The sequence below is a fragment of the Salvelinus namaycush genome, chromosome 27 (assembly GCF_016432855.1).
Source record: "Salvelinus namaycush isolate Seneca chromosome 27, SaNama_1.0, whole genome shotgun sequence".
NCBI classification, from domain to species: domain Eukaryota; kingdom Metazoa; phylum Chordata; class Actinopteri; order Salmoniformes; family Salmonidae; genus Salvelinus; species Salvelinus namaycush.
This window is the reverse complement of record NC_052333.1, coordinates 19,269,829-19,341,917: the sequence shown is the minus strand read 5'-3', so window position 1 is coordinate 19,341,917 and position 72,089 is coordinate 19,269,829. Positions and strand designations below refer to the sequence as shown.

General features: G+C 43.1%; 1 protein-coding gene across 1 annotated transcript; it reads left to right on the top strand.

Annotated features, from left to right (window-relative positions):
• The first annotated feature begins 21,568 nt into the window (after positions 1–21,568).
• Positions 21,569–27,551, top strand: LOC120022212 (stathmin-like). The gene is made up of 5 exons (XM_038966091.1): positions 21,569–21,651; positions 23,856–23,900; positions 24,223–24,395; positions 25,419–25,610; positions 26,476–27,551. Exons 2-5 carry the CDS (start codon positions 23,882–23,884, stop codon positions 26,545–26,547), a joined length of 456 nt encoding a protein of 151 aa, XP_038822019.1. The 5' UTR covers positions 21,569–21,651; positions 23,856–23,881; the 3' UTR covers positions 26,548–27,551.
• Positions 27,552–72,089: the final 44,538 nt, after the last annotated feature.

The window sequence follows — 72,089 nt, the reverse complement described above, 5'->3', positions numbered from 1 at the left end:
AATCTGGCTTACGTGCAATCGGCTAAACGTCTCAACTCCCATCAGGCCAGGTGGGCTTTGTTTTTTGGACGCTTCAATTTTTCCCTGACGTTCCGACCTGGGTCGAAGAACGGGAAGGCGGACGCCCTGTCCCGGATGTTCTCCAAGACGGAGGAGAGTGGGGCCAAGACTGAGACGATTATTCCCCAGAATGTTGTCGTGGGAGCCGTTACATGGAGGATTGAGGAGGATGTGATGGCGGCCCTTCGGACGCAGCCCGGGCCCGGTAACGGTCCACCCGGTCGGTTGTTCGTGCCTGAGTCGGTCCGCTCTGCTGTCCTTCAGTGGTCCCACGCCAGCAAGATAGCTTGTCACCCTGGCGTTGCTCGGACTACGGCGCTACTGCGCAGACGATTTTGGTGGCCTGCCATGGGAGAAGATACCCGGAGGTTTGTTGCCACTTGTCCTGTTTGTGCGCAGAATAAGAGTTCCAATCGGCCCAGCTCTGGGCTTCTTCACCCCCTACCTATTCCCCGGCGACCTTGGTCGCATCTGGCCCTGGACTTTGTCACGGGGTTGCCCTCTTCTGTTGGTAACACGGTTATTCTGACCATTGTGGACAGATTCAGCAAGTTTGCTCACTTTGTCCCCCTCTCCAAGCTGCCTTCTGCCACTGAGACGTCCGAGATCCTGGTTAGGGAGGTTTTCAGGGTCCACGGGTTGCCCTGTGACATTGTTTCTGACCGTGGTCCTCAGTTTACCTCTGCTGTCTGGAGATCCTTCTGTTTGGCCATTGGAGCTACAGTCAGTCTCACTTCTGGATTTCACCCCCAATCTAATGGTCAGGCGGAGAGAGCCAACCAGAAGATGGAGTCCACGCTGCGCTGTCTTGTTTCCTCTGATCCCACCTCTTGGTCCTCTCAATTACCCTGGGTCGAGTATGCCCATAATACTCTCCCTTCATCTGCTACTGGGATGTCTCCCTTCCAGTGCCTGTACGGTTACCAACCTCCCTTGTTTCCTTCTCAGGAAAGGGATCTCTCGGTCCCCTCCGTCCAGACCCACATTCGTCGTTGCCACCGGACCTGGCATCGGGCCAGGAAGGCCCTCCTTAGAGTTTCTGACCGGTATCAGATCCAGGCGAATCGTCGCCGTATTCCTGCCCCCGCTTATACGGTCGGAGATAAGGTTTGGTTAGCTACACGGGATCTTCCTCTACGGACTGAGTCGAGGAAACTGTCACCGAAGTTCATTGGTCCGTTTGTAGTGGAGAGAATCATTAATCCGGTGGTGGTCCGACTCAAGTTGCCTGCAACACTTAGAGTACATCCCACCTTTCATGTCTCCTGCCTCAAGCCGGTTCACCTCAGTCCTCTGTTGCCCCCTCCTCCTCGTCCTCCCCCTCCTCGGATGATCGGAGGTGGTCCTGTCTACACGGTGCGCCGCATCATGGACTCAAGACGGCAGGGTCGAGGGTTCCAGTATCTAGTGGATTGGGAAGGATATGGTCCAGAGGAGAGGAGTTGGATTCCTCGGCGTCAGATCCTTGACGCTGACCTGCTTCGTGACTTCTACCGCCTCCACCCTGGCGCTCCGGGTAGTCCGCCCGGTGGCGTTCGTCGGAGGGGGGGTACTGTCACGAATCCCGTTTCTTGAGTCTGGTTTTTGCCTGTGTTCTGTTCTGGAGTGTTTTTCCGGTGTCCTGGAACGCACCCTGTCTGGTTGCCGGGCGTTTTAGCTAGTTGGGAGATCTCAGATTACCCGCACCTGTATCCCATCAGCTATCTGTGCACCTGGTCCTGATCATCATCTCTCCTCTTCATAAGCCCGGACCTGACATCCATTCCCTGCCGGATCGTTAGCCATAAACAGTATGTTGTGCCAGCGTATCAGCCTCCAGCTTGATAGTATTTGTTTTGTTGTTTTGTACGTCTTGCTTGCCTTAAACTTAACCCCGTTTGTTCTGTCTTCAGTTATTCACCCGGATCACTTACCCCATTCCTGCCTGGTCGTCGGAGGCTTCCGCTACTCCTTTGGACCCACCTATTCACTCCCATCAACTCACCACCGCTGCCCGTTACGCTACCGGGATATTTCTACACCTTCATATTCACTTGTAAATAAATACTCACCTTCTTCCTACTCTCCTTGTCCTGGTCTGCTTCTGGGTTCGATTTTGAAAGAACGTGACAAATTGTCTCTGACATGATTGAAATGAACGATCTGCCAATAACAACATCTTGATCCATGTTACATCGATACATTAAATTATTAAATCAAATCAAATTGTATTTGTCACATGCGCCGAATACAACAGGTGTAGACCTTACAGTGAAATGCTTACTTACAAGCCCTTAACCAACAATTCAGTTTTAAGAAAAAAACTTTAAAAAGTAAGAGATAAGGATAACAAATAATTAAAGAGCAGCAGTAAAATAACAATAGTGGGGGTATATACAGAGTCAATGTGGAGGCTATATACAGAGTCAATGTGGAGGCTATATACAGAGTCAATGTGGAGGCTATATACAGAGTCAATGTGGAGGCTATATACAGAGTCAATGTGGAGGCTATATACAGAGTCAATGTGGAGGCTATATACAGAGTCAATGTGGAGGCTATATACAGAGTCAATGTGGAGGCTATATACAGAGTCAATGTGGAGCATATACAGAGTCAATGTGGAGACTATATACAGAGTCAATGTGGAGGCTATATACAGAGTCAATGTGGAGGCTATATACAGAGTCAATGTGGAGCGTATATACAGAGTCAATGTGGAGCGTATATACAGAGTCAATGTGGAGGCTATATACAGAGTCAATGTGGAGGCTATATACAGAGTCAATGTGGAGGCTATATACAGAGTCAATGTGGAGGCTATATACAGAGTCAATGTGGAGGCTATATACAGAGTAAATGTGGAGGCTATATACAGAGTCAATGTGGAGGCTATATACAGAGTCAATGTGGAGCGTATATACAGAGTCAATGTGGAGGCTATATACAGAGTCAATGTGGAGGCTATATACAGAGTCAATGTGGAGGCTATATACAGAGTCAATGTGGAGGCTATATACAGAGTCAATGTGGAGGCTATATACAGAGTCAATGTGGAGGCTATATACAGAGTCAATGTGGAGGCTATATACAGAGTCAATGTGGAGGCTATATACAGAGTCAATGTGGAGGCTATATACAGAGTCAATGTGGAGGCTATATACAGAGTCAATGTGGAGGCTATATACAGAGTCAATGTGGAGCGTATATACAGAGTCAATGTGGAGCGTATATACAGAGTCAATGTGGAGCGTATATACAGAGTCAATGTGGAGCGTATATACAGAGTCAATGTGGAGCGTATATACAGAGTCAATGTGGAGGCTATATACAGAGTCAATGTGGAGGCTATATACAGAGTCAATGTGGAGGCTATATACAGAGTCAATGTGGAGGCTATATACAGAGTCAATGTGGAGCGTATATACAGAGTCAATGTGGAGGCTATATACAGAGTCAATGTGGAGCGTATATACAGAGTCAATGTGGAGGCTATATACAGAGTCAATGTGGAGGCTATATACAGAGTCAATGTGGAGGCTATATACAGAGTCAATGTGGAGGCTATATACAGAGTCAATGTGGAGGCTATATACAGAGTCAATGTGGAGGCTATATACAGAGTCAATGTGGAGGCTATATACAGAGTAAATGTGGAGGCTATATACAGAGTCAATGTGGAGGCTATATACAGAGTCAATGTGGAGGCTATATACAGAGTCAATGTGGAGCGTATATACAGAGTCAATGTGGAGGCTATATACAGAGTCAATGTGGAGCGTATATACAGAGTCAATGTGGAGGCTATATACAGAGTCAATGTGGAGGCTATATACAGAGTCAATGTGGAGGCTATATACAGAGTCAATGTGGAGGCTATATACAGAGTCAATGTGGAGGCTATATACAGAGTCAATGTGGAGGCTATATACAGAGTCAATGTGGAGCGTATATACAGAGTCAATGTGGAGGCTATATACAGAGTCAATGTGGAGGCTATATACAGAGTCAATGTGGAGGCTATATACAGAGTCAATGTGGAGGCTATATACAGAGTCAATGTGGAGGCTATATACAGAGTCAATGTGGAGCGTATATACAGAGTCAATGTGGAGGCTATATACAGAGTCAATGTGGAGGCTATATACAGAGTCAATGTGGAGGCTATATACAGAGTCAATGTGGAGGCTATATACAGAGTCAATGTGGAGGCTATATACAGAGTCAATGTGGAGGCTATATACAGAGTCAATGTGGAGGCTATATACAGAGTCAATGTGGAGGCTATATACAGAGTCAATGTGGAGCGTATATACAGAGTCAATGTGGAGCGTATATACAGAGTCAATGTGGAGCGTATATACAGAGTCAATGTGGAGGCTATATACAGAGTCAATGTGGAGCGTATATACAGAGTCAATGTGGAGCGTATATACAGAGTCAATGTGGAGGCTATATACAGAGTCAATGTGGAGCGTATATACAGAGTCAATGTGGAGGCTATATACAGAGTCAATGTGGAGGCTATATACAGAGTCAATGCGGAGGCTATATACAGAGTCAATGTGGAGGCTATATACAGAGTCAATGTGGAGGCTATATACAGAGTCAATGTGGAGGCTATATACAGAGTCAATGTGGAGGCTATATACAGAATCAATGTGGAGGCTATATACAGAGTCAATGTGCGGGGGCACCGGTGTCGAGGTAATTGAGGTAATATGTAGGTAGAGTTATTAAAGTGACTATGCATAGATAATAACAGAGAGTAGCAGCAGCGCAGAAGGGGGATGGTGGGGGGGGCAGTGCAAATAGTCTGGGTAGCCATTTGATTAGATATTCAGGAGTCTTATGGCTTGGGGGTAGAAGCTGTTTAAAAGCCTCTTGGACCTAGACTTGGCGCTCCGGTACCGCTTGCTCCGATACCGCTTGCTCCAGTACCGCTCCAGTACCTCTTATCTTAGATTATTGAGACTGACAGAGTCCTGATACTCTATACCACTTAGCCTGCTCTAGAGGGGATAAACAGCTGCTGCCATGGTGATTATGCCCTTCCATTGTGACTGTCCTGCTGGTCTACATGGTGACCATTTGTAGCTCTAGAATATTGATTGACTCCATTCATGCTTTGTGCAACATTAACAGCTGTCCCCCATTTGGGAATTGAAATGAATGACCCAGAGCACAATGGTTCCTTCCCTATGTAAACACAGTTCCTCCCTGCTGCCACCAGACCTTCATTCAATGACTCATGTAAATGAGAAAGAGTAGGGAGGAGGGAGGGAGAGTTCCTGCCAGTCTTTCGGGGTGGGGAGAGACTGCTCGGCCTAATAAAATCATGAGCTAATCAACCACAGGGGACAGGTGGGGTACAAATGTGTTCCTAAAGCCCTGCAATCACTGTGTTTGTCTCTTCCTTTGGGTTGTAACAGTTCAGAGACATTCCTTTCAGAGAATGTACCTGCTATTAAATGCAGATTCTATTCCGGACCACTAAAGAGACCTGTCATGTTGTGATTGAGCTGAATTTAGTGCCACCCAAAAGCCCTGGTGATGTGGTCAGATTAGAGCCCACAATGCCAGAAGTTAACATGGCATCTGGACCTCGCCATGCCAGAAGTTCAAAATGGCAGCTGACTTGTCTCTTACTGTAATATTAAAGTGGATGTTGGTGTAATAATGTCAGGATCAGAGTAAAACGTCCAGATTGGAATTACGATTTCAACCACTCAATGTTGGTAGCTAAACAAATGGACATTGTATTTTTATCTCTACAACCCTGTGTAAAACTGATTAAACTGATACCACCAAACTATTGCTTTATCAGACACTGATATAAGCTAAAGTCATTCTGGCTAAAAAAAGGCTTAGAGTAATATCCAAAGATAAAAGTGATGTCATAGGATATCATAGTGGCTCTCTGCCATGAGTCTCCATTCACCACTAAATACTTTAGTGGTTGTTAGCCCGTAGCATTACAGCCATTTATCTGTACTTTATATCACCCACTGTACTCTCTTCTGTCAATAACCTTGTTGTTACCACCTCCTTTGCTCCTCCCTCCTCCTCCTTCTCCTTAATTCACCTCTCATTGCTGTCTACCTCCTCCCTCATCATATCTTTACCTCCCTTTGGTTCCCTCCTCTATCCACGTCCCCCCATCTCTGCCCTGACATCCTGGTCCCAGAGGAACGCTGTGATGGTAACGAGCCTTGATTCAGCAACACGACTCCAACTCCACCCCTTCTGCACTATCATTTAGTCAGCCTCTCTCTCCCTCAAGTGTTCTTTCTTTCTCTTTTTCTCCCTCTCTCACCCTGTACCCCTGCCCACACCTCCATTGAGTCAGCTTCTCTCTCTCCATGGCCCCAGTGCCGGCCTTACAAGTTCCAACTGCTCTCCCTCCCTCCCCCTCCCTCCCTCTTTTCTTTCTTTCTTTTTCTTCCCTCTACCTTTCTACCCCCCCCCCCCACCCCCCACCACTCTCGCTCTCGCTCTGCTGAAAGCTCCCCTGCCTCCAGCTGGCTCCAGGGCTCAGACTGCTCCCAACATGAATCTGAAAACAAGCGTTTCCCAAGTGGGCCAGGCTCTCACTTCACTGATGTATGTTTGGTACCAATGCTGCAGTGTACTGCAGTGTACTAAAATGAATATGTATCCATGTTGTGTGTCATTTGAGCACTTTCCACATTTTTAACTGGTTTTGATTACCTCAGTTAAATGCTAAGCATTTCTAGAGTTGCATTTTTCTACTTTATTGCAAAATGCCAAACATCATCAAAGAGCAAGATGTACAACATAGCTTAATATCCTGCTACATCTACAATAACAGAGACACAGGTCAGACTGTTATTCAGGTAGGTTGTAAAATGGTGATACTTAAAAGAAGAAGTATAGTCTGTCAAAGCCTTATGCATATCTAGAAATGCTGACGGAGCACAGTAGATATTTCAATGTCTATGTCCAATGCAATTATCATTAATGCTTTGCTTAGTAAATTATTCATAAACTCATTTAAGCGATTAACCTCTGATTAATAGATGTGTTTACTTATTCTTTAAAGTCTAATCTCCTAGAAGGTGGAGGTGGACATAATGCAGAAACACAATGTGGTTTAGGAATAGCCCTCTCAATGGAAAAACACTACAGTTGGTTATCACCACCCTACTCCACACAGAGACAATCAATCCTGCCATGTCATAGAAAGAGAGAGAGAGCGTGTCGCATCTATAATATTGAGCTAATGGGACAGAAACACCAGGGTGATGCCCCTGGCTGGCTGTCGCCTGCCCTGAGTCATCAAGAGGTCACACCACTAATCTGGGGCTCTGATAGAGCAGGAGGGTGATGGGCTTGAGGGAAGCTTTGGCCTCATCCTCAATAACCTGAGGGCATAGGGTGACCACAGTCACTCAAAATAATGCCACTATATTTAGTGTTCAAGTCTTGATATTGAGGTGTTTGAACATGACATGGAGTTACAAGGGCAAAGGGTATACAAAACAGGCCTGGAAATAAATTATAGAGCACATACATTTTTTGTCAACAGTCTTCACAGGTATTCTGGGCAGCAGTCTTTAATCATGTAACCTACCATAAAAGGATATTCCTTTGTCTTTTATCCAAATACTTTTAGTAAGGTGTGATGACCTAATTATTATTCTACATTGTATCACAAATCAAAATAAATCTCTCCAAAAGATTTCCTTCCAGATTTGATTGAAAACCATTTTGGGCTGTTCAGTAGAATATTAGAATAACATAAATAAAACAGCAACACTGCAGCAATTTCCATTAAATTTGCATATCGGGTCTAATTTAAGACCAAGTGGTTAGTCATCCTCTACTTTTGTCCAAATGGACAGCACGGGATGTATTTCTGTGTGTTTATATATGCTGTGCAGTGCAGTGGACTCACAAACATAAGCACTGAACACACACACACACACACACACACACACACACACACACACACACACACACACACACACACACACACACACACACACACACACACACACACACACACACACACACACACACACACACACACACGGGGGCACATGGGTGCCTGCAGAGTGAATGGTATAGATAGTGAGGTGGGGGCTGAGAAGCAGCTTGCAGGCTCCCAGGGAGAGAAAGGAGAAGCAGAGAAAGATATTATGTAACACTCATGTTATGTAAGTTATGGTTGTATATCAAATCAAATGTATTTATGAAGCCCTTTTGACATCAGTAGATGTCACAAAGTGCTTATACAGAAACCCAGCCTAAAACCCTAAAAAGCAAGCAATGAGAATGTAGAAGCACAGTGGCCAGGAAAAACTCCCTAGAAAGGAAGAAACCTAGACAGGAACCATGCACTGAGGGGTGGCCAGTCCTCTTCTGGCTGTGCTGGGTGGAGATTATAAGAATACATGGCCATTAAGGCCAGTTTGTTCTTCAAGATGTTCAAAAGTTCACACGGTAGATGACCAGCAGGGTCAAATAATAATCACAGTGGTTGTAGAGGGTACAACAGGTCAGTACCTCAGGAGTAAAAGTCAGTTGGCTTTTCATACCCGAGCATTCAGAGGTTGAGACAGCAGGTGCGGTAGAGAGAGAGGGGGGGAGGGAGGGAGGGAGGGAGGGAGAGAGGGAGGGAGGGAGGGAGGGAGGGAGGGAGGGAGGGAGGGAGGGAGGGAGAGAGGGAGAGAGAGGGAAAGAGAGAGAGTCGAAAACAGCAGGTCCAGGACAAGGTAGCACGTCCAGTGCACAGGTCAGGAATCCATAGCCGCAGGGGAAACTGTTGAAACTGGAGCAGCAGCATGACCAGGTGGACTGTGGACAGCTATGAGTCATCAGGCTAGGTAGTCCTGAGGCATGGTCCTAGGGCTCAGGTCCTCCGGGAGGGTGGAAGGGAGAGAGAATTAGAGGGCGCATACGTACATTTACACAGGACACCAGATAAGACAGGATAATTACACCAGATATAGCAGACTGACCTTACCCCCCAGACACATACACTATTGCAGCATTGATACTGGAGGCTGAGACGGGGGGGTCGGGGGACAATGTGGCCCCGTCCAATGATACCCCCACACAGGGCCAACCAGGCAGGATATAACCCCACCTACTTTGCCAAAGCACAGCCCCAAACACCACTAGAGGGATATCAACAGACCATCAATTTACTACCCTGAGACATTGCTGAGGAAAGCCCATGAAGATCTCCTCCACTGCACGAGCTCAAAGCGGGAGAAAAACTGGACAGGAATATCACGTCAGTGACTCAACCCATTCAAGTGACACACCCCTCCTAGGGACGGCATGGAAGAGCACTAGTAAGCCAGTGACTCAGCCCCCGTAATAGGGTCTGAGGCAGAGAATCCCGGTGGAGAGAGGGGAGCCGTCCAGGCAGAGACAGCAAGGGGGGTCCGTCGCTCCAGTGCGTTGCTGTTCACCTTCGCACCCCTGGGCCAGACTATACCTTTAAGTAAAGACTTAAAGGTTGAGAACGAGTCCACGTCTCTCACATGGATAGGCAGACCATGACCACCATGACCTTAGAGAGCCTTTTTATTTCTGTATTTGGTTAGGTCGGGGTGTGATTAGGGTGGGCATTCTAGTTTTTCTATTTCTTTGTTGGCCGGGTATGGTTCCCAATCAGAGGCAGCTGTCTATCATTGTCTCTGATTGGGGATCATACTTAGGCAGCCTTTTTTCCACCTTTAGTTTGTGGGATCTTGTTTGTGTGTAGTTGCTTTCTGCACTGCATGTAGCTTAACGTTCGGTTGTAGTTTTTCTTTCTTTTCGTGTTCATCAAAATAAATGATGTACACTTACCACGCTGCACCTTGGTCTGATTCTTCCATCAACGAACGTGACACAGTGTGTAAATCTTCGTAATAAATTCCCCATTTGTATTCTAGTTGTGCTTCGTGTGCATGTTTGGTTATTGAACTTCTTGATGTGGAAACCCCACCCCCCTGTGCATGTTACATGTGGTGGAGAATGCAGGCAAAGCAAACCAAGCTCAATAACTAAACAGACAAGGAGCACAATGAAAGCATTGGTGAAACAGCTGGTGGAGGCGAACATAGCGCAGCAGGCTATGCGTTGGGAGCTGCTGGAGGAACGGCGTCAGCAGACCACTCTCCTGCGAGCTGAACTCAGCCAGCTGACAGCCGCCCAGGCCGGCGTGGCTGCAGGTGCAGCAGTCTCTCGTCCCAAACCCAGTAGGTTTATACTGAAGCTGACAGAGGCTGACGACATCGAGGCTTACCTCCAAGCCTTTGAGAGGACGGCGGCTAGGGAGAAATGGCCCCATGAGCAATGGGCCAGCCTGCTAGAACCCTTTCTGTCAGGCACGGCACAGAAGACCTATTAGGATCTGACGGCTGACCAGGCGACTCATTACGAGGGGCTGAAAAAGGAAATCCTGCGCTGGTATGGTTACACCATGATTTGCAGGGCACAAAGATTCCATGATTGGGCATATCACGCTACAGCGTTCCCCCCAATCCCAAATGCATGATCTAATTAGGCTGGCCAAGAGCTGGCTAACTGCTTAACCACTGACGCTCACGCCCATTGAAAACGTGGTCATAGAAACATTTCTACGCTCTCTCCCGTTCTAAGCTAAAAAGTTAGCAAGCCAAGCTAACCTGCAGAGTGCAGATCAGCTGATGGAACTGGTGGAAGGTTAACAGGTGGCTTTGGAGGTCCTGCACAGTGGACAACCACAGAAGGCTGAACCCTCCAAAAGGGTGGAAGACCACGCTGGGACCCCAGCCAAGGATGGGGGGACACCAACAGCCAGCTCCCTGAGACGACGCCCCTTCCTGAACCTGGACAGCAGGAAGTGCTACGAGCGTGGCGAGCCGGGACACATCACCTGGAACTGTTCAAACCTCGATGTCGCGATACCTTCGACCTCAGCCAGTGAGGTAGCCACCGGTCATCCCTGTGGCTTGCTGATGGCATGCTGGGCTGAGGAGAGTGGTCCTTCCCCTGTCACCCCGGTAAGAGCCAATGGAAAGAACACCACAACACTTTTGGACTCCGGGAATATGGTGACCCTGATCTGACCTGACTTCGCCTAGTCCCCGAACCTGACTGACACCATGGCCGTCACGTGCATACACAGTGAGACCAAGGACTATCCTACCACACTCCTCCATCTACAGACCACAAAGGGACAACACACGGGGCCTGTGGGAGTTGTCCCAAAACTGCTTGTGCTGGTCCTTATCGGGAGGGATTTCCCAATGTTCCACCAACTGTGGACCAGTATTTCCTGAGACGTGGGGAACCGAGGGAACCAGAAGGGAGGAGTAAGCCGGAGAGGTGGGAGCGACGCCGGAAGGAGGGATGCCTGGATGTATGGATTCCAGGAAGTGGACCCCAGGTGTCAACAGAATCCCTCTCAGAGGGTGACTCGGGTGAAGCAAGACTGGAGGAAGGTGTGGTGAGTCTGGAAGTTATGTTCCCGATGGACCATGAGGTGGCGCCAGAGCCCACCTCTCTAGCGGGCCGGTTCGGCATGGCCCAATTGGAGGATCCCAACCTGGCTAGCGCTCTCCAGCAGGTGACCATGGTGGATGGAAAGCCCATAGAGGGGGTAAGTCAGATCACCAACCCCCATTTTTCTATAAAGAAGAATGACGGAATGTATGGCGCACTCCCTCCTTCTTGGGACTCACCTAGGGGTGGAGAAGACCTTAGACCGGATCAAGGCACGATTTTACTGGCCGAGTGTGAAGAGAGCAGTGGAGGATTACTGCTGCAGTTGCCCGGAGTGCCAGCAGGTGGTGCCAAAACCACACTTTCGCAGCCCCTTAATTCCCTACCAATTATTTCAGTCCCTTTCAGCAGGCTCGCAATGGACCTGGTGGGACCTCTACTCAAGAGCAACCGAGGGCACCAATACATTCTGCTGATTCTGGACTATGCCACCAGGTACCCGGAAGCCATTCCCCTGCGCACCATGGCCACCAAGGGAATCGCACGTGAGTAGGTCATGCTGTTATCCCAAGTGGGCATTCCCGACAAGATATTAACCGACCCGGGAACCCCATTCATGTCGTGAATAATGAAGGATCTCTGCAAACTAATGAAAGTAACCCAGTTGTAAACCTCAGTGTATCACCCTCAGACCGATGGGTTGGTGGAAAGATTAAATCTAACCCTGAAGCAGATGCTAAAGAAGGTGATGGAGGCAAACGGAAAGAATTGGGACCAGCTGCTACCCTACCTGATGTTTTCGATCTGAAAAGTGCCCCAAGCTTCAACAGGGTTCTCTCCCTTTGAACTCCTATATGGGAGACGGCCCTGAGGACTGCTGGACGTGGCTAAAGAAGCCTGGGAACAGCAACCGTTGCCCCATCGAACCATGATGGAACACATGGAGGACATGAGAGACCGGATGGCAACCCTGTGGACCCTGGTACGGGAGCACATGCTGGAGGCCCAGGAGACTCAAGCGCGGGTGTACAACAAAGGGGCACAACGAAGAAACTTCCAGTCAGGAGACAAAGTGTTGGTGTTTGTCCCTACCTCAAAATGTATGTTTTTGGCTCGATGGAACGGGCCATACGAAGTCCTTAAGAAGGTGGGTGAAGTTAACTATATGGTCAGATAGCCGGGACGTAGGCATCTGACTCAGATTTACCATGTGAATATGTTAAAGAAATGGAATGCGCGTGATGTGCTATATTCTATTTCCCCGAAGAAGGCTACCACAGAGACCAAGCCGGCGGAGGTGCCGCTGGGGGAGCAGCTGAGTCGCAGGAGCTGACGGAGTTGGTTGGCCGGAACCAGGATGTGTTCTCCAGTGAACCAGAACACACCGATCTGGTACAGCACAGCATCATCACAGAACCCGTGAAAAAGGTGAAGTTGAGACCCTACAGTCATACCAGAAGCAAAGAGAGAGGCCGTCAGGACTGAGGTAAATATGATGTTGGGAGCTGATATTATCGAAGAGTTGAATAGTGAGTGGTGCAGCCCAATAGTGTTGGTGCCGAACGGCACCATTCACTTCTGTAATGATTTTAGGAAGGTAAATTAAATCTCAAAGTTCAACACCTATCCCATGCCTCGAATTGATGAACTAATCGAACGGCCATGGACCGCCCGATTTATCAGCATGCTCGACCTGACGAAGGGTTATTGGCAGGTGCCCTTAGCTCCCGCGGCGAAGGCAGAATACTGCTTTCGCCACCCCTGACAGGCTGTTCCACTACAAGAAGCTGCCCTTTGGGTTGCACGGGGCCCTGGCCACCTTCCATAGGTTGATGGACCGGATTTTACATGGCGTCCTACCTCGATGATATTGTGATCCGTGGGAGACACATCTAAACCAGGTGAGCGCGGTATTGCAGTCCTTGTGCGGGGCGGGGCTAACAGCTAACCCAAGGAAATGACGGCTCCGGCCTGCGGAAGGCTGAGTACCTGGGGTATACGATCGGGAGGGGATGTGTCAAACCTCAGGTGAGGAAAGTGGAGGTGATTCGGGACTGGCCCCGCCCCCTCACCAAGAAGCAGGTACGCACGTTTGTGGGGTTAACTAGCTACTACCGGAGATGTATTCCTCACATTGCCTCCCTAGCCAGCCCCCTGACAGATCTGACTAGGAGCCTTATGTCCGCCCAGGTGGAAGCCAGTGTAGAGAGGAAGCCAGTGTAGAGAGGCTAGCACTGGAGAAATATGATCATATAGATGTCGTGTCTCTATTATGGTTATGAGATGACATGCTATTTTCAAATCGATTACCTAATGTTTAATTGATTATGTGATTGAATTAAACCATGCAACAAATAAACCATTAATAACCTGGGGCACCACGGAAGAGTTAGTTTATTCGGGCTATCTCCTGAATCCACTCTTAAAGATCTGAAGATCTTTTATATCAATAGCAGTCAATCAATCATGAATTATTCTTTACCTAATATCAGTCTCATTCTGAAAAATCGTAAAATCCTTGTCTGCACTAACCCAGCCTTTACAATGAATCATCCATACACATATTGGCTCAAATATTTATTTACTAACTAATTAAACAATTACAGAAAAACGAATACATAATAACATTATACAGTAAATACCACCCCTAGTGGACTAAACAAAAACAGTTTGGTTATAACACAATAGATTCAGAGAGAAGAGAAGGGGGTTTTGGAAGGAAGACTAAGGAACATGGGTCTCTATCGGACCTGGGAAACTATTCTCACATAAATACATATGCCGCTAACGAACGCTCATTCAGAAAAGCAATGCATTGTATTTACGTGAAGCTGGCTTTGATAGTTGAGCTGATGATGTGAGGCTCTGGTTTACCCAGTCGATGTCGCCATCGTCCTTTGTAGATTCTTCCGGATCGTCGTGTGAGAGGTTCACGTGGTCTGAGAGGTTCATCTCACTCTGGAGATGCTTCCTCGTCGGTCAGTGTTCTCGTACTAGATTTGCGCATATGTTCAGCTGCAGTCTGATATATGCTAGTTTAGTACGCACTTCTTCTTTAGGTGATCAATAGTTCACACCATTTCACGTGTGGAGCAAGCTCTCATGTTTCCTGGTCTGTAGAGTTTGGAACTGACTTTTCATCACGGGGGCTTTTATTTTAGAGTGTAAAAGGGGTTGGTTCATCATTTCCAACCAATATCTATTCACTTGTGCGTGGCTACTGACTAGGCACAAGTTACCATAAAACAAAGATTCTCATTTTACAAGACTAAATCACATTGTTATCTTTTCAAAAGTATTCTTATACTTCGTTAGACATTTTATCCCACATTCAGATGCAAGCCTCTTAACTGAGGAATCTGTATAAACAGAGTTAGGGTAATGTGGCTGTATTGTCTTTCATGAGGTCACAAACATGAAACAAAACGGACCGGGTCGTAGCTGGCTTCTCCACCGACCCTTTACACATAGGAACAATGTATAATTCTCCAATTCAGGGAGGTAGGAGTATTTGGCGGGAGAGTTCCTTTGTTCTACTGTGACCCTCTCTCTCCCATACTGCATGGTCAGGGAGAGAAGAGTCTCTGCACGGAATTGATGACATGGTTGTTAAAGTCATAAAACTGCCCCCTCCTAACAGGAGAGGGGGGGGGGGGGTTCACATCTCTGCTAGAGGGCTAGCGTCATGACATAGATGTACTGTGCCTCTATCCTCTTCAAACAATATTTACAAAAATGCTATTGTTATGCTGTGTAAATAAATACAACGTCACTGCAGTCACAGAAATCCAATAGGCCACAACTGAGTTCATAGATGTTTCAAGCTACCTACACATAGCCATAGCCACCTCTCTCTAAGCACTGAGCCAAACATCAGCCTTGGTCCTTTACCACACCATTACAACATGAGCCAATATTTGGCCAAACTGGGAACTGGTACGACCTCATCCCCAGTCCTTAGAGGCAGTGGGACATTTGACTTGGTCCTACTGACTCTGACAACCCATGCTGTGTGCGCGTGTGTGAAGAGCCAATGAAAATGGGTCATCTCCAGCCACAGCACATATACCCATGCTTGAGTGATCCTGAAAGGGAATCTTTCTCTCTCGTCTCGCAGGGATATGCTTCCTGTAGATCAGCTGCTGCTTGTGTGTGTGTTCTTGTCTGTGTAGTGATACTAGAGAATACTGCTTCACGGTGGTAGCCCTGCAGGAGAACCACAGACCAATAACCACCCCTTGTGTTTTCCTTCATGCTACCAGTTGGCCTCTGTTTATCACTATACACGCTTAGAAATAAGGATTATTTGGCCGTCCCCATAGGAGAACCCCAGAGCCACCATGCAGTTAACCCTTATTGTGTGTGTGTGTGGGGGGGGGGGGGGGGGGGTGCGTGCGTGCGTGCGTGCGTACGTGCACCAGTTAGCCTCTGTTTCATCTCAGAGCCACCATGCAGTTAGCACCTCAGAACATGAAGTTAGATAACCTCCATTTTATTGTGCCAATGGGATTTATACTGAACACAAACATAAATACAGCATGCAACAATTTCAAAGATTTTACAGAGTTACACTTCATAGAAGGAAATCAGTCAATTGAAATACATTTATTAGGCCCTAATCTATGGATTTCACATGACTGGGCAGGGGCGCATAGGCCCACCCACTTGGGAGCCAGATCCACCCACTGGTGAGCCAGTTGTCTGGGTAGCCATTTGATTGGATGTTCAGGAGTCTTATGGCTTGGGGGTAGAAGCTGTTTAGAAGCCTCTTGGACCTAGACTTGGCGCTCCGGTACCGCTTACCGTGCGGTAGCAGAGAAAACAGTCTATGACTAGGGTGGCTGGAGTCTTTGACAATTATTAGGGCCTTCCTCTGACACCGCCTGGTATAGAGGTCCTGGATGGCAGGAAGCTTGGCCCCAGTGATGTACTGGGCTGTCCTCACTACCCTCTGTAGTGCCTTGCAGTCGGAGGCTGAGCAGTTGCTATTATCTTGGAAAAGGAGAAATTCTCACTAACAGAGATGTGAACATTTTTGAGAAATAAGCTTTTTGTGCGTATGGAACATTTCTGGGATCTTTAATTTCAGCTCATGAAAAATCGGACCAACACTTTGCATGTTGCGTTTATCTTTTTGTTCAATATAAATGACCAGCACTCACACTGTAGAGGAGACTAGAGGAACCCTTATGTTGCCAGACAGCAACAAAGACCTGTTGTACAGAATTTGTTTATCAAATTACCGTCTGCATAGTGGACCTAACCTAGTTAAAGAATTTCCATGGTAAGCATAATGTTTTTATCGTCTTTGTAAAAAGAAATGGGCTTCTAACATAGATTATTGGGATTATTTGAAACATGGATTAATCTGATATTTTTGGTTGACCCACAAAGATACATTTTTGTTTTGGTACGTAGATGAGCAACAACCATAAACTGCTTTAATCTGGTGTGAACACTTGACCCCTCAAAAAAACACATGGTGCTTTATGGAGAGAGAGAGACTCACTGCCTCATCCAGTCCCCAAATCCCCTGTCACATCTGCACATACTGGTCACTGATGTCAGCTAGACACTGATGTGACTCTGTCTGTCTTTGTCCTGTGGCGGAATAGAGGACCAGACCAATCAGTGGGGGAGACCAGAGCTGGCAGGTTGGGAGTGGGAGAATGGCAGGCAGGCAGGCGGTCTGCACCATCTGCTCATTCTGTTCTCCAGGGCACAGACGAGGCACCCCACTCCTAAACCATATCAACAGGATCACAATGCTGCAGGTCCTTAATTATTTTATGTATACTTTATTAAACCAGGGAACTCACATTGTGATTGAAACATCTTGTTGATTGAGGTGCAAAATGGACTAATCTATTCTCATACTATGCTTGTTAATTTTACAAATAACATGGCATGGTGATTTGTTTTGATAGATGGCAATGCGAGATCGATCAACAGATTGTGCCTGATAATGTAGGCTCTTGCTTTATCACAGACAGGGGACAGATATACATTATCCATGGGTATATCCAGTTCAAATGATGAGGGCATATCAGAGAGGTTTAGGTGACTCAGCGATTATAGATAGACAATATAAATGGGTAGCAGGCTGAACTACAGCAATCAATGAACACTGACTTCACTGGCCTGGAAAGAGAGAGCAGGATCCATAATCTCTGTACAGTCTCACAAACTCTGGAAAGATCTCACACAGTGCTACGACAATACCAAAAGCTTTGTGTTGAAAATGCCTGATTTCTGTATGTTTTAGTTATTTTTTGTTGTTATATCTTTAGTTAATTTTATCCTGACCAAATTACAATCAGTGCATTCAACTAAAGTATGTAAAACTGATGTAGAACTTAATTGGTTAAATTGTGAGCTGGAACCGAAGTGACACAAACGAAGGAAAAGCCATCTAAATATAAACCCAGGGAAGTTTAAAATATTCAGAGAGCTCGATATCACACATCCTGAACAAAAGCAATGCCTCTTTTATGTCTGTGCTATTGTTTTTCTTTGCTATCAGGTGAGAATCAAGCTAAAAATACCATGAAATGACATGGTTCGTCATTTTATTTTGAGTGAAGTTCAATTTTTCCTCAATCCCAACACTAACGTTTACATAACCCCCTTCTGTATGTCCAATACAGGGGAATTGAGTGGATCTTTCCCATTAATTGTATAGCTAGCTACTGGTGCATGTAGGAAGGACTGTCCAAAGACTGATACTGTATGTGGCTTAGTTAGTAAGAGCATGCATGGTGCTGGCAATGGCAAGGTCATAGGTTCAATTTCTGCAGAGGTCAGATACATACTAAAAGGACAACTGACATAATGGGAGACAGAAGATATTGTTCCACTGACCACCATTATTAATAATTAGTCCCCATCGTTCAATCCTAATGAACTAAAGCATGTTCGCACCTAGCCGCGTCCACAGGGCACATACCTAGCAGCGTCCTCAGAACATGCGCAGACCAGCTGGCTGGAGTGTTTATGGAAATATTCAATCTGTCCCTATCCCAGTCTGCTGTCCCCACTTGCTTCAAGATGTCCACCATCGTTCCTATACCCAAGAAAGCAAAGGTAACTGAACTAAATTACTATTGCCCTGTTGCACTCACTTCTGTCATCATGAAGTGTTTTGAGAGGCTAGTTAAGGATCATATCATCTCTACCTTACCTGTCACCCTAGACCCACTTCAATTAGCATACCGCCCCAATAGATCCAGAGATGATGCAATCGCCATTGCACTCCACACTACCCTATCGCATCTGGACAAGAGGAATACCTATGTAAGAATGATGTTTATTGACTATAGCTCAGCCTTCAACAGCATAGCACCCTCCAAGCTCATCATTAAGCTTGGGGCCCTGGATCTGAATCCCGCCCTGTGCAACTGGGTCCTGGACTTCCTGATGGGCCCCCCCCCCCCCCCCCCCCCCCCCCCCCCCCCCCTCCCCCCAGGTGTTGACGGTAGGAAACAACACCTCCACTACACTGATCCTCAACACAGGGGCCTCACAAGGGTGCATGCTCAGCCCCCTCCTGTACTCCCTGTTCACCCACGACTGCGTGACCACGCACGCCTCCAAATCAATCATCAGGTTTGCAGACGACACAACAGTAGTAGGCCTGATTACCAACAATGACGAGACAGCCTACAGGGAGGAGGTGAGGGTCCCTGACGGAGTGGTGCCAGGAAAATAACCTCTCCCTCAATGTCAACAAAACGAAGGAGCTGATCGTGGAATTCAAGAGACAGAGAGAGCACGCCCCTATTCACATCAACGGGACCGCAGTGGAGAAGGTGAAAAGCTTCAAGTTCCTCTGTGTACACATCACTGACTATTTAAAATGGTCCACCCACACAGCCAGTGTGGTGAAGAAGGCGCAACTGCGTCTCTTCAACCTCAGAAGGCTGAAGAAATTTGGCTTGGCCCCTAAGACCCTAAGACAAACTTTTACAGATGTACAATTGAAAGTATCCTGTCGGGCTGTATCACCGCCTGGTATGGCAACTACACCGCCCGCCACCGCACAGCTCTCCAGAGGGTGGTGCGGTCTGCCCAACACATCACCGGGGGCACACTGCCTGCCCTCCAGGACACCTACAACATCCGATGTCACAGGAAGGCCAAATCATCAAGGATATCAACCACCCGAGTTGCATCAAAGCTGGGACAGAGAGACTGAAAAACAGCCTCTATCTCAAGACCATCAGAATGTTAAATAGCCATCACTAGCCGGCTACCACACGGTTACTGAACCCTGCACCTTCGAGGCTGCTGCCCTATGTACATAGACATGGAATCACTAGTCACTTTAAATGGAACACTAGTCACTTTTAATAATGTTTACATACTGGTTTCCTAATTTCATATGTATATACAGTACTCTATTCTACTGTATTTTAGTCAATGCCACTCAGACATCGCTCGTCCTAATATTTATGTATTTCTTAATTCCATTCTTTTACTTTTAGATGTGTGTGTATTGTTGTGAATTGTTAGTTACTACTGCACTGTTGGAGTTAGGAACACAAGCATTTTTCTACACCCTCAATAACATCTGCTAAATATTTGTATGTGACCAATAAAATGTGATTTGATTTGATGATGGATGATGGTAGCTGTGGGTAGACAATGAGGAAGGGGATGTAACTCCTGTTAGCCATCTTGCCTGAAGTGGACCACCATATGGTGACATGAAAGGATGGCAAACATGGTGCCAAGCAGAAATGAGACTGTATTAAATCCCCCAACTACAGAATATGGGATAAGTAAGAGACTTATGTGACAGTAAAGAAAGAAAAGCTGGCACTCAATGTAGGTTATAGGCTATGCAGCTCCAGTGTGCTACCTTTTATTTATTTATTTTCAATCTTTTTTCAGCACGGACTTATCATGTGACAGCTATTTTCTTCCTCTCTTTATCTTCCCTTTCTCTTTCCTTCTCCATCTTCTGCTTCCCCTTGTCTCCCTCTCTTCCTGAAAAAAACACTTTTCTTGGAGATAAGAATTTGTAGACTGTGAAGTCTGTGGTGTGCTAGCCTAGTTATAGAGAACAAACATAAAGCCTTTAGAGATTTCTTATAGTCTCAGTGTTGGAGTCCTGGGGTGTGACATTACCTAACAAACAGACAGGCAGAAGCTGACTTCCTTCAGGATTGGGGAGGCAGCCCTCTCAAGTCCTCTAATAACAATACAATAAATGATGTTGATAAATGATGCATAACTGCAGCTTTCTGGCGGCTCTGGAGGAAACATGGGTCATTCCATGGATCCTCTGCAGTCATAGCTCTCTGTGTGATTAAAAAAAGTAGGACAAAATAACAGCCATGACTATGGAAGATATTGCACAAAATAAAATATATTCAATTTTTTAAAATGTATTTATGTATCCTTTATTTAACTAGGCAAGTCAGTTAAGAACAAATACCCCGGCCAAACCCTAACCCGGACAACCCTGGGCCAATTGTGCAGCGCCCTATGTGACTCCCAATCACGACCGGTTGTGATTCAGCCTGGAATCGAACCAGGTCTGTAGTCCCGCCTCTAGCATTGAGATGCAGTGCCTTAGACTCCTGTGCCACTCGGGAGCCCAAATAGCACAGACAACGTGATAAAAACGGTATTTCATCCAATAAATCGTATAGCTACCCTTCAGTCAGTCTACTATGGCCAATACACAGATGAAGGCAAAGGCAGTCCTCGGTAGTTCACGGTCAAGAACGTGCATCTGGTTAGTTGGAGCGATACATTGAAGATATATGTAATCATCACACACTTTATTCAAGGGCTGTAAGCCCTTAAATGCAGGTCAAGGACACACGTTTGACATTTCATCCCCAAAATACAAATATTTTTGATGAATAAAATTGAAACAATAAATGTATATATTCCACTAAATACATTCGACGTTCATTATTCATTACCAAAGTAATTAAATGTTATGGAGACGCTCGTCTTGTCTGTGCTGATGTCTAGAAATCCCAAAAACTACAATTACCAAGAGTGCGGAGAGGGTAGTAAACAGCCAATAGAATTGCAGAATTGGCATTGACGACACATTTGGGGCTTTTTATGCGCGAACTGGCCATGCTCGAGCAGAAAATTCGCGGCTAAAGTCTGGCTGCTGAGGAGAAATTTGTTTCACTGTTTGTAAAGGTGGGTGTAACATTAGTCTGTTGCGTAGTTAACGTTATCCTTACAAAAAAATATGATTTAAAGATTGGAATGTTCTAGCTAATCTTGCCTGGTATGTATTTTAAAAAACGAGTTGGTCGAGTGGTGATAAAATGGGTTACCTCTCAGCTTCAATATTTGCTAAACGCCACGGTTGTCCTCGGTTTTTTTTGGACGTTAACTAACCAAACTAGCTAATTTCATGTCTTTCAAAATAGTTTCTGACTGCTCTAGTGAAAATGGAATGTAATTGTAACGAACGTGGAGAACGCTGGTTAACTACTATTGTTCCGTGGTACTGTAACGTAACGTTAGTCATCTTTTGATTGTTCTGTTGCCTTCAGACAGTGACAAGTTGAGTGTTTGTCTTGACGTTACTTACTGGGTAGGGATGCACACTTGATAGTGCGTGGCGCAAATTACTTTCTATTGATTACACGACGTAACTAGCTAGTAACAAGTCATTCTGCATTTACTATAATATGCACAGGTCTTTGAAATTTTAAACGAGCTAATTTAGCTTACTTTGAGCCATTCGGCCATTCATTGATGCATTTCGATGACTTAAGCATTTTGTTTGCAGGATATTTTGAAAAACAAACGCTGTTGGCATCCATATTTGAAGTTTTCCGTCGCCACTAACCATTCTCAGCGATATTGACGTTTCAATGATTGTTCGTTGAACGTTCAGGTTAAATCACAATTTACCAGTCGTTCATACACATTGAACTTGAAATAGAGGGGCATCGTGCAAGTAGCAAAGCGGGCTGAGCTGTTGGAGCACGCGCTCGCGCCCCTCTTTGTTTGCAGCTGCTCACATTTACGTTCATTGCAACCAAACAAAAGCGGCTTTCTTGTGCCGTTACCTAATATTTTGGAACCTAAACAAGTTTTGTGACCCTGAAACGTTAACTAGTCTCTGTATTTAGAACTAAGGTTAGTGTTATATTTTGATTGCTGCAGGTGTCCCCCCCCCCTTTTTATCAAAGATAATACATTTGGGTTAAGTGCATCATGAGCTAGCTAAGTTACATGGAAATACTTTATACGTTCTTACGTAAGTTGATATTTATCCTTGAGTTCTTGACAAACCTCCGCATGTTTGTCTGACTTTGGCAGCACCACTTCACCAGTCAAATTCCTGTACATGCACATGTATTTAGCGAATAACGGTGATTATGATTCTTTTTGCTTTTGAATGGTTCAAGTATCAACTAGCTGCTCTCGAACTTTTGCCCCCCCCCCCCTTGTGGTTTTTAGCTAGTGAACTACGCACAAACAGGTGCACCGTTTTTGCAGCTTGTTCTGCTGACCGTCTATATTCAGAGATTATTCTTGTTGGCTTCCGTTGTATATTATAGCTGCAAAATATCTTTGTAGCTCCCCAATGGCATTTTCAACCCCCTGCAATGTTGGTAAGCTTTAGCCTTTTGTTCTAAGACACAGCCTGTTTATTCATCAACATGTATCCCTGCAACTGAGGCTGTAGCCTGGCATTGAAAGGGCCTCGCCCATCTAACTTACAGTAGGGGCTTCTTGATTTCATTAAATCTATTGTACATGCTAGACCGTGGGGCCGGGAAAATACCCGTATTGCTATATTGTTTTCATGGCAAAAATAAGAACGTGAAGTAGAACTCTTTGGTCGTTTAAAAAAAACAGATGTATGTAAAATTTTGTGCTTCGGTTGGGAAAATAAATGTGTCTCTGAATGACAACATAATGTTTGATTCCTTGTTTTGTTTCCTTGCCAAGATACTAATGTGTTTTAATGTGCCATAGTTAGCTGTGAATGAATGCCACAGGTTTTTTTTTAAATAGGGTGGTGGTTGGTTGCAGTGTTGAACATGACCGAAAGATGTCCCCACTGGGTGGGCCTTGTTTTGCTTTTCGCAGCTCTGTTTAGTCAGTGTTCCACCTGAACACAGTGAGGTCTCTATCACACCAGAGGGTGCTAGTGCTCTGTTGATTCAGGCACCCTGTGAAGATGGAGATTTCATCCAGTCCGCAGGGAGTGGGTGTAGCTGGTTCTTCATGTTCAAGGACATACTAATGCATTATAAAGGTTTATTAGGTGTGCTTGTTGGTGTCTAGGCCGGGTTACTGTAAAAGCACTCTGACAACTGATTTTGAAAGTGCTTTATTAAATAAATGTGTTACTAATTCATACTTTTTCTTCCTTCCAGGTACATTGACTCTGTCCACTGCTGAAATGGCCTCTTCCTGCGGAGGCAAGTTGTGATTTTTAAAAGCTGAAAATATTCGTTCCACTCTTATCTTAAAGTGACCAGGTGGAAGCCAGTCTAATGAGCTTCCACCATATGGTTTTCACCAGTCATGTCTATTCCCATCAGTCCAGATGAGGAAGGAGAAGTTATAATTTTTTTTTTTTTTACAATCCCCCCCGGATTGTTCACATCCCTGTCCTTAGTCCGCTTCCCTTGTTTGGAAGGCTTAGTATTTCTGCACACAGACAAGTTCCCCATTACAATAGGAACCGCCATGTTGATGTACTTGTTTCAGTAACTGAAATGCATAATTTGTCCCATCCAGATATTCTGGTTAAGGAGATTGACAAACGTGCGTCTGGCCAGGCGTTCGAGGTGATCCTAGGAGCTCCAGCTCCAGATGCCAAGGGAGAGTTCCCCCTTTCTCCCCCCAAGAAGAAGGACCTTTCCCTGGAGGAGATTCAGAGGAAACTAGAGGCTGCAGAGGAGAGGAGGAAGGTAGGTTGTGCTCCAGTTAGATGCTACACTGAACTTTTTGCCTATGGAGATGCTCTTGAGCCAAAAGGGGTCCCCTAAAGGGAAGTATATTGTCCAGAAATGACCTTTTTTGACAAAAGGGTCATCTACCCTCACCCATGAATAATAGTGTATATTGTTAGGTAAAAACAAAAGGGTATCATGGAACTTGGGTGGAACATTTCTGCTTGACTGGTAGTTTATCCATCTACCTGCCACTGTGGATGGTGGACTAAGGTTAATTTCCCACCCTGCTTAGATGCTGATACAATATTTATTGCCACTCTTACGATTTGATACTAATTTTGAGATTTGATCTAAACATTTCTGCAGAGGGACAAGACTGAGCTTTGAGTTTTTGATCAGTCAGGGAAGTAAAAGTGCAACGAATGCCTCCCAATTTTAAAAGAGTACACTAGGAATCAAAAATACTGGCATTTTGGTGCAGGTACAGCCAGCTAGTGCAAAAATATTGCGTTGTCTACGATATGCTATATTGTCAAATTATGAGTAGTGTTAATTGATAAAGCAATTAATAAAGTTTGTCCTTTTTGGACCCCAAGGAAGCAGAATCCCAATAAATCCAAATACGACTACAATATCCTGACGTAACTAGATAGATTTGTCTTCCCCCCCCCCCCCATCACTAGTATTCACATTCAAATATTTTGCCTTGTTGCCCTGACAAGCCTCTATGATAGGGATCAACTAGATTCAGTGTTTATTTTGTTTTGATAGCCATTTGAGCTTCTCTCAATTTCCAGCCTATGATTGACTAAAACCTATTCCTTTCATTCATTGCTTACATTTGTGTATCTCTGTGTGGGGAATACTTTGGCACAGATTTCCCAAATGTTTAAACTTCTTGTCTTATGTCCTGCCCACCAGAACTTGGGTGTGGGCAAATCACCTGTGGCTGCAGCCAGTTGGGGAACCCGGCTCTGTATTATTAAAATGTTTTGTAGTTGGATGTCTGAATTGCACTCCTCTTGTGCCATCCTCCAGTCCCATGAAGCGGAGGTTCTGAAACACCTCGCTGAGAAGCGGGAGCATGAGAAGGAGGTGCAAAGAAAAGCCATGGAGGAGAACAACAACTTCAGCAAGATAGCAGAGGAGAAGCTTAACCAGAAGATGGAGGCTAACAAAGAAAACAAGGAGGCCCTTCAGGCAGCCATGAGTGAGAAGTTCAAGGAGAAGGTATGTTGGACTATCTTTACCTGCATATCTGTCTTGCTGTGATCATCTGACTCAGCTACCAGTCATTTTCAATGAAGCACACAAGACAGTGGGGTTGTTGAATATTGCAGGTGACTGCTGACTCAATCACCTTGCATCATAAATGACTATTTGTAGATCAGTCACAATTTACCCATGATGCATCATGGTGTTGACACTCTGGAACATGATCAGTGACTTAATGGCCTGCGCCTAGCTAGCGACCACAGTAACATTTCCAAAGTTTGTACAAATTTCGACACGGCCGACACCCATTCAGGAGGGTGCAGTTCTTGCTAGCGAGCTTTTGACTAAAAACAACTGTAATCCCAGCCTAAAACCCCAAACTGAAAGCACCTCAGATGCAGAAGCACGTTGACTAGGAAAAACTCCCTACGAAGAAACCTAGAGGAATCAGGCCCTGAGGGGTGGCCAGTCCTCTTCTGGCTGGTTTATTAAGGTTTATTCGAATAACCATGCCCCATCCCTAAAGGATACACCCACTGGGGTGGTGGTCTCAACGACTTGATCACTTATCTCTGCAAGTGAGTTCAGTTGGTTTGGATCAAATTAAACTTTATTTGCCACATGTGCCGTATACAACAAGTGTAGACTTTACTGGTACCTAGTCAGTGTGCAGGGGTACAGGCTAGTTTGAGGTAATTTGTACATGCAGTTGGGAGACTTGCAGGAGAAAGTTAAGTGTTTTATGATCAGTGTTTTTAAATGACTTCACATCACTGGTCAAGCTTGTGACAAATTGGCAAAGGAATGTATGCATTTATTGTCTGTTAAGAAATTCACTTTTGAAAGATGTCACTAATGTTTTGAACTTCTGTCTTCCCAGGACAAGAAACTGGAAGAGGTGCGTGCTAAGAAGGAAACCAAAGAGGGCGGTGCCGAGACATCAGAAAACTGAACAGTTCAGTCTATAGGGGAATTGTATACTATAGGGTTTTTTACGTATCCAAAGATTGATTTATATTTAGTTGATGGCCAGTATTTTTGTTCACTGCCACCCACTTTATGAAGAAATATAAGTTCTCCCAGTTTGTGAATTTAGCTTCTCTACTATACGTGTACTTGCTATAGTTTTACATGTGGATGTTTGTCTCCTTGTTGCTTCTATTCCACGGCTGTCTAAATGTTACTAGCCTTCAAATCCTCAATTCCTTTCAAATGGCATTGGAGGATAGGATCCAAGGTAATGTCCTTATACCACCAATGAAGCTTTGAGAGATTAATGAAAAAAGGACTGAGGAAGCAAGAATTTGACCTCAAGTAACTGTTTCATACACAGCCCAGTTCTTTGGATATGTAGCTTTTGTCATTGCAGCTTCTGACCTAATGAAAAATAGCAGTGTACGTAGTTGTCCTTTAAGGAAGCATGTGCTGTGCATAGGCCCTCGACATGATCTCTCTATTCCATAGTGCAGCTTTGGAACAGTGTCCCCGTGTATCTCACACCTGACTGTTCATAGCACTTATTGATCACTGTTTGTTAACATACTGATTGGTTTCACCTTTTTTCACAGCATCAGGTGTTGTATTGCAGCTTTTGCTGTTCAGAGATCTGCTAGTCTTGTTCTTTAAAGAACTAGGGCTGATATGGCATCCTGATCCTATTACACTACCCAAAAGTAGTACACTAAGGAATAGGGTGCCATTTCAGAAACACCCTAAATCTAATCTTTGTGCCACTGCAGATTTTATGCATTTGTAAAGTGGAGTTTTGTCTCAAAGCACATGACTTAGTGCTGTTGTAGGGCAGTGAAGTAACTTTGCCAGACTTTTTAATCATCTAGGATGTTACTGGAAGTGGGTCCACACATGGAATGCAAAAGAGGAATACACTTTGGATTCTTAATAGATGTTACTAGTTGACTTAACTGTTATACTAAAAAAATAAAATTGTTAAACGCCTTTTATTAATTTGTGCTTTATTGATTCCGTTAACGCTTCAGTTTTCCGCAATTCTTCAAAGACTATCCTTTAACACTTAGCCAGAACAGGTTTAAGATGTGAGGATGTAGTTAGCCTGAAATCCAAACTGATGCTCAGTTTTGTTTTGGATTCCATTCTAAGATTTAGCAGCCAGTATTTTCCTATCACACAAAGGTTAAGAGGATGTTGGGCTTAATCTTGCACATTGTAAATGAACATAATGTTACACTGGGACTAACCGATGAGCTTAGCATTATGCTTCACTTGGAAAGCTTGTGACATCTTCCCAATGGGTTAGGGTTTTTGACTCCTGATGCCATTTAGTGGGGTTTGGGAGAGAAGTGCTGATCAGCGACAGTATTTAAACTACTGGTTCAGACTGAAGGGGGGGGATAGGATTTGGTGGATTCAGAACATTTGCTGTGAATGGGATCAAACTGAAATGCATACTGCCCTGGCTTCATTTGACTCTTGGTTCCCTTATCTGTCCACTTCAGTCATTCTTCACCTTCTGCAAGTGTGCTAGGATGGCAGACATAGGCATGCATCAAGTCACACACAAGTTATGTCTGGAGGCTGTCATGGAGAGAGGGCAGACTAAAAACAGTTAACTGCAAAATACAGTATTAAAATGATTTGGCATGGATCCTCAAGTTCTACAGCTGTACTATCAAGAGCATCCTGATTGGTTGCATCACCGCCTGGTATGGCAACCGCATGGCACAAAGGGTAGTGTGTACGGCCCAGTACATCACTGGGGCCTTGCTTCAGTGGTGTCAGAGGAAGGCCCTAAAAATTGTCAGACTCCAGCCACCTTAGTCATACTGTTCACTGCTACTGCACTGCAAGTGGTTTCGCCCCCCCCCCCCCATTACACGGCTGCTACTCTATCTACGCATAGCCACTTTAACTCTACCTACACGTACATACTCCCTCAATTACCTCGACTAACCTGTGCCCTCACATTGACTCTGTACCAGTAACCATCGTTACTGTTCTTTTACTGCTGCTCTTTATCTATTTTTTAAACTTATTTATTTTTTACTTAACAATTATTTTTCTTAACTGCATTGTTGGTTAAGGACTTGTAAGTAAGCATTTCACTGTAAGGTGTACACCTGGTGTATTCTCCGCATATGACTAATACAATTTGATTTGATTTATTTGAATATTGAGCATGGAATTAGCATAGTACGACCACTAGGTTGCAATGTTGCACTTTAATTCAAGAAACCAATGGTTAGTCATCTTTTTCTCACCATTCTGTCAGGATATCTAAAATATTCACCTTCTCCTTTCATATTAATCTAATTTTCCCTTAGACATCCATCTCACCTTAACAATCATTTTGTCAAAGCTATATTAAGAGGTCTGATAGATAGTGCCTTCAAAAAGTATTCAAACCCCTTGACTTTTTCCATATTTTGTGTTACAGCCTGAATTTAAAATGTATTAAATTGAGATTTGTTGTCCCTGGCCTACAGACAATACCCCATAATGTCAAAGTGGAATGATGTTTTTTGATTATTTACAAATTAATTAAAAATGAAAAGCTGAAATGTCTTGAGTCAGTAAGTATTAAACCCTTTTGTCATGCCTAGCCTAAATAAGTTCCAATTGGCCTAACAAGTCACATGTTGCACTCAGTGTGCAATAATAGTGTTTAACATGATTTTTGAATGACTACCTCTTCTCTGTACCCCACCCATACAATTATCCGTGGTGGATTTCAAAAACAGATTCAACCACAAAGACAAGGGAGGTTTTCCAATGCCTCAAAAAGAAGGGAACCTATTGGTAGATGGGTAAAACACGCTTTGGATGGTGTATCAATACACCCAGTCATTACAAAGACAGCTTTGCACACTCTTGGCATTCTCTCAACCAACTTCATGAGGTAGTCACCTGGAATGCATTTCAATTAACAGGTGTGCCTTCTTAAAAGTTAATTTGTGGAATTTCTTTCCTTAATGCGTTTGAGTCCTATTTGGTAAAAGTCCATATTAAGGCAAGAACAGCTCAAATAAGCAAAGAGAAACAACAGTCCATCATTACTTTAAGACATGGTCAGTCAATCCGGAAAATTCCATTCTTCAAGTGCAGTCGCAAAAACCATCAAGCGCTATGATGAAACTGGCTCTCATGAGGACCGCCAAAGGAATGGAAGAACCAGAGTCACCTCTGCTGCAGAAGATAAGTTCATTAGAGTTACCAGCCTCAGAAATTGCAGCCCAATAAATGCTTCACAGAGTTCAAGTAACAGACACATCTCAATATCAACAGTTCAGAGGAGACTGAATCAGGCCTTCATGGTCAAATTGCTGCAAAGAAACCACTACTAAAGGACACTAATAATAAGAAGAGACTTGCTTGGGCCGAAACACAAGTAATGAACATTAGACTGGACCAAATTGGATATTTTTGGTTCCAAACATCATGTCTTTGTGAGATGCGGTGTGGGTGAACGGATGATCTCCGCATGTGTATTTCCCACCGTAAAGCATGGAGGAGGTGTTATGGTGTGGTGGTGCTTTGCTTGTGACACTGTGATTTACTTAGAAGTCAAGGCACACTTAACCAGCATGGCTACCACAGCATTCTGCAGCAATTCGCCATCCCATCTAGTTTGGGCTTAGTGGGACTATTATTTGTTTTTCAACAGGACAATGACCCAACACACCTCCAGGCTGTGTAAGGGCTATTTTACCAAGAAGAAGAGTGATGGAGTGCTGCATCAGATGACATGGCCTCCACAATCCTCCGACCTCAACCAAATTGAGATGGTTTGGGATGAGTTGGATCGCAGAGTGAAGGAAAAGCAGCCAACAAGTGCTCAGCATATGTGGGAACTCCTTTAAGAAAAGCATTCCAGATGAAGCTGGTTGAGAGAATGCCAAGAGTGTGCAAAGCTGTCATCAAGGCAAAGGGTGGCTATTTGAAGAATCTCAAATGTAAAATATATTTTGATTTGTTTAACACTTTTTTGCTTACAACAAAATTCCATATGTTTTAGTTTTGATGTCTTCACTATTATTCTACAATGTAGAAAATAGTAAAAAATAAAAATAAAAAAAACACTTGAATGAGTAGGTGTTCTAAAACTTTTGTGCACTTAGAAAGACTCACAGCTGTAATCACTGCCAAAGGTACTTCTACGAAGTATTGACTCAGGGGTTTGAGTATTTATGTAAATTAGATATTTCTGTATTTTATTTTCAAAGATTTGCACAAATTTCAAAAAACCTGTTTTCACTTCATGGAGTATTGTGTGTAGGTGGGTGAGAAAAAACGATTTAATCAATTTTGAATGCAGGCTGTAAGACAGCAATATGTGGACTAAATTGAGGGGTATGAATACTTTCTGAAGGCACTGTTGGAAAAAAACGGTTACCCACTTTTTATGAGAACTTTCATGAAGTGAAATGTAAAATATAATTAATCCCTGGATGGCTGACAAGATTCTAGCTAATATTGATCTAATATCAATAATATGACTTGATGAGGCCTTATGTGTAGGTGTTTCTATAGGAATTTATTCAACCCATGCTTTTTCGTTTCGACCCCATGGTAAACTGGAAGATTGTAGGTAATATTAATCTAATAGCTATGGGCTATGTGAACCTGGTGGTCCTATGTGTTGGTGTTTCCAAGAAGTTCATGTTCCATTCGACCCCTGCGGTTGTTAACTCAAAGCAAAGGTCACCTGGTCCAGAGGTTATTTGGCCGTATGCAGCAGGTGTACACCCAGGTGGATAGTTCATGTATTTAAAGCTATGCAGAAACGTCACTCAGATCATGTAGAAAAAGCTGTAATATTGATTCTCTCCATAGGTCAGGTAGAAGCTGGTGCTGTGGAGACATCTTTATGTAAGGCACTGAGCTAAATTCAGATAACACCCTGTGGGTGGAGGAAAAAGAAGGTAAAAAAAGGGTTGGGAGAGGTATGTGCATACACTATAGATAGAATATCATTAAGTAGGATTGGAGGTGCTGTTGGGTAAGGGTAGAGGTTTACTAGTCAGAGAAAAACATGGAGAACCCAGGCACTCTTCATATTATTTACATGTCTTCAGAAATTATTCACATCCCTTGACTTTTTCAACATTTTGTTGTGTTACAAAGTGGGATTAAAATTGATTTGACATTTTTTGTCAACGATCTACACAAAAAACTCTGTCATGTTAAAGTTTGTAAAACACTAATATTGGTTGTTGATCATTGCTAGACAACCATTTTCAGTTCTTGCCATAGATTTTCAAGCAGATTTAAGTCAAAACTGTACCTCAGCCTCTCAGGAACATTCACTGTCTTCTTGGTAACATTCACTGTCTTCTTGGCAAACTCCAGTGTAGATTTGGCCTTGGGTTTTAGGATATTGTCCTGCTGAAAGGTGAATTCATCTCCCAGTGGCTGGTGGAAAGCAGACTGAACCAGATTTTCCTTTAGCATTTGCCTGTGCTTAGCTCCATTCTGTTTCCACTAGATGGCAGCAGTGTATGTGCAAAGTTTTAGACTGATCCAATGAACCATTGCATTTCTGTTCAAAATGTTGTATCAAGACTGCCCAAATGTGCCTAATTGGTTTATTTATACAATTTCAAGTTCATAAATGTGCACACTCCTCAAACAATAGCATGGTATTCTTTCACTGTAATAGCTACTATAAATTAGACAGTGAAGTTAGATTATCAAGAATTGAAGCTTTCTGCCAATGTCAGATATGTCTATGTCCTGGGAAATGTTCTTGTTACTTACAACCTCATGCTAATTGCATTAGCCTACGTTAGCTCAACCGTCCCGAGGTCGGGACACCGATCCTGTAGATTAAACACTATAATTGCACACAGAGTGAGTCCATGCAACTTATTATGTGACTTGTTAAGCATATTTTTACTCCTGAACTTATTTAGGCTTGCCATATCAAAGTGGTTGAAAACTTATTGTCTCAAGACATTTCAGCTTTTCATTTTTAAATCACTTGTAAACTTTTCAAAACAATTCCACTTTGACAGTATCGGGTATGGGGTAGGCCAGTGACAAAACAATCTAAATTTAACCAATTATAAATTCGGGCTGTAACGCAACAAAATGTGGGAAAAGTCCAGGGGTGTGAATACTTTCCGAAGGCACTGTATAATGCATTTATTGCTGTAATGTTTTCAGAGGAACACCTTAAAAACTCTGACGCATTTTGGCATCTCTCTTCGTCAGGGGGTAGTGGCACTATGGGTGTATGAGAAGAGGAACTGTAGTGTAGGTGATGTGAGGTTAGAATTTTAGCTTTAGTGTTCGCTCTTAATTAAGTCATAGCTATGTTACAGTGTGCTGAAAATTATTTTACAAAAATCCATTTGTCAGAGCACTGTAATTTTACATTTTCTTTTAGACAAAAGAGTGAGAGAAAAGACAGGACTCGAACAATGGAGAGCAAGACTAGTCATCCATAATGAGTGAAATGTTTTGTCTGGTTCAGTTTGATGTGTTCTGTTCTACTCCCCCAGCCTAGATGCCCGTTAGCGTTAGACACTGGTGATTAATGGGAGGTCACTACTGTTTCTAATAAACCAAAGACACTTATTACTACACCTACACAGGGGGGAGCTGTGGTGACGCAATTTGTGACTGACTTTTAGTCCTCCAGGGGGATGAGATGGTAGTGTGTGCGTACGAGGTGATCCATGTTATACCAATGACTCACGTAAGTCTTCTGAATATAACAAACATAGTCTGTACCGGTTGATTTCTTCGAAGCAACTTTATGTGGTTTTCGGGAAAATATAGTATAATGGCTACCTGCGCTGGTCGTTCAGTCGAACACAAAAACACAACAATTACACGTAATTTAGTACTTTCTTTAAATGGAACTACATTCTTCTGACTTGAATAAGGAAAATATTCTAACCCACTTGTCGCTGCTGATTTCCTAGTAGGTGCTTTGTGGTTTCATGGCAAATATGATTGAAGAGAACCCCTACTGTATAATAGACCAGCTGAAAGAGTAATTATCTTAATCAAATTCATCTGCCTCAGCCAGAATCATAACCTTTTCTGTGTTTTGTCATATTGACCCTAGAGAGAGAGAATAAAGAACATGGAGCTTTTTTTTAACTGTAATTAACTGTGCTTTATGTCTTTGGATTTTTTGTCCTTGTACTGAATGTTCACTTCACCATATTATGTCATAATGTAAATAACTTTGCCGTCTGTAATTGGTGCTCCAGTGGGGTAAAATGGAATGGCAATACCCTTTTTATAACTCACTGGTGGGCTTAGTTTATACAAAGCTAATAACTTCATGAGGGGTAAAGCTGATGTAGCTCTGAAACTAAAGCAAGCAATTTAGTACCTCCTCATATCTTCACTGTGACTCAGTCTTAGAGGCAACTAAATCCATGTTTGAGAAATAAAGACGAAAGACGAGCCTGTCATTTTACAGAACAATACAAATCACCACTCTGCAATATACCCTCCCTATCTACCCATATCCCCTTTGTATTTCTTTATCAAGCTAAAACATGGGAAAACAGTGGGAAATGAGACACAGACAGACAACCAGCCCAGTATCTCCTTTAGTAAACAGAAATGCAGGATAAAGTTGAGTTTATCCTGACACCATCTTAATGGAAGTGTCTGAGGAGGGGACACAACAAATAGGACAAGACTCGGGTTGGGTTTGAGGCTGAGACTGGGGCTGGGGCGATACACCCGCTGGGGACAGGGTGAGGTAATCTCAGCACCCAGAACCAAATCTCCTGCTACTCTCACAAGAGACAAACGTGAGGTAAGGGGGGGATGAAGAGAGTGCTGCTGAGAGGGCTCAGTTAAACAATACTTCCAAGGATATAAGGAGGTTGAGGTTATATTGTTGACCAGAAATAGGGGGTGAACAGGCGATGCTAGCAGATAGGGTGACGTTGACAATGTTCCCAATGAATAGTAAGTATAAGAGGCAGCGAACACTGAGGGATTGAGGGAAAGTGCTATGGGCGATTGATAGATGCTGTGGGCGATTGATAGATGCTGTGGGCGATTTAGTGGAATGATGTTTAGAGGAGATGTGGGTAGTGTTCAAATGTACAGATTCTCCGCTTATGGAAACGACGCCCACTACCAATCTAATATAACACCACCGTTCTAAACCTCCTCATCCTCTCCACTCTCAACCCCTCTGTTTCGCCTCTTCAACCCTCAAACCCTCTCAGTGTATTTCCAGAATCATCTAACCTCTGCCTACACCCAGTCACTTCACTGAGTACGGTTACATGCACAAAATAATATGATTATTGTTGATAGTCAGATTCTAATTGTTTGTTTAAAACGTTTACATGCTTTGCAAGAAGAATGATTTCCCTAACAATCCTGTTTACATGGATTCAGAAATCAGACTGAAATCAGAAATCAGACAGAATCAGAAATCAGATCTGAAATCAGACTTCCTGATGGGACTTAAATTAATGCAGAAAATTGGAATTCTACCACAGCGACCATGTTATTTTTGTGAAGCCTATTTGATTCCAAGTTCGGACATATAAAGTTTGTATGTGAAAAATATTTCGAAGATGCATACTTTCAGTTTTACCAAACTCACTTCACTCACGCATAAGAGGGAAGCTTGCGGTACCGGGGCTGGCACATGCGCAGATCAAATACACTGCTGGAATGCCGATTAAACTGTTTACATGTCCTAGTAAATTGAAAGATATCGCAGAAAACCAAGTGTTTTAATCAGCGTATGCTTACTTCGATTATGACCTGACGCCGATTAAGATAAGCAGAGTAAAGTGTTTACATGGCTAATGCCATACTCGGCCTACTGCCATAATAAGTTTAATATTGAATTATTAGCGTGCATGTAAACATACTCACTGGCGCCCATCAACACTGCTGTAGGGTTTGCACTTTTCACTACATTAAAAACACACGTCTATGCATATGTGGGTTCTACGTACGTCATTGCATTTAAACAGTGGATCACAGTGTGTGGTTCTTCCATCAAAGAGGAGCTGAAGAGTCTAACAGTACAACAGCAGGTGTAGGAGCGTAGTGAGTAGCCTCCGGGTTTGTGTGTGGCCTCATCCATAGTCATACCAGAACAGTGATGTCATCCCACTGTCTTCCTCCTACTAATATTTTAATTGTGTGATGACCATTTTTGCTGTGAGTTTTGGAGACATTGTTGGTCTAGAATAGAACTTTGAGCATTAGAATGTATTTTTCTTAGTTTCTTAGTTAAGATGGTGAATCAGAAATGTCTTTGTTTGTTCTGCTCCCACAACACAGGGCACAAATTGAAATATGACTTTAACGCCATGTGTTTTCTATCTAAACATTTTCAAAAGTTCACACTAACTGTAGATTTGATATTGTCTGTTGGAGTGCTCTGGTACTTAACCTCTAGCTGGCCTACTTCCAAATCATCTCAACTCATGCTAGTTTATGCAAAGCTACTCTGAAATAAATGCAAGTGCAGTGTTTTACATTTGTTTGTTTGTATTTGTGTGTGTTTATATGTCACCAAGTTGAAGCTAGCCCCTTATAGCATATTAAATCAATCTCCAGTGAAGGATTGACACTGTGACTGCACAGCTAACAAAAGATAAGCTCCAACTCTTTCATGCACTGTCTGAATATACTCTATCAGGTATGTGAAAGATGTTTGTTGTTTTTTCATGCGTAGATAGTCAATGCCTTGTCATACAGAGGATCAGTGTCCTCAGCTGGAGTTGAGAAAGGATATTTATTATACCTCCTTCACCAATAGTCTCTGCCCCACCATTGTAATGCATTCACCTGATATGTCCAAGGCCAAATGTCCACATTCGTCTTTTGACTAAAGTGTTATGGCTGCCATAAAAGGGACTATTAAAAGCAGTTCTGTACAATCAAGGTGCAGTATTAAAAGCAGTTCTGTACAATCAAGGTACAGTATGTCACTGTAAGGGTCATGAAAGAATTATAAAAGCTAGAATATATAATAATAAATACATGCCATTTAGCGGTTGATTTTTTCCAAAGCGACTTACTGTCATTTGTGCATATTTTTTTTATTTATATTGATGGGCCCAGCAGCAATCAAACTCACAATGTTTGGCATTAAAAGCACCATGCTCTACCAACTGAGCCACACAGGAACATGCCTGGCCAAAAATGGAGGAAAGGGACTGGGTCTTTTTGACTAAGAATAAATGGAATCAAAATGGTGCGGTACCCTTCCTGCTTACTGTAATTGGTTTTGGTCCCTTCACCTTGAGTTTATACAGAAAACTAGAAAATTACATTTACTTCAGTAAATCCTGTGGGCTTTCTAGTCTTGAAGTACTTATGGTTGTGAAATAGTACCGTAGTAGTAGTGGTAGTGATGGTAGTAGTAAAAGGGTTTTCATAGGCTTGGTGTTAGTTATAGTGATCTATTTTGGGGTGGTTTGTAGGTGTGGAGTTATTATAGTGGGTTATAGTGGGCTAGTAGTAGGCTAGAGTGAATTCAATATCATCTTAATCCATAGAATGTGTTTTTAAGCTATCAAAATGTTTTAGTTTGAACATACTGACAGTGTTATGGCAGTGATTTCAGTTTATAATGCTGAAGCCTGCGTTCTGCCATTGAAATGAAAGAGGACACAACAAGCTTTATTGTTCATGATGGTAGCAACAATCTGTAATAAAGTGATCTATGTTGAGTCAGTCTGCACAAGTCAATGTGGGGTTGATGTTTAAGAGCAGTGGTAAATCAAATGTTTGCCTTTGAAGTCTGGAGCTTTCATGCAAATTTAAAACGGTTATAGTTCAAGAAGTACAAATAGCATCAACAATCTTTTAACAAGACATCTAAGTCGAGTCAGTCTGTACATGTCGCCATTGGTTTGGTGTTCACATTTAACGGTTCAGTGGCGAATCCAAATACATCCCATTCAAGCCTATGGCGCTTTTATGCACATTTATAATGGTTATAGTTCAAAAAGTATAAATGGTATCAAAAAGCTGTATTCAAGCTATTCCAGACCGGTCTGCATGTTTTAGAGTTTGAATGGCGTTTCAAGCTTAAAAGGTTGTTGCGTCCAGAATTTTTCCCATTCAATTCATTGGGATTTATGCAAATAAATTGGAGTATGAAAAGCATAATCAGAATCAAAATGTTTGATAGTGCCAGTCTGCACATTTTAAAGTTGTTTTGGTGTTGGTAGTTTTTACGGGTTTTGCGCTAATTCCGGTGGAATTATAATAATAAGTATGTACGGTTTCCAAAGTGGTTTTCAAAGTGGTGCACACCTAACTAGGAGATAAGCAGTGCATTGTGGATGTGTGCATGCACACATTTTCTACTTTGTATTTCTCTAAAAACATTTAAACGGCTCCAATTACAAATTATTTCATTTGGACATCACAAAAGGGAATTAAATCAGCCCAGAATCTGTCCCTGCTGCATGATGAAATGATGTTCTTGGTAGATGTTGTTACACAATGGGTGCAATTAAGACTGTGGGGGGATGTTTTGTACTCTTTCTAATGGCCCGTGTTTCTGCTTTGTGTCTTAGTACGTGTCTGAGTTACTAACAGCCTGAGTAACGTTTTAGATTTCATATTACACCAGAACACAGGGGATGAGTTAGGAGTAATAACACTAATAATAAATACCACTTACCAGAGTGAATACATACATGTGTAGTATGTTAAGTACTCCCTGTGGGTGTTGAACCCATAACTACGGCACTGCTAGTGCCATACTATTACCAACTGAGCCACATAGGTACAGTACAGTACTATGATGCACAGTTACCCTTGACAACTACCTTATGGCATTACCCTATCTAGAATGCACCACTTTTGGGCTGGTCAAAAAGCATATACTATATAACGTTAAGGAATAGGGTGCCATTTGGAATACTATCTAAAGACTATCTTGTCCCTACTCAACTACAGTTTTACTACATTAATAAATACACATTCAGATTGGAGCTGAATGATCTCCATTTGATGTCATAGTTAAACACATCCATCCATGTTGGCTTACTTATTGCATTACAAGGAACATCAAGCACACATCAGAGCAGTTAATTGGTCGAGGTGGTGAGTATTGTTCAGCTTTTATTACCTCTGTCTCGCTCTGCACAATCCTCCCACTGTGTGTGTGTTTGTCCCAAAGCTGCTTCTGCGGGGAAGAAAATAAATTTATCCATTTATTACCGCAGGAATGAATATAGACACTGATAATAGCAGAGGAAATCCATCAGAATAGGCCGAGAACGCACGCGTTTTGTCCCTCAACCCTGGAATAACCTAACACTGTCCTCTTCAGATAGAGAGGCTGATATGGGTATTATTATCATCATCTACGGTGTGCTGGCTAGGTCCCTCTCATCCCCGGTCATTTTACCCCCTGTTGTGATAGACTCAGAAGCACCGGTAAAACCCATGCCAGCTAATCAAGCACCTTGGACCAGGGTCTATTACATGTGGGTTATATGGGGTAGTGGCCTCAGCTGCCATGTGCTACTGGGTAATGATTCAGTACAGGTGGACATTCACTTCATTTCTACCCTCTCAAGGATATGTACTCCAACAGTGTTACCTTTTGAACCAGCAGGTCTAGGCAGGCAGGGATAGAGGGGAGATTAAAATTTAGGAGACTGTGCTGTACCAGACTGAGGGCATCAAAGCAAACAGTGATTGTGATGTACAGTGGCAAGAAAAAGTATGTGAACCCTTTGGAAATACCTGGAGTTTTGCATAAATTGGTCATAAAATTTGATCTGATCTTCATCTAGGTCACAACAATAGACAAACACACTCTGCATAAACGAATAGCACACAAACAATTATACATTTTCATGTCTTTATTGAACTCACCATGTAAACATTCACAGTGCAGGGTGGAAAAAGTATGTGAACCCTTGAATTTAAGAACTGGTTGACGCTCCTTTGGCAGCAATAACCTCAACCAAACGTTTTCTGTAGTTGCGGATCAGACCTGCACAACGGTCAGGACGAATTTTGGACCATTCCTATTTACAAAACTGTTTCAGTTCAGAAATATTCTTGGGATGTCTGGTGTGAACTGCTCTCTTGAGGTCACGCCACAGCATCTTAATCGGGTTGAGGTCAGGACTCTGACTGGGCCACTCCAGAAGATGTATTTTCTTCTGTTCAAGCCATTCTGTTGTTGATTTAATTCTGTGTTTTGGGCCTTTGTCCTGTTGCATCACCCAACTTCTGTTGAGCTTCAATTTGCGGACAGATAATATATTATCCTGCAAAATGTCTTGATAAACTTGGGAATTCATTTTTCTGTCGATGATAGCAAGGTGTCCAGGCCCTGAGGCAGCAAAGCAGCCCCAAACATTGATGCTCCCTCCACCATACTTTACAGTTGGGATGAGGTTTTGATGTTGGTGTGCTGTGCCTTTTTTCTCCACACATAGTGTTGTTCCAAACTCAACTGTAGTTTCATCTGTCCACATAATATTTTGTCAGTAGCGCTGTGGAACATCCAGGTGCACTTTTGCAAACGTTTTTTGGACAGCAGTGGCTTCTTCCGTGGTGTCCTCCCATGAACACCATTCTTGTTTAGTGTTTTACGTATCGTAGACTCATCAACAGAGATGTTAGCATGTTCCCGAGATTTCTGTAAGTCTTTTGCTGACACTCTAGGATTCTTCTTAACCTCATTGAGCTTTCTGAGCTGTGCTCTTGCAGTCATCTTTGCAGGACGGCCACTCCTAGGGAGAGCAGCAACAGTGCTGAACTTTATCCATTTATTGACAATTTGTCTTACTGTGGACTGATGAACATCAAGGCTTTTAGAGATACTTTTGTAACCCTTTGCAGCTTTATGCAAGTCAACAATTCTTAATCGTAGGTCTTCTGAGATCTCTTCTGTTCGAGGCATGGTTCACATCAGGCAATGCTTCTTGTGAATAGCAAACTCAGATTTTGTGAGTGTTTTTTATAGGGCAGCTCTAACCAACATCTCCAATCCCGTCTCATTGATTGGACTCCAGGTTAGCTGACTCCTGACTCCAATTAGCTTTTGGAGAACTCATTAGCCTAGGGGTTCACATACTTTCCCCAACCTACACTGTGAATGTTTAAATTATGTATTCAATATAGACAAGAAAAATAAAATATATATTTTTTGTTATTAGTTTATACACACTATGTTTGTCTATTGTTGTGACTTAGACGAAGATCAAATAAAATGTGATGACCAATTTATGCAGAAATCCAAAGGGTTCACATACTTTTTCTTGCCACTGTCTATGTACTGATTGTGACTGTAAACAGATCATATTGTTCCGACAGTCACAGTGGAAGCCTTAAAACTGGAGAGGAGTTGGAGAAAGTAGGCTAAGTTTGAGCATTCTTACCTTTACTTTGGTAAAAGGGTGTTGTAAAGGTTTTGCTTTTTCATGTAAAAAAATAGAAAATATAAAAAGGTTGAAAAGACTGTCGGACAAAGAGGAGATTCAAGTGAAAGGAATGGAGGTCGAACAGTCATTTCATTTTTCTTTTTACATTTGGAAAGAAACAACAACTTTAGACCGCTTATTTAGCCAACCGGAAATGAGAGAGAGAGAGAGAGAAGAATAGCCAAGCTAAGGCTACGTCCTAAATAGCATCCTAATCCCTATATACTGTAGTGCACTACTTTGAGGCCCTGGTCAACAGTTGTGCACTACAGTTGAAGTCGGAAGTTTACATACACTTAGGTTGGAGTCATTAAAACTTGTTTTTCAACCACTTCACAAATTTCTTGTTAACAACTATAGTTTTGGCAAGTCGGTTAGGACATCTATTTTGTGCATGACACAAGTCACAATTGTTATACAGACAGATTATTTTGCTTATAATTCACTGTATCACAATTCCAGTGGGTCAGAAGTTTACATACACTAAGTTGACTGTGCCTTTAAACAACTTGGGAAATTCCATAAAATGGTGTCATGGCTTTAGAAGCTTCTGATAGGCTATTTGACATCATTTGAATCAATTGGAGGTGTACCTGTGGATGTATTTCAAGGCCTACATTCAAACTCAGTGCCTCTTTGCTTGACATCATGGGGATATCAAAAGAAATCAGCCAAGACCTCAGAAAAAAATTGTAGACCTCCACAAGTCTGGTTCATCCTTGGGAGCAATTTCCAAATGCCTGAAGGTACCACGTTCATCTGTACAAACAATAGTACACAAGTATAAACACCATGGGACCACACAGCTCTCCTACCGCTCAGGAAGGAGACTCATTCTGTCTCCTAGAGATGAACATACGTTTGGTGCGAAAAGTGCAAATCAATCCCAGAACAACAGCAAAGGACCTTGTGAAGATGCTGGAGGAAACAGGTACAAAAATATCTATATCCACAGTAGAACGAGTCCTATATCGACATAGCCTGAAAGGCCACTCAGCAAGGAAGCAGCCACCACTCCAAAACCGCCATAAAAAAAGCCATACTACAGTTTGCAACTGCACATGGGGACAAAGATCGTACTTTTTGGAGAAATGTCCTTTGGTCTGATGAAACAAAAATAGAACTGTTTGGCCATAATGACCATAATTATGTTTGGAGTAAAAAGGGGGAGGCTTGCAAGCCGATGAACACCATCCCAACCGTCAAGCACGGGGGTGGCAGCATCATGTTGTGGGTGTGCTCTGCTGCAGGAGGGACTGGTGCACTTCACAAAATAGATGGCATCATGAGGGAGGAAAATTTTGTGGATATATTGAAGCAACATCTCAAGACATCAGTCAGGAAGTTAAAGCTTGGTCGCAAATGGATCTTCCAAATGGACAATGACCCGAAGCATACTTCCAAAGTTGTGGCAAAATGGCCTAAGGACAACAAAGTCAAGGTATTGGAGTGGCCATGACAAAGCCCTGACCTCAATCCCATAGAAAATTTGTGGGCAGAACTGAAAAAGCTTGTGCGAGCAAGGAGGCCTACAAACCTGACTCAGTTACAACAGCTCTGTCAGGAGGAATGGGCCAAAATTTACCCAACTTATTGTGGGAAGCTTGTGGAAGCTACCCGAAACCTTTGACCCAAGTTAAACAATTCAAAGGCAGTGCTACCAAATACTAATTGAATGTATGTGAACTTCTGACCCACTGGGAATGTGATGAAATAAATAAAAGCTGAAATAAATCATTCTCTCTACTATTATTTTGACATTTCACATTCTTAAAATAAAGTGGTGATCCTAACTGACCTAAGACATATAGGGCTATGAAGGACAGCTTTGACAGACACTTCCTCTTGGTAATGTGCCTCACTCCACACATGCACACACGCACACACACACGCACGCACACACACACACACACACACACACACACACACACACACACACACACACACACACACACACACACACCACCCCCCCCCCCCCCCCCCCCCCCTCTGTGCCTTGGCCGGAGTCCAAAAGGGAAAGCATAGAATGACTTCTGAAGTAAATCCAATTATGCTTTGCTGACCACAGGTTGGTTGGTTGAGGTGGTCATAGGTTGGTTGCTTGAGGTGGTCACATGTTGGTTGGTTGAGGTGGTCACAGGTTGGTTGGTTGAGGTGGTCACAGGTTGGTTGGTTGATGTGGTCACAGGTTGGTTGGTTGAGAAGATCACAGGTTGGTTGGTTGGGAAGATCACAGGTTGGTTGGTTGAGAAGATCACAGGTTGGTTGGTTGAGGTGGTCACATGTTGGTTGGTTGAGGTGGTCACAGGTTGGTTGGTTGAGGTGGTCACAGGTTGGTTGGTTGAGGTGGTCACAGGTTGGTTGGTTGAGAAGATCACAGGTTTGTTGGTTGAGGTGGTCACATGTTGGTTGGTTGAGGTGGTCACAGGTTGGTTGGTTGAGGTGGTCACAGGTTGGTTGGTTGATGTGGTCACAGGTTGGTTGGTTGAGAAGATCACAGGTTGGTTGGTTGGGAAGATCACAGGTTGGTTGGTTGAGAAGATCACAGGTTGGTTGGTTGAGGTGGTCACATGTTGGTTGGTTGAGGTGGTCACAGGTTGGTTGGTTGAGGTGGTCACAGGTTGGTTGGTTGAGGTGGTCACATGTTGGTTGAGGTGGTCACATGTTGGTTGGTTGAGGTGGTCACAGGTTGGTTGGTTGAGGTGGTCACAGGTTGGTTGCAGGCAGCAATTGACTTCCCACCCAACCATACATGACAGTTGTTTTATGAGCTACTATATGTTTTATTTATTTTTTATACGCAATCAACAAACATCCAAGCATCCATTTCCCTGTGTAAATCACCATAGATAGTCATGCCAAGGGAACATATGGCAGGCAAACATAAACAAAACCAATAGCACCTTTTCCCTACAACCTTATAGACTATCACGTTCAACTTTACAGTAAATCACTTCCCAGCTCCTTCTCCATTTCCCCGATTTTATTTCTGACGCTGAACTTTCGCGGCGGCAGCATGACAAATGGGGGAGATTGCAGTGAAGGTTTTCATAATGCTATAAGTTAGAGCAGCTAGGAGAGAGGCTTTAAACCAATAAAGCATTAGCATACTTGTTCCCCATCCATCAGCTGGCTGTGGTGCTGAGCTGGATGTGTGTGTGTGTGTGTGTGTGTGTGTGTGTGTGTGTGTGTGTGTGTGTGTGTGTGTGTGTGTGTGTGTGTGTGTGTGTGTGTGTGTGTGTGTGTGTGTGTGTGTGTGTGCGCGCGTCTGCGCGCGTCTGCGTCTGTGCGTCTGTGCGTGCGTGCCTGCGTGCATATGCACGTGTGTGAGAGAGAGAGAGCAGTGCAGGCCTCTAGCAGTCATATTATACACGCAGCATCACCACTGGGGCCCAAGGCCTGTGCACTGATTATATGCAGGGTTCACATTGCACGCATTGTGTGTGTGGGAGGGGTCTCTTGTGGGTGCCCAACATCAATATTTTGTATAATTGTGAGGGTGGGGGGCACATTGATATTTAAATTTTTATGTGGGTGACCCTGATTTGTTGTTGGGAGGCCAAGGATTTCCTAGCACCAAAGAAGATGTATAATTACTCTACGTGCTGTAACTCGTATTCATACACATGCAATGCTAATGTTAGGACAAATACTGTGAACTATGAAGAGTAATGCATTCAAGGACAAGCAGTGACAATATGATAAATGCATCGGCAGGTCCTATAGAAAGTCTACATCTCCCTTGGATTTCTTGACATTTTATTGTGTTACAAAGTGGGATTCAAATGTATTTAATTGTCATTTTTTCCACACAAAATACTTTGCAATGTCAAAGTGGAAGTATTATTATTTATTAATAAAAAATAATACACTAAAATACCTTGATTAGATAAGTATTCAGCTCCCTAAGTCAATAGATATTATAAACACTGAGTCTTCTTGGTGTAAGTCACATCTGTATTGTGCAAAATTTGCCCATTATTATTTTTTAAATTCTTCAAACTCTGTCAAGGTGTTGGGGATAATGGCTAGACAGACATTTTCAAGTCTTGCCATAGATTTTCAAGCAGATTTAAGTCAAAACTGTAACTTGGCCACTTTTTGGTAAGCAACTCCAGTGTATATTTGCCTTTGTGTTTTAGGTTATTGTCGTGCTGAACGTTTAATTCCTCTCCCAGTGTCTGGTGGAAAGAAGACTGAAGAAGGTTTTCGTTTAGGATTTTGCCTGTGCTTAGCTCCATGATGCAGCCACTACCATGCTTCAAAAGTGACCAAAACATCAGCCAGGAAGCATAGGAACTGAGAAGTGGTCTGTGGTCACCACCTGCAGAACCACTCCTTTATTGGGGGTGTCTTGCTAATTGCCTATAATTTCCACCTTCTGTCTATTCCATTTGCACAACAGCATGTGAAATTTATTGTCAATCAGTGTTGCTTCCTAAGTGGACAGTTTGATTTCACAGAAGTGTGATTGACTTGGAGTTACATTGTGTTGTTTAAGTGTTCCCTTTATTTTTTTGAGCAGTGTATATATATTCAATGTCTGATTTGTTATTGTTACCCATCTACCCTTCTTTATGAGGCTTTCGAAAAGCTCCCTGGTCTTTGTAGTTGAATCTGTGCTTGATATTCAATATTTGACTGAGGGACCTTACATGTGTTTTATGTATGGCGGACAGAGGAAGGGGTAGTCATTCAAAAAATCATGTCAACTCCTAATATGTGAGCCCATATGTGAGCCCTGAAATGTAAGCCTGTTTTGGTGGGATGGAGTTTTGTCCTGCCTGGTAAATTAGTTAAAAGACCAATAAGAAAGAGTGTTCCAAACCTCTCTGCCGATAACAGAGAGAGAGATTAACCTTAATGTGCACTATTCTGTTTGAACAGTAACTCGGGTCCATGTATTAACTGGCCCCTGTCTGTGTTTCTCTCCCCTGCATGTTGAGCTTGTCCAATTACCTCACAATTCTGTAGTAGTTTATAGGGGGAGGTGAGAGCTGGGAGTGACAATGTGAACTCTGCTGTAACCAGCCTTAATGCAAGACTGTCTCCCACGCACACATGCACACACACTCTAATGTACTAAGAGCCCAAGCGGCACTGTGCACCATAAATGTCAATTAGGGTACATTTTAAACCAATTAGGTCTGCTTTATGCTCTGTAAATCTGATTATTAAAAGCCCTGTTCATCTTCTGTGTACATCAACATTCTCACTCACACACATGCACAAACACCACACTGCACACCCCGGAACTCCCCAATGCCACAGCAATACATTTGTTGGTCTGATGTGATTAATGAGGGTCATCCAGACGCTGCACTTGATGAATTTATGAAATTGCTTCTTCCAATTATTGATAAACATGGACCTGTTAAGAAACTGACTGTTAGAACTGTTAAGGCTCCATGGATTGATGAGGAATTGAAAAACTGTATAGTTGAAAGAGATGGGGCAAAAGGAGTGGCTAATAAGTCTGGCTGCACATCTGACTGGCTTAGTTACTGCAAATTGAGAAGTTATGTGACTAAACTCAACAAAAAGAAGAAGAAACTGTATTATGAAGCCAAGATCCATGATATAAAGAATGATGGAAAAAAACTTTGGAGTACTTTAAATTAAATTATGGGCAGAAAGACAAATTCAACTCCATCTTTCATCGAATCAGATGGCTTATTCATACAAAACCATTTGATGTTGCCAATTATTTTAATGATTATTTCATTGGCAAAGTGGGCAAACCTAGGCAGGAAATGCCAGCAACGAACAGTGAGCAATTGTATTCATGCATCATTCTCAATAAAAAAACAAATAATGAAAGAAAAGCATTGCAAGTTAGAATTTTGTAAAGTTAGTGTGGGAGAGGTGGAAAAACTATTGTTATCGATTAATAATGACCAACCTCCTGGCATTGACAACTTAGATGGAAAGCTACTGAGGATGGTAGCTGACTCTATAGCCACTCCTATCTATCAAATGTTTAATCTGAACCCAGAGGGAAGTCTTTGTCCTCAGGCCTGGAGGGAAGCCAAAGTAATTCCACTACCCAAGAGTGGTAAAGCGGCCTTTACTGGTTCTGACAGCAGACCTACTGTATAAGCTTGCTGCCAGCTCTTTGCAAACTGTTGGAAAAAATGTGTTTGACCAAATACAATGCTATTTCTCTGTAAACAAATTAAAAACAGACTTTCAGCGTGCATATAGAGAAGGACACTCAACATGTACAGCACTGACACAACTGACTGATGATTGGTTGAAAGAAATTGATAATAAGAAGATTGTGGGAGCTGTACTGTTAGATTTCAGTGCACTCTTTGATATTATTGACCATAACCTGTTGCTGAAAAAATGTATGTGTTATGGCTTTTCAACCTCTACCATTGTGGATTCAGAGCTACAGTTGAAGTCGGAAGTTTACATACACCTTAGCCAAATACATTTTAACTCAGTTTTTCACAATTCCCGACATTTACTCCTAGTAAAATTACCCTGTCTTAGGTCAGTTAGGATCACCACTTTATTTTAAGAATGTGAAATGTTAGAATAATAGTAGAGAGAATGATTTATTTCAGCTTTTATTTCTTTCATCACATTCCCAGTGGGTCAGAAGTTTACATACACTCAATTAGTATTTGGTAGCATTGCCTTTAAATTGTTTAACTTGGGTCAAATGTTTCGGGTAGCCTTCCACAAGCTTCCCACAATAGGTTGGGTGAATTTGGCCCATTCCTCTTGACAGAGCTGTTGTAACTGAGTCAGGTTTGTAGGCCTCTTTGCTCGCACAAGCTTTTTCAGTTCTGCCCACCAATTTTTCTATGGGATTGAGGTCAGGGCTTTGTCATGGCCACTCCAATACCTTGACTTTGTTGTCCTTAAGCCATTTTGCCACAACTTTGGAAGTATGCTTGTGGTCATTGTCCATTTGGAAAATCCATTTGCGACCAAGCTTTAACTTCCTGACGAATGTCTTGAGATGTTGCTTCAATATATCCACATAATTTTCCTCCCTCATGATGCCATCTATTTTGTGAAGTGCACCAGTCCCTCCTGCAGCAAAGCACCCCCACTGTCACGACTTCCACCGAAGTCGGCTCCTCTCCTTGTTCGGGCGGCGTTCGATGTCACCACCTTTCTAGCCATCGCCGCTCCATTTCTCATTTATCCATTTGTTTTGTCTTGTTCCATTACACACCTGGTTTTCATTCCATAATTACTGCATGTATTTAGTCCTCTGTTCCCCACTATGTATTTGTGTGTAATTGTTTATTGTTATGTGGATTTTGTCAGGCGCTATACTTTTGCTATGTTCCGTGTTTTTGGCACTTTATTGTTCTTATGTGCTGTCATTTTTGGAATGGAATTAAAGTGCGCCTGTTTGTTACACTCTGCTCTCCTGCACCTGACTTCGCCTCTCGTACACAACCCTGACAGAATTTCACACCGAACCATGGAGTCAGCAGGAGCAGGGACCCCGGTTAGAGGAGTCGAGGAGCGCGTCCAGGAACATTCTGCTATGTTACATCATCTTGGTGCCGTGATGGATTACGTTGTCCAGACTATGGACCGCTGGGAGAGACAGGAAGTCTCCCCAGTGCCTCGACCAGTACAACCGGGGTTACCTCTACCCGTCCCGTCCGGAACCAGTCCCAGTGGGATGCGTCTCTCCCTTCCCAGGGACTATGATGGGGCGGTAACACAGTGCCAGGGATTCCTGTTACAACTGGACCTCTACCTGGCCACTGTGCACCCAGCTCCCTCGGAGAGGGAGAGAGTGTCTGCCCTCGTCTCATGCCTCTCAGGGAGAGCTCTGGAGTGGGCAAACGCCGTGTGGGGAGAAGGAGACGCGGCGTTGGACGACATCGGGGAGTTCACCCGTCGCTTCCGGGCCGTCTTTGACCATCCACCCGAAGGTATTTCATTTGAGGCAGGGGACGAGGAGCGCCATGGAATTCGCCCTGGAATTCCGGACCTTGGCCGCCGGAGCAGGCTGGAACGACAGGGCCCTCATCGACCACTATCGGTGCAGCCTGCGCGAGGACGTCCGACGTGATCTGACCTGCAGGAATGCCACCATCTCCTTCGACCAACTGGTGGATTTGTCCATCCGGTTGAATAACCTGTTGGTCACCCGCGGACGTCCAGAGGGGGCTCTGTCGGTGCCATCTTCTAGCAACCCCGCTCCGGTGCCCATGGAGTTGGGAGGGGCTGTGCGTAGGGAGACTGGAGGAGGAGCCATCACGTGCACCATCTGTGGCCGCAGAGGGCACACTGCTGGTCGGTGCCGTGTCGGTTCCTCTGGGAGTAGAGGCAACAGGCAGGGCACTCTGGAATCACCCCAGGTGAGTCTGCACCACACTCATCCAGAGTCCTCTGTTGACCACCTGTTTGTATCTGTATTTGTATTTGTTTCCCTGATTTTCCCCCGCATTCCCAGCATAAGGCACTTGTTGATTCAGGCGCAGCTGGGAATTTTATCAACAGAGTGCTAGCCCTTAGTTTAGGGATCCTCATTATTCCTGTAGTTAGACCTTTCCCGGTTCACGCTCTGGATAGTCGACCATTGGGGTCCGGGCTAAACAGGGAAGCCACCATCTCTTTGGGCATGGAGACGCAGGGGGGTCACGAGGAGAGAATCAGTCTCTTCCTCATTGACTCTCCTGCGTTTCCCATGGTATTCTTTTTGTGAAGAAGAAGGATGGAGGTCTACGCCCGTGCATTGATTATAGAGGTCTCAATCAAATCACAGTGAGGTACAGTTACCCGCTACCTGTTATCGCCACGGTGATTGAATCAATGCATGGGGCGCGCTTCTTCATGAAACTGGATCTCAGGAGTGCGTATAACCTGGTGCGTATCCGGGATGGGGACGAGTGGAAGACAGTGTTTAGTACCACCTCAGGGCATTATGAGTACTTAGTCATGCCGTACGGGTTGATGAATGCTCCATCAGTTTTCCAATCCTTTGTAGATGAGATTTTCAGGGACCTGCACGGGCAGGGTGTAGTGGTGTATATCGATGACATTCTGATGACATCGATGACGTTCGGCGATCGACGTCACTGGCTTTCTAGCCATCGCCGCTCCATTTCTCATTTATCCATTTGTTTTGTCTTGTTCCATTACACACCTGGTTTTCATTCCATAATTACTGCATGTATTTAGTCCTCTGTTCCCCACTATGTCTTTGTGTGTAATTTTTTATTGTTATGCGGATTTTGTCAGGCGCTAAACTTTTGCTATGTTCCGTGTTTTTGGCACTTTATTGTTCTTATGTGCTGTCATTTTGGGAACGGAATTAAAGTGCGCCTGTTTATTACACTATGCTCTCCTGCACCTGACTTCGCCTCTCGTACACACCCCTGACACCCACAACATGATGCTGCCATCCCCGTGCTTCACGGTTGGGATGGTGTTCTTCGGCTTGCAAGCCTCCCCCTTTTTCCTCCAAACATAATTATGGTCATTATGGCCAAACAGTTCTATTTTTGTTTCATCAGACCAAAGGACATTTCTACAAAAAGTAAGATCTTTGTCCCTATGTGCAGTTGCAAACCATAGTTTGGCTTTTTTATGGCGGTTTTGGAGCAGTGACCTTGTTGAGTTGCCTTTCAGGTTATGTCGATATAGGACTCGTTTTACTGTGGATATAGATACGTTTGGACCCATTTCCTCCAGCATCTTCACAAGGTCCTTTGCTGTTGTTCTGGGATTTATTTGGACTTTTCGCACCAAAGTACATTCATTTCTAGGAGACAGAACGCGTCTCCTTCCTGAGCAGTATGACGGTTGTGGTGTCCCATGGTGTTTATACTTGCGTACTATTGTTTGTACAGAGGAATGTGGTACCTTCAGGCATTTGGAAATTGCTCCCGAGGTCTTGGCTGATTTCTTTTGATTTTCCCATGATGGCAAGCAAAGAGGCACTGAGTTTGACGCTAGGCCTTGAAATACATCCACAGGTACACCTCCAATTGACTCAAATGATGTCATTAACCTATCAGCTTCTAAAGCCATGACATCATTTTCTGGAATTTTCCAAGCTGCTTAAAGGCACAGTCAACTTAGTGTATGTAAACTTCTGACCCACTGGAATTGTGATATAGTGAATTATAAGCGAAATAATCTGTCTGTAAACAATTGTTGGAAAAATTACTTGTGTCATTCACAAAGTAGATGTCCTAACAGACTTGCCAGAACTATAGTTTGTTAACAAGAAATTTGTGGAGTGGTTGAAAAATGAGTTTTAATGACTCCAACCTCAGTGTATGTAAACTTATCTATCTAATAGAACTCAATGGGTTTTCTTAATGGAAGCTTCTCTAATGTCAAACATGTAAAGTGTGGTGTACCGCAGGGCAGCTCTCTGCACCCTCTGCTCTTTTCTATTTTTACCAATGACCTGCCACTGGCATTAAACAAAGCATGTGTGTCCATGTATGCTGATGATTCAACCATATACAGATCAGCAACCACAGCAAATGAAGTCACTGAAACCCTTAACAAAGAGTTGCAGTCTGTTTTGGAATGGGTAGCCAGTAATAAACTGGCCTTGAACATCTCTAAAACTAAGAGCATTATATCTGATTCAAATAATTCCTTAAGTTCTAGACCTCAGCTGAATCTGGTAATGAGTGGTGTGCCTGTTGAGGAGAAAAATTACTTGGCGTTACTTTAGATTGTAAGCTGTCATGGTCAAAATATATAGATTCAATGGTTGTAAAGATGGGGAGAGGTCTGGCTGTAATAAAGAGATGCTTTGCTTTTTTGACACCACACTCCAAAAAGCAAGTTCTGCAGGCTCTAGTTTTGTCTAATCTTGATTATTGTCCCATCGTGTGGTCCAGTGCTGCAAGGAAAGACCTAGTTAAGCTACAGCTGGCCCAGAACAGAGCGGCACGTTTTGCTCTTCATTGTAATCAGAGGGCTGATATAAATACTATGCATTCCAGTCTCTCTTGGCTAATAGTTCAGTGATTCACTTCTTCATTTTATTAGAAACATTAATGTGTTGAAAATCCCAAATTGTTTGCATTGTCAATTTACACACAGCTCTAACACACACACTTATCCCACCAGACATGCCACCAGGGGTCTTTTCACAGTCCCCAAATCCAGAACAGATTCAAGAAAGTGTACAGTTGTCACGCCCTGATCTTAGTTCCTTTTTTATGTCTCTATTTTTGTTTGGTCAGGGCGTGAGTTGGGGTGGGCATTCTATGTTTTGTTTTCTATTTCTGTGTGTTTGGCCGGGTGTGGTTCTCAATCAGAGGCAGCTGTCTATCATTGTCTCTGATTGAGAACCATACTTAGGTAGCCTTTTCCCACCTGTGTTTTGTGGGTAGTTGTTTTCTGTTTTGTGTTGTTGCACCTTACAGGACTGTTTCGATTTTCGTTTATTCACTTTGTTATTTTGTATTTAGTGTTCAGTTTTTTTCAATAAAGCATGAACACTTACCACGCTGCGTTTTGGTCCGATCCTTCCTGTTCATCAGACGAAGAAGATCGTTACAACAGTATTATATAGAGCCCTAATTGCATGGAACTTCCTTCCATCTCATGTTGCTCAAATAAATAGCAAACCTGTTTTCAAAACCAGATGAAGCAACACCTCGCGGCACAACATCTCTCCCCTATTTGACCTAGATTGTGTGTATGCATTGATATGTAGGCTACGTGTGCCTTTAAAAACATTATCTATGTAGTTCTGTCTTTGAGCTGTTCTTGTCTATTGATGTTCTGTATTATGTCATTCTGTATTATGTTTCATGTTTTGTGTGGACCCCAGGAAGAGTAGCTGCTGCTTTTGCAACAGCTAATGGGGATCCTAATAAAATAAAAAAAATAAAAAATATATCCAGTCTATCCAGACCAGTGACTTTCATGCTGCCGTCCCAATACAGACTGTCCTCTCCTTGCATGTCTTCTAATCTGACAATAATGACATTTACTTTGGGCAATGAAAGGTGTTGTTCACGGACATTTCTCACGTCTACACCACCCCCAACACACAACATCAAAGACGTTTTTACGGCTTCACGGGATGTAATATTTCCTTCATTTGCATAATGATGTTCCCTGCTCATTATAAACCTGCACATCACTGTAGCACAACAAATAAACTGTGTGTGTGTGTGTGTGTAATGTGCACTAAAAAGGAATGCACTTTACAGACTATCTTAGCACCCAAACAACATTCAGAGTAGGTCCTATGAATAATTATGTTTTCAGGGAAAGTCATACTAAAACATGAGAAAGAGTTTATGTAAGTTATTAAGTTGTACCTGAAGCAGACTAAAGGATCACTTTTGATTAGAGATAGTGAGTGAGTGAGAGAGAGAGGGAGGGAGGGAGAGAAAGAGACAGAGAGAGAAGAATTAGACAGAGAGAGAGTGTGAGAGAACGTGGGTTAGAGAGAGAGAGAGTGGGGAGCGGAGAGGCGAACATAATAGACTGACATTCTCAGACAGTATTTCTAATTGTACAAATTAGACACCACTCATACAGTGGGGCAAAAAAGTATTTAGTCAGCCACCAATTGTGCAAGTTCTCCCACTTAAAAAGATGAGAGAGGCCTGTAATTTTCATCATAGATACACTTCAACTATGACAAACAAATGAGAAAAAAAAATCCAGAAAATCACATTGTAGGATTTTTATTTATTTATTTTTAAATTTTACCCCCTTTTCTCCCCAATTTTTGTGGTATCCAATCGCTAGTAATTACTATCGTGTCTCATCGCTACAACTCCCGTACGGGCTCGGGAGAGACGAAGGTCGAAAGCCATGCGTCCTCCGAAGCACAACCCAACCAAGCCGCACTTCTTAACACAGCGCGCCTCCAACCCGGAAGCCAGCCGCACCAATGTGTCGGAGGAAACACCGTGCACCTGGCCCCCTTGGTTAGCGCACACTGCGCCCGGCCCGCCACAGGAGTCACTGGAGCGCGATGAGACAAGGATATCTCTACCGGCCAAACCCTCCCTAACCCGGACGACGCTAGGCCAATTGTGCGTCGCCCCACGGACCTCCCGGTCGCGGCCGGCTGCGACAGAGCCTGGGCGCGAACCCAGAGACTCTGGTGGCACAGCTAGCGCTGCGATGCAGTGCCCTAGACCACTCGGGAGGCCCACATTGTAGGATTTTTTATGAATTTATTTGCAAATTATGGTGGAAAATAAGTATTTGGTCAATAACAAAAGTTTATCTCAATACTTTGTTATATACCCTTTGTTGGCAATGACAGAGGTCAAACGTTTTCTGTAAGTCTTCACAAGGTTTTCACACACTGTTGCTGGTATTTTGGCCCATTCCTCCATGCAGATCTCCTCTAGAGCAGTGATGTTTTGGGGCTGTTGCTGGGCAACATGGACTTTCAACTCCCTCCAAAGATTTTCTATGGTGTTGAGATCTGGAGACTGGCTAGGCCACTCCAGGACCTTGAAATGCTTCTTACGAAGGCACTCCTTCGTTGCCCGGGCGGTGTGTTTGGGATCATTGTCATGCTGAAAGACCCAGCCACGTTTCATCTTCAATGCCCTTGCTGATGGAAGGAGGTTTTCACTCAAAATCTCACGATACATGGCACCATTCATTCTTTCCTTTACACGGATCAGTCGTCCTGGTCCCTTTGCAGAAAAACAGCCCCAAAGCATGATGTTTCCACCCCCATGCTTCACAGTAGGTATGGTGTTCTTTGGATGCAACTCAGCATTCTTTGTCCTCCAAACACGACGAGTTGAGTTTTTACCAAAAAGTTATATTTTGGTTTCATCTGACCATATGACATTCTCCCAATCTTCTTCTGGATCATCCAAATGCTCTCTAGCAAACTTCAGACGGGCCTGGACATGTACTGGCTTAAGCAGGGGGACACGTCTGGCACTGCAGGATTTGAGTCCCTGGCGGCGTAGTGTGTTACTGATGGTAGGCTTTGTTACTTTGGTCCCAGCTCTCTGCAGGTCATTCACTAGGTCCCCCCGTTTGGTTCTGGGATTTTTGCTCACCGTTCTTGTAATCATTTTGACCATGGGGTGAGATCTTGCGTGGAGCCCCAGATCGAGGGAGATTATCAGTGGTCTTGTATGTCTTCCATTTCCTAATAATTGCTCCCACAGTTGATTTCTTCAAACCAAGCTGCTTACCTATTGCAGATTCAGTCTTCCCAGCCTGGTGCAGGTCTACAATTTTGTTTCTGGTGTCCTTTGACAGCTCTTTGGTCTTGGCCATAGTGGAGTTTGGAGTGTGACTGTTTGAGGTTGTGGACAGGTGTCTTTTATACTGAAAGCAAGTTCAAACAGGTGCCATTAATACAGGTAACAAGTGGAGGACAGAGGAGCCTCTTAAAGAAGAAGTTACAGGTCTGTGAGAGCCAGAAATCTTGCTTGTTTGTAGGTGACCAAATACTTATTTTCCACCATCATTTGCAAATAAATTCATTAAAAATCCTACAATGTCATTTTCTGGATTTAAAAAAAATAATTTTGTCTGTCATAGTTGAAGTGTACCTATGATGAAAATTACAGGCCTCTCTCATCTTTTTAAGTGGGAGAACTTGCACAATTGGTGGCTGACTAAATACTTTTTTTGCCCCACTGTATCTCTAAGCATATCACAAAGGATTAATCTTCATCCCAAAACAGAAAATGCAAGTCGTACCTGATCCAAATAAATGTCTATAGAAGTCATACCTGATCCCAATAAATGTTTTATACAAGTCATACCTGATTTCAATATATTTCTATATAAGTAATACCTGATCTCAATATATTTCTATAGAAGTCATACCTGATCTCAGTATATTTCTATACAAGTCATACCTGATCTCAGTATATTTCTATACAAGTCATACCTGATCTCAGTATATTTCTATATATGTCATACCTGATCTCAATATATTTCTATACAAGTCATACCTGATCTTAATATATTTATTGATACAAGTCATACCCGATCTCAATATATTTCTATACAAGTCATACCTGATCTCAATATATTTCTATACAAGTCATACCTGATCTCAATATATTTCTATACAAGTCATACCTGATCTCAATATATTTCTATATTTGTCATACCTGATCTCAATATATTTCTATATATGTCATACCTGATCTCAATATATTTCTATACAAGTCATACCTGATCTTAATATATTTATTGATACAAGTCATACCTGATCTCAATATATTTCTATACAAGTCATACCTGATCTCAATATATTTCTATACAAGTCATACCTGATCTCAATATATTTCTATACAAGTCATACCTGATCTTAATATATTTCTATACAAGTCGTACCTGAATGCAGACTGAGTATTGTCTGTTCGAAACCCTAGCTATGGGCCAGATTCTACCTTGAGATGATGTCAAATAAAGATATTTATTTGTGTAAAATTCAAGTTAAGTACATGTCATACCAAAGTATTTATTTTGATCCTAATATGTGTCTATGTATTCTGTAGCTATTGTTGTTTGTTTTGATAGCCCACAGCTGCCAGTTGGCCCTCTCCCTGTCACACTATTTCAATTAAATTACCCTGAGATGTATTCTACTGAGCCCAAAACATGATAAGCAGAGACAGTCGCTGACTCAGGTGGCAAAGAAAAGCAAATCAAGACAAAATGGCCATCACAATCCAACCCTCCGGACCTCAAAGTGGTCTTTATTTTGTTTTGATTTCCTGGGCAGGTTTCCATGCCAATGTAATTGGAATCTGTTATAGAAGAAAAGTGGCTATAGAAAATAGTAGTCTGCGGCTAGAGGCCATTCTGTTTGACCATGCAATGCTCATTTTAACTTCTACGGCTCACAACTGACTTTCAAAAGTTTTACTGCTTCCTTAACTTCTCTCACTGTAGGCCAGAAGGCAGGGAACCATTGGAGAAATCGTTAGATAGATGAATTATTTATTTAAAAATAGACATACCTGGATAAATGCCATGCTATGATGGTCTTTTGCAGCGGCATTTGATTAAAACATCCAACAAAACACCCCCTGTGGGTTTTTAATTTTACATTTTAGAGTAACAGCTCTGAAATGTGGACTATTATTGCTCTCGTCTCACCTGTGACAATGTACACCTTTAGATGGGGATGATGTTCACTTACAAATGCAGAGTTGTGGCTTTCTGCTTTTGTAATGGGTTGCTATAATTAAAACCCCAAAATGTGAACTTTAGTAAAGCCTATGCAGAGAGTATAGGGGGCCAGGGTTCTGATCAGGAAGCACACTTTCCACTGTGCTCAGAGGGCACTTTCGGTACAGCAGTTTAACTGAAGTCGAGCCCAAATGGGCAATTCTCATAAACAGACAATTCTAACATTCCTAAAAATACACTTTCGTTATCACCTTTGTACCAAATATATCCATATAATTTTTCCAGTAATTGTCTTTGAGGCTGATTTTTTCCCCAACACTCACAGCCGAAGGTATTAACATTTTATAGTCATCCAACGTCTGCCAACGTCATTGCCAAAGATATTTATAGCTAACCCAAGATTGAAATCAAATGTTTCATCTATGAGACAATCAGCCGAATTTTGGCCCAGTTCCATTTATACATCCGGTGAAACATCTGGCTCCTTGTTCTATCTGTGTTGCTGCTCAAGCTTGCTCCAGAGAGCACTGAGTACTAGATCTTAGGCGTTATTGGCTCTGTAAAGCAGATGGCAGTGACCACAGAACGGCGTATGCGAGTGTGAGTAGATTACGTTGAAAACAATGGATGCTGTCTCCAGTTTATATATTCCTCAGTGATAGGGTAAGCTACTTCCATATTTAAACACCTGTTACAATTGCATGACCCATTCAATCGCTGTTATATTTTCTATATTAGAGGATCGTTACAGTGTTTTTCTTTCTCGATTGAGCCATGTCATATGGAAGGAACTTTACTCTGAATGCTACAACAATGATGTTGTAAAGACCCTCGGTTTGGGGTCTTTCCAACATCATTGCAGTGTGTTTTCTAGAAAGGGTTTATTATCACTGTAAACACAAGAGGGCGGTAGTAGTACACAAATCCAACAGCCATAGGCTACTATATAGGAAATCAACTGTTGTTGACTCTAGAAGTCAGTCAGTTCAAGACGGTGTCTGCTCTCAAGGTAAGATGAGGTCCAACAGCTATCAGATAATCATAGAATCCATTTCTAAACCAGTTTGTTGGACCACTGTTAGGTGCAGCTAATCACAAAATACATAATTGAACGGGCATATGGTTAACTAGTATGGCTGACGTGAGTCGTTGTACTAAGCGAGGGAGAGCTGTGACACAATGGCCCGGGCTGGAGTTTGTTTGTTGGTGCAATATTTGCACAAAAATTGGGTTGAGCTTTGATTGGTTCTCTCACTTTTTTTCCACTGGGGGGTTATTTAGCTTTGCATTGATGTGTTTGCTGATTAAAAGCTACAACAACAATGAGATGTTTAACAATTCAATCATTGAGGTTAAGCAACCTCCAAAGGAGCTGCCCATTTTTTCCAATTTCCGCCTAAAATAACATACCCAAATCTAACTGGCTGTAGCTCAGGACCTGAAGCAAGGATATGCATTTTCTTGATACCATTTGAAAGGAAACACTTTGAAGTTTGTGAAAATGTGAAAGGAATGTAGGAGAATATAACACAATAGATCGGATAAAAGATAATACAAAGAAAATACCAACCGTTCTTTTGTATTTTTTTTTAACAATCATCTTTGAAATGCAATAGAAAGGCCATAATGTATTATTCCAGCCCAGGTGCAATTTATATTCTGGCCACTAGATGGCAGCAGTGTATGTGCAAAGTTTTAGACTGATCCAATGAACCACTGCATTTCTGTTCAAAATATTGTATCAAGACTGGCCAAATGTGCCTAATTTGTTTATTAATAACTTTTCATGTTCAAAATTGTGCACTCTCCTCAAACAATAACATGATATTCTTTCACTGTAATAGCTACTGTAAATTGGACAGTGCAGTTAGATTAACAAGAATTTAAGCTTTCTGCCAATATCAGATATGTCTATGTCCTGGGAAATGTTCTTGTTACACTTACAACCTCATGCTAATCGCATTAGCCTACGTTAGCTTAACTGTCCCGTGGAAGGGACACCGATCCCGAAGAAGTTTTAACTGAAGTCGAGCCCAAATGGGCAATTCTCATAAACGGTCCCATAGAGAAGTCCAATTCTAACATTCCTAAAAATACACTTTCGTTATCACCTTTATACCAAATATATCCATATCAATTTTCCAGTAATTGTCTTTGAGGTTGATTTTTTCCCCAACACTCACAGCCGAAGGTATTAACATTTTATAGTCATCCAACGTCTGTCATGCCTCTGAATGACGTGATGACGTCATCGCCAAAGATATTTATAGCTAGCCCAAGATTGAGATCAAATGTTTTATCTATGAGAAAATCAGCAGAATTTTGGCCCAGTTCCATTTATACATCCGGTGAAACATCTGGCTCCTTGTTCTATCTGTGTTGCTGCTCAAGCTTGCTCCAGAGAGCACTGAGTACTAGATCCTAGGCGCTATCGGCTCTGTAAAGCAGATGGCAGTGACCACAGAACGGCGTATGCGAGCGTGAGTAGATTACGTTGAAAACAATGGATGCTGTCTCCAGTTTATATATTCCTCAGTGATAGGGTAAGCTACTTCCATATTTAAACACCTGTTACAATTGCATGACCCATTCAATCGCTGTTATATTTTCTATATTAGAGGATCGTTACAGTGTTTTTCTTTCTCGATTGAGCCATGTCATATGGAAGGAACTTTACTCTGAATGCTACAACAATGATGTTGTAAAGACCCTCGGTTTGGGGTCTTTCCAACATCATTGCAGTGTGTTTTCTAGAAAGGGTTTATTATCACTGTAAACACAAGAGGGCGGTAGTAGTACACAAATCCAACAGCCATAGGCTACTATATAGGAAATCAACTGTTGTTGACTCTAGAAGTCAGTCAGTTCAAGACGGTGTCTGCTCTCAAGGTAAGATGAGGTCCAACAGCTATCAGATAATCATAGAATCCATTTCTAAACCAGTTTGTTGGACCACTGTTAGGTGCAGCTAATCACAAAATACATAATTGAACGGGCATATGGTTAACTAGTATGGCTGACGTGAGTCGTTGTACTAAGCGAGGGAGAGCTGTGACACAATGGCCCGGGCAGGAGTTTGTTTGTTGGTGCAATATTTGCACAAAAATTGGGCTGAGCTTTGATTGGTTCTCTCACTTTTTTTCCACTGGGGGGTTATTAAGCTTTGCATTGATGTGTTTGCTGATTAAAAGCTACAACAACACTGAGATAATGTTTAACAATTAAATAATTGAGGTTAAACAACCTTAAATCATCAAGGTTAAGCAAGATCTGCCCCTTTTTTTTCAATTTCGCATAAAATGACATACCCAAATCTAACTGCCTGTAGCTCAGCACCTGAAGCAAGGATATGTATATTCTTGATACCATTTGAAAGGAAATACTTTGAAGCTTGTGGAAATGTGAAATAAGTGTAGGATAATATACCAGAATCATCTTTGAAATGCAATAGAAAGGCCATAATGTATTTTTCCAGCCCAGTCACAATTTAGATTTGGGCCACTGGATGGCAGCAGTGTATGTGCAAAGTTTTAGACTGATCCAATGAACCATTGCATTTCTGTTCAAAATGTTGTATCAAGACTGCCCAAATGTGCCTAATTGGCTTATTAATAACTTTTCAAGTTCATAACTGAGCACTTTCCTCAAACAATAGCATGGTATTATTTCACTGTAAAAGCTACTGTAAATTGGACAGTGCAGTTGGATTAACAAGAATTTAAGCTTTCTGACAATATGAGATATTTGTATATGATATTTATATATGTCCTGGGAAATTTTCTTGCTACTTACATCCTCAAGCTAATCGCATTAGCCTAGATTAGCGCAACCGTCCCGTGGGGGACCCACCGATCTTTAAATACCTGTTATTTTCCTCCTAATTGTTCACTACTGCAGTGGCCCTATCATACAGTGCCTTTCAAAAGTATTCATCCCCCTTGCCATTTTTCCTATTTTGTTGCATTACAACCTGTAATTTAAATGGATTTTTATTCGGATTTCATTTAATGAACATACACAAAGTAGTCCCTGTTAGTAGTCCTTGTTTGTCAGCAGCATACCACCCTGCATACCACTGCTGGCTTGCTTCTGAAGCTAAGCAGGGTTGGTCTTGGTCAGTCCCTGGATGGGAGACCAGATGCTGCTGGAAGTGGTGTTGGAGGGCCAGTAGGAGGCACTCTTTCCTCTGGTCTAAAAAATATCCCAATGCCCCAGGGCAGTGATTGGGAACACTGCCCTGTGGAGGGTGGTGTCTTTCGGATGGGACGTTAAAACGGGTGTCCTGACTCTCTGAGGTCATTAAAGATCCCATGGCACTTATTGTAAGAGTAGGGGTGTTAACCCCGGTGTCCTGGCTAAATTCCCAATCTGGCCCTCAAAACCATCATAGTCACCCAATAACCCCAGTTTACAATTGGCTCATTCATCCCCCTCCTCTCCCCTGTAACTATTCCCCAGGATGTTGCTGTAAATGAGAACGTGTTCTCAGTCAACTTACCTGGTAAAATAACGGATAAACAAATAATAAAAAAGAAAGTCCAAACTGGTGAAGTTAAATGAAAAAGATTACTTATTTAAAAAAACAAAAACAAAAAAAAACGGAAAAATGGTGCGTGCAAATGTATTCACCCCCTTTGCTATGAAGCCCCTAAATAAGACCTGGTGCAACCAATTACCTTCATAAGTCACATAATTAGTTAAATTAAGTGTCACATGATCTGTCACATGATCTTAGTATATATACACCTGTTCTGAAAGGCCCCAGAGTCTGCAACACCACTTAGCAAGGGACACCACCAAGCAGGCGGCACCATGAAGACCAAGGAGCTCTCCAAACAGGTCAAGGACAAAGTTGTGGAGAAGTACAGATTACGGTTGGGTTATAAAAAAATATCCGAAACTTTGAACATCCCACGGAGCACCGTTCAAAAATTGAAAGAATATGGCACCACAACAAACCTGTCAAGAGATGGCCGCCCACCAAAACTCACAGACCAGGCAAGGAGGTCATTAATCAAAGAAGCAACAAAGAGACCAAAGATAACCCTGAAGGATCTGCAAAGCTCCACAGCTGAGATTGGAGTATCTGTCCATAGGAGCACTTTAAGCCGTACACTCCACAGAGCTGGGCTTTACAGAAGAGTGGCCACAAAAAAAGCCATTGCTTAAATAAAAAAATAAACAAACTCGTTTGGTGTTCGCCAAAAGACATTTGGGAGACTCCCCAAACATATGGAAGAAGGCACTCTGGTCAGATGAGACTAAAATTGAGCTTTTTGGCAATCAAGGAAAACGCTATGTCTGGCACAAACCCAACACCTCTCATCACCCCGAGAACATCATCCCCACAGTGAAGCATGGTGGTGGCATTATCATGCGGTGGGGATATTTTTAATCGGTAGGGACTGGGAAACTGGTCAGAATTGAAGGAATGATGGATGGCACTAAATACAGGGAAATTCTTGAGGGAAACCTGTTTCAGTCTTCCAGAGATTTGAGACTGGGACGGAGGTTCACCTTCCAGCAGGACAATGACCCTAAGCATACTGCTAAAGCAACACTCGAGTGGATTAAGGGGAAACATTTAAATGTCTTGGAATGGCCCAGTCAAAGCCCAGACCTCAATCCAATTGAAAATCTCTGGTATGACTTAAAGATTGCTGTACACCAGCGGAACCCATCCAACTTGAAGGAGCTGGAGCAGTTTTGTCTTGAAGAATGGGCAAAAACCCAGTGTCTAGATGTGCCAAGCTTATAGAGACATACCCCAAGAGACTTGCAGCTGTAATTGCTGCAAAAGCTGGCTCTACAAAGTATTGACTTTGGGGGGGTGAGTAGTTATGCATGCTCAAGTTTTCTGTTTTTTTTGTCTTATTTCTTGTTTGTTTCACAATAAAAATGGTTTTGCATCTTCAAAGTGGTAGGCATGCTGTGTTAATCAAATTATACAAACCCCTTAATAATCTATTTTAATTCCAGGTTGTAAGACAACAAAATAGGAAAAATGCCAAGGGGGGTGAATACCTTCGCAAGCCACTGTATCTATCATCATATCACTGTTTATGTCTGAGGATACATCAAGATGCTTTGATGGTCCAGTGCTGTTTATGGTTGAGGATAGATGGGGATGATATGAGGTTTAGAGCTGTGTTACTCTCAGCTGGTTCTCAGAAGGTTTTGCCATGCTGCTGTAGACTGTTGAGATGCCTCTCTCTCTTTCCCTCTCATCTTGTGTGTTCTCTCGATATCTCTCTTTCGCTGTCCTCTCTCTTGTTCTCTTTCTTCCCCAGTCTCCCGAAAGCACTCACCAGGCAGGGGTCCTGTCAGGGTTCCTGTAAGACGAACACACTGTCATGCCCTGACAGTAGAGAGCTTTTTATGTCTCTATTTTGGTTTGGTCAGGGTGTGATTTGGGTGGGCATTCTATGTTGTATGTTCTATGATTTAGCATTTCTATGTGTTGGGCCGGGTGTGGTTCTCAATCAGGGACAGCTGTCTATCGTTGTCTCTGATTGAGAACCATACTTAGGTATCCTTTTTCCCACCTGTATTGGTGGGTAGTTGTCCATGTTTAGTTGCCTGTGAGCACTACGTTGGCTTCACGTTTCGTTTGTTAGTTTGTTATTTTGTTAGTTTGTTATTTTGTTAGTTTGTTAAGTGTTCTTCGTTGAATTAAAAGATGTATTCCAATCGCGCTGCACCTTGGTCCACTCCTTTAAACGGCCGTGACACACACAGAGGTATGATCACACCTCATTTGACTCTGAGTATCTCTATTTGAGAACAGCAACACACGTAGTGTGCCATGAATATGAAGGGAATTAGTGAAGATGAGTACATTTTCTCAATTCACTTTAATTCCACAAATGTTCATCATCTGTAAAAACATTTGTGAATGCTACTTAGGGCTTGCTGAACGACTCTAAAAAAATCTCTTCATTAGAGAAAGAGAGTAGCCTATGCTGAATGCAGTACATTTAGGTACAATAGTACAGGATGAAGTAACTGAGAGTTTCAATATAGCAGAACCCACTAATGGAGAAATAAGAGAGGATTATCCCTCCATGGAGGAGTAACAACCATCACTTTACGATTTGGAGAAGGATATCTGGATTTCCTGTCTTAAGCTTTTAGAGGAAATCTTCCTATAACTCCTTGGATGACCTGGGGAACTGCTATTGGTTTAGTTAGCCCTGTAGAGGGGCTGGAGGTTCTGTAGATCATACTGGGAATAAGTGTGTGTGTGTGTGTGTGTGTGTGTCTGTATGTGTGTGTGTATGTGTATGTGTGTACCTGTGTACGTGTAGGGAAAGGGTTATTATGGGGGTTTTCTCCTCAACATAAATATGATATTGTCAATAGGTTGTGATTGATTGATGATTGATTGATGATTGATGCATACCTCATTTCACTGCCATAAGGGAGCAAGTAAACTGATTGATAGTTTTAAAGGGTTCAAGCCCCCTTTTTAAAGTCTCCAATACTTCTCTCTGTCTGGTGGCTGCTGTGTTTCTGAGACACAACTTGTGTTTCTAAACATAATGAATTAAACCTCTGTTTATAGATCAGGCTACAATCCCCTGTCCTCCTAATTGCTTTTGGAACAACAGTGAATAGAGAGAAACGAATAACTGTAACAATAAGAAAAGAAAGCAGAGCAAGCAGTGGTATTACTTCATAATTACAAATAGTTTTCTCTTGATGTCAACGAAATATTGATGTTTATTTATTTAACACAGCAGACAAGTGTTGTCCTCTTTCCCTGGATGTACATTGTCTCCTTCCACCTCTCTACTCACTATTCACACACCTATGTGTGTTTTTGCACCTGTCAATGTATGTGTGTGTGGGGTGTGTGTGTGTGTGTGTATGAGTGTGCATGTTTCTTGTTGCAAGAAATACACTGTGTCAGGCTATCAAGCTAAACACAAGCCATTCAGTTCCTATTTTAGGTGAAATCATTAGCTTCGGGGCATAAAGCATAATTCCCCTCCACTACACTGGGATAGAAAATAGGGAACGGGTGTAATCACCACTGCCACCATCATCCCTTCCCCATCATCATTTGTAGTTCATTAACATAGTGCTAATAATGACCCTGTCGTTTCTGTAACGTACAGCTGTGGTAATGGCCATTCTTGATGGCCCGACTGTCTACCAGGACACACTTCATCAGACACTAGTTCCACTGGCTGAAACACACACAAATACTTTAAATACAGAATCATTATATAACTTGTTTTGGTACTGCCCGTATGTAGCTTGTTTTTGGTCGCAGGTACAGGAATGGCTGAAAAATTGCAACATTTACTTGGAGCAAACTCTGGATAAAACTGCTGGGTGATTTGAAAAGTCATAGTCAATCGATCAATAATAATGGGTAGTAGATTTAGGGGAAAATAATAAAGATGGAAAATATATATTTGTATTTACAAAATAAAAACATATGGGGGTGTCAAGGGGTGCGTAACTGGTGGCATGGAAGTCAAGCGCAGGAGAGCAGAACTTGGTAAATAGCCGGAGCCGTTTAATGTACATAACTACCGGCATACAAAAGTAACAAACACATGGGCACAAAACCCGTATCGCACCAGTCACATAAAGGACACGTACTTACAATAAACAATTCCCAACAAGGACATGGGGGAAACAGAGGGAACATATACAACATGTAATTAGGTTATTGAAACCAGGTGAGTGCGACAACCAGACAAAACAAATGGAACATGAAAAATAGATCGATGATGGCTAGAAGACCGGTGATGTCGACCGCCGAACACCGCTCGAACAAGGAGAGGAACCAACTTCTGCAGAAGTCGTGATAGGGGGATTGGAAATGATATAGATAATTCAAATTGATAGAAGCCACAATCTATCTGCAAAATTAAAGAGTATCTACCCCCTCATTTTTAAAATACCTTAACAAGGCTCTCTCTCACATGCCGCGTAAAATGCAAACTGGCTGACCACTAAATGAAGCAGGAAAATGCCTCGCCTGTCTGTCCCCTCTCTCTATTCTGTCCAATACATTCTTTCTTCCTCTCTGTGTCCATCCTCTCTCCCCCTTCATCCCTTCTCCATCCATGTATGTTCCCTCTCTTTATCCTCTCTCTCTCTCTCTCTCTCTCTCTCTCTCTCTCTCTCTCTCTCTCTCTCTCTCTCTCTCTCTCTCTCTCTCTCTCTCTCTCTCTCTCTCTCTCTCTCTCTCTCTCTCTCTCTCTCTCTCTCTCTCTCTCTCTCTCTCTCTCTCTCTCTCTCTCTCTCTCTCTCTCTCTCTCTCTCTCTCTCTCTCTCTCTCTCTCTCTCTCTCTCTCTCTCTCTCTCTCTCTCCCTCCTCTCTCCGTGCCACAGCGTGAGTGACAGTCGTGACTCCGAGAGTCTCAGCATGTGTTGTTGTGTCTCATGGTGAGCTGTTCAATCTGAGGTGCTGCTCTGTTCAAGTGGAGTGGGTCAGAGGTCACTGATGAGTCAGAGTGTGGTAGTATAGCTGCCCTGTGGTGTCAGAGGGGAGTGGAACATCTGGTGCCAATGCACACCCACACACACACATACATACAGACCCAAGATAAACAAAATCCACAGTAAATTACCCTTCTGTAAAGTAATTTCTAAAATGGGGGCTTAAGTACCTTGGTGTGTAGTTATCTCTGCTTCCCATCACACATAATGTGAGAGACTACAGACTCCAGCATTACTGGTGTTGGTAAATGGATTTTATTTCCAGGGGTGGTAGCAGATGCAGACCTGACACAAGTGTCGCAGTGAAGCTCTAGCAGCAGCGGGGGAGAGTGACGCATTATGATTTAGTCAGCGTAGCACCACTCCGGCTAACTCGTTTATCTCAGAGCAGAGCCTGATGTCTCATTTTAGAGCAACAGAGAGAGGAATCATGTAGAGCAGATAGAAGCTCCTCACTCTCTCTCTCTTCATCTCTCTCTCTCTCTTCATCTCTCTCTCTCTCTCTCTCTCTCTCTCTCTCTCTCTCTCTCTCTCTCTCTCTCTCTCTCTCTCTCTCTCTCTCTCTCTCTCCCTCTCCCTCTCTCTTTCTCTCTCTGTCTCTCTCTCTGGCCATCTCTTTCTCTCTCTCTGACAAGTTCATTTTGACATAATTAGTTACTCTGCTCAGGTATGCTGTCGACATTTGTCACTGAGACACGAACCCCACACCACGCATTACCCGATGAGATTAATTTGTCATATTCTCACTGTAGAATATTTTTTACTGTAACTAACTGATCTGATCCAACACAGAAGTTGGGAGACGGGCAGAGTGTCTGTATGTGTGTGCTTAACAGAGCCATGTAGTCCTCTCTGCACAGAGTTTAGTGTATTTTAATAGAGGGACCCTCCTCCCTCTCATCCGTCTTTGGTGCTCATTTGTGAGAGTAGCTTGCTCCTGTGTTTGTAAGATAATGTAATTTAGCATAACCCCCCAAAACCCCCCTTCTCCCCCCTCTCCACCCTTTAAACCTGTCACCTGGTAGACAGATCTAGCCTCCTCTGCCCTAGACTCGGCTCACTCCTTTAAAACTGCCAGCCGTTCCACCTCCGTACCCATTAAGGGAATATCTTCCTAATGAACCCTCTGTTCCTCTGTTCCCTGTATGATCAACACTGAGGAGGAATGACTGTATTATCAACACTGAGGAGGAAGGACTGTGCTATCAACACTGAGGAGGAAGGACTGTATGATCAACACTGAGGAGGAAGGACTGTATTATCAACACTGAGGAGGAAGGACTGTATTATCAACACTGAGGAGGAATGACTATATTAGCGACACTGAGGAGGAAGGACTGTATTATCAACACTGAGGAGGAAGGACTGTACTAGCAACCGTGAGGAGGAAGGACTGTATGATCAACACTGAGGAGGAAGGACTGTACTATCAACACTGAGGAGGAAGGACTGTATTATCAACACTGAGGAGGAATGACTGTATCATCAACACTGAGGAGGAAGGACTGTATTATCAACACTGAGGAGGAAGGACTGTACTATCAACACTGAGGAGGAAGGACTGTATTATCAACACTGAGGAGGAAGGACTGTATGATCAACACTGAGGAGGAAGGACTGTATTAGCAACACTGAGGAGGAATGACTGTATTAGCAACACTGAGGAGGAAGGACTGTATTATCAACACTGAGGAGGAAGGACTGTATGATCAACACTGAGGAGGAAGGACTGTATTATCAACACTGAGGAAGGACTGTACTATCAACACTGAGGAGGAAGGACTGTATGATCAACACTGAGGAGGAAGGACTGTATTATCAACACTGAGGAGGAAGGACTGTATTAGCAACACTGAGGAGGAATGACTGTATTAGCGACACTGAGGAGGAAGGACTGTATGATCAACACTGAGGAGGAAGGACTGTATTATCAACACTGAGGAGGAAGGACTGTACTATCAACACTGAGGAGGAAGGACGGTATTAGCGACACTGAGGAGGAAGGACTGTATTATCAACACTGAGGAGGAAGGACTGTATTATCAACACTGAGGAGGAATGACTGTATGATCAACACTGAGGAGGAAGGACTGTATTATCAACACTGAGGAGGAAGGACTGTACTAGCAACCTTGAGGAGGAAGGACTGTATTAGCAACACTGAGGAGGAAGGACTGTATTATCAACACTGAGGAGGAATGACTGTATGATCAACACTGAGGAGGAAGGATTGTATTATCAACACTGAGGAGGAAGGACTGTATTATCAACACTGAGGAGGAATGACTGTATGATCAACACTGAGGAGGAAGAACTGTATTATCAACACTGAGGAGGAAGGACTGTACTATCAACACTGAGGAGGAAGGACTGTATTATCAACACTGAGGAGGAAGGACTGTATGATCAACACTGAGAAGGAAGGACTGTATTAGCAACACTGAGGAGGAATGACTGTATTAGCGACACTGAGGTAGGAAGGACTGTATTATCAACACTGAGGAGGAAGGACTGTATTATCAACACTGAGGAGGAAGGACTGTACTATCAACACTGAGGAGGAAGGACTGTATTAGCGACACCGAGGAGGAAAGACTGTATTATCAACACTGAGGAGGAAGGACTGTATTATCAACACTGAGGAGGAATGACTGTATGATCAACACTGAGGAGGAAGGACTGTATGATCAACACTAAGGAGGAAGGACTGTATGATCAACACTGAGGAGGAAGGACTGTACTATCAACACTGAGGAGGAAGGACTGTATTATCAACACTGAGGAGGAAGGACTGTATTATCAACACTGAGGAGGAAGGACTATATTAGCGACACTGAGGAGGAAGGACTGTATTAGCAACACTGAGGAGGAAGGACTGTATTATCAACACTGAGGAGGAATGACTGTATGATCAACACTGAGGAGGAAGGACTGTATTATCAACACTGAGGAGGAAGGACTGTATGATCAACACTGAGGAGGAAGGACTGTATTATCAACACTGAGGAGGAAGGACTGTATTATCAACACTGAGGAGGAATGACTGTATGATCAACACTGAGGAGGAAGGACTGTATTATCAACACTGAGGAGGAAGGACTGTATGATCAACACTGAGGAGGAAGGACTGTATTATCAACACTGAGGAGGAAGGACTGTATTATCAACACTGAGGAGGAAGGACTGTATGATCAACACTGAGGAGGAAGGACTGTACTAGCAACACGGAGGAGGGAGGACTGTACTAGCAACACTGAGGAGGAAGGACTGTACTAGCAACACTGAGGAGGAAGGACTGTACTAGCAACACTGAGGAGGAAGGACTGTATTATCAACACTGAGGAGGAAGGACTGTATTAGCAACACTGAGGAGGAAGGACTGTACTAGCAACACTGAGGAGGAAGGACTGTACTAGCAACACTGAGGAGGAAGGACTGTATTATCAACACTGAGGAGGAAGGACTGTACTATCAACACTGAGGAGGAAGGACTGTATTATCAACACTGAGGAGGAAGGACTGTACTATCAACACTGAGGAGGAAGGACTGTACTAGCAACACTGAGGAGGAAGGACTGTACTAGCAACACTGAGGAGGAAGGACTGTATTATCAACACTGAGGAGGAAGGACTGTACTATCAACACTGAGGAGGAAGGACTGTATTATCAACACTGAGGAGGAAGGACTGTACTAGCAACACTGAGGAGGAAGGACTGTATTAGCAACACTGAGGAGGAAGGACTGTACTTGCCATGTAGCAACACATAGTCCAGCTACTGCAGGAGGAAGGATTGCATTAGCCAGTGTACATCTGTTTCACCAGCACACCAAGAGGCAGGGTTGCATTAGATACTAGCACAAACACATTTTGCATCCCAAATGGGATCCTATTCCCTAAAGTAGTGCCATTTGGAACACATACTCAATGATTCAATGAGCATGACGCCTCTAAAGGAGATTGTAACACTAGCGGTCCAAGATTAGTTATAAAGGGTTCTTACTCCTTATCTAGACTAGAGCTAGACACACTGTACCAATCATTAGTTCGACATATTTTAACTGAATTTGATTTACTGTGTCTGACTTCCCTTTCTCAAGTTTATAACCTCGTCGCCTCCGGTGGTAGCCTAGTCCTAGACACATAAACCCTGACTTACTGCAACCCCTATGGCGTCAGAACGGGGTTACTTAGTGAGAGATCATTAGCTAGCTCGTTATAGACTGTTTTAGATCTATAAAAGACCGCGAAAGAAAACGAAGCTTTACTCTCTCAGCCTTCCTTTTAATGAAATGACAGTCAGTCAGTGACACATCACATCATCAGCAGCCAGCTAGCCAACCAGCCAGCAAGCCATATGCTGGTGACAACAGTATCCATCTTCTTCCCTTGTTCCTTCTCTTCTCCTCTCATCCCTTTCCGCTCCTTTTCTCCCTGGTACTGGAAACATGCTCCATTCAGCACTGTGAGACTCCATTTTGACTCAACATATGGCGGAGCTACAGCTAAAAGGGAGGGTTAGGAGCGTTAAATAGCACTGGGGAGTCTTTGACAGTTTCACAGCTACAGTCACAGAGCTCTGGGGACGTTCATCTGCTGGCAGAGATATAGAATCAGAGACAATGATCTCAGAGAGAAGGGGAGGAGAGAGAGAGCGATAGAGAGATAGAAAGATAGAGATAGAGGGGGGTAGAAAGAGAGGAAATAGAGGGTACGAGGGAGAAAGAAAGGAAGAAAGAGAGAGAGAGAGAGAAAATCTTCTCCCCAGAGACCAAGGCTGTGTTGTTAGTGAACTGTGTTCTCCACAGTAATGTACTGATCTATGGTCTTTATAGCTCTAACAGGCAACAACCATCCTCATAAAAATGTATAATGCCAGCAGCTCAAGGAAAATACAGTCCGTTTAGAGGGTGTAGGATGTTTTACTGTGCCTGGATGATCCGGCTCACAGACTTATATGACGTTATCAGTGACAGTGGGCTCCGCTTCAGAGACTCTGGGGGCTCCGCCCCCGCACAGCAGACAGACTCTCACAGGAAATTAGCAGAGGTCTCATATCAACCCTGGGGAATGGGAGACTCACTCCTCTCACCCCCCTCACCTGTGTGGATTATGATGTCATAAAACAGTGTTGGAGGATACAGAGCACATGCACCACTGAGACCCTCAGTGTGGGAGGAAAGAGGGATATAAAAAGCAAGGCAGGGATTGAGGGATGAGTTCTTTAAAATGTGTAGTGGCTCTGGAGAGGACTGACTGATTATTGTGTGTGTGTGTGTGTGTGTGTGTGTGCATAACTTTTAGAATTATTTGCTAAATGCTGATTCAAATGTTATTCTATCCTGTCAATAATCCAACTCCTTAGCATGGCTGTTCTTCTCTTGGTGGACTGGGCTCTAAGGAGAATATGATTGCAGTATTGTAAACAGCAGGTGCAGAGAAAAACTCTCAGCTGAGCAACCAGCACAGAGGATTGATTTCCTCCATGCATTCAATACTATGCAGACAGAGGCAGGCTATTGTGTGTTCTCTGCCACCATCCCAGAACCTCATC

Bases quoted from the DNA above. Each gene is read 5' to 3' on its own strand.
- LOC120022212 (XM_038966091.1), top strand. The intron at 24,396-25,418 runs GTAGGTTGTGCT...GCCATCCTCCAG, and splicing joins CTGCAGAGGAGAGGAGGAAG to TCCCATGAAGCGGAGGTTCT. The intron at 25,611-26,475 runs GTATGTTGGACT...CTGTCTTCCCAG, and splicing joins GTGAGAAGTTCAAGGAGAAG to GACAAGAAACTGGAAGAGGT.